Consider the following 72,089-nt stretch of genomic DNA (forward strand, 5'->3'; position numbering starts at 1 on the left):
GAGAACAGCCTTGAGGTCAGCTTGCTCTCTGTAGAGCAGGCAGGTTGTTGGCGATGCCTCTGTGAGGCTGGATATCATGCTGCTGAATATTCTGGCTGCATAGGATGCTGCATAATACCAAGGATGGTCTCCAACCTGGTCCCTCCACCCTATCCTGCACCTCTGGTCTTTGAAGATGTGCTGAATTGTCCATAAAGGACAATCTGAGCATGGCAAGTGAAGCTCACCTGAATACCACAGGCTAGAGATAAGCTTGTCTACAAAAAATGAAACTTACAATTGTTTTTTATTTAATAGTTTCCACCAATGGTTCATAAATTATTTGAATGAAGGCAGAAAATAAAAACCGAACAAACGTTCTATATCTGTTAAAAGACTATTTAGGGGGCATGACTGCAGTGCCATGTGGCCGTGCCACCCTAAAGGCTGTGAACCTTGTATGGAAAACAAATCTTAAGACATTTAAAAACGATCATGGCCCAGATTTTTAGTTGAACTTAGGCTCTCAGTATACTGATATGTAATTTCAAAGTACCCTAATACCTTTAAAAATATCAATTTTTGACTAGTTCAACATCCTATTCCTCCTGGCTTTAGTGAGATTTGGGTCTTGATTTGACTGGGGAATTTATTTCTGAAAGTGAATTTGAAATCCTCAGAGCTCCCATGCCAATATAATCTGAAATGGCTACTGGTCCTTGTTGTTGGAGTTTGACACCCAGTTTTCTGGAGAGTGCCATCTGTGGGGGCCTGATTTTTTTGGAAAGTGTCAAGGATCCGGTTTCAGGGAACCAAAGTCCACTAAGTGTTTCCCATAAAAGGTATCTACAAACTAAAGCACTCAAAGTCACATTTTCAAAATGTTTCCCAGCACCTCTGCAAATGTGCAAAGCAAGCCCTAGAGGACTTCTTTTGAATGCTTTGGCATTAATGTTCTGTGAGACAGGGAAAAGAGATTAAGAGAAATGAGTCTCAAAATAGGACTGTCAAGTTCTTTTCTGGTAGAGCTTGCATTAATTTTTAATACTCCATCTGTGATCAGAAGAAAAGAAAGACCTTTAGTTCTCAGCACAGATCTTTTTTGAGCACACTTATTTTTCTTTGTAGCTGTTATATATTCAGGTCTATGATTCACCAACTTATTTGTGTTATTTTTCTTACTTTATGGGAGTCAGGCGATGTCACCTTTGGGCCTCATCTTGAACTAAGACCACAAAATGCATTATGAGTAACCCCTTAGCATTAATTCTGCCTTGCTACTTTACATGTGGGAGTAATAGGACGGAGCCTTTGAGAGGATAACAAGGTCCTCATGTCACTTCTATCTTTTTAATGGTTAAGTTTAAATAATATTCTGTGCTTGTTGCAGGATTTGGTGATTGGTGCATGTTATTCTGCACATGTTCTCCTGGATATATTATAGGACCGTATTTATTACTGTTGTCTCTTTGTGGCCTCCTTCTACCATCTGGTGCCAGGTTTCCTTCCAGTTTTTTCTATCACTTGTGCCTTTGATCATGGCTGAATTTTAACTAGACATCATTTTCTTCTGTCATCAAAAGAAACTTTCTGAGTGGCTTCATTTCTTACTGATTAGCCCAAGAGAGCACAGAGATCACATGAAGGGTGTACTAAAAGAAACGCATTTATTTGGTTGAATCTTCCTAAGATAGTAAGGCCTTCTCCTGCTTTAGTTGCATTCCTCTGCCTTATGATAGTTCAGTGGATCACCTGGAAGTGGTATAAGGAACTAATTTTGTTAGTCATTGGCCTAGTTAATATCTGACAAGTCAGAAGACAAAAACAGGATTTAATTATCATTGGAAGTACTTGTATTGAATATAGATTGTTTAAACTTTTTTGAGAGCTGCAGTTTTGTTTCTTTATTTATATTTATTGAATATATTTAACTAGGGATAAGATATCCATGACCCCAACATTAATAGAAAGAAAAAAAAAACCCAAACAACCAGCCATTCATTACTTGCTTTCGTTTCCAGCATGTGAGGAAAAAAACTGGGGGAAATAAATTAAAAAACCTGCCAAAGTGACAAAAATAAGAAGAAAATAATTATAGTCCCATTTTGGAGCCATTGCAGGAAATTTAATCTTTGGAGTATGGCTAGATAGGTTCACTCTGGGAACATCTACCAGAACATTCCTCCTGCCCCCCAGTGCACCAGTATAAAGAGGGACCTGGCCAGAAATGATAAAAAATGACTGCTAGAGGCTAGAGGGGATTTATTAAGTGTTTGAGACATGTAGAAAGTTTCAGTCCGTGATCCATTCTAGGTTAAACTCTTAGGCTACTGTGTAGGAAAACAGGAAAACTCTTAGTTGTGTGGTCTTTTTCTTTATTCCCTATTCAGTCTCTCCATCAGATTTCTGATTCTCAGTGTTTATGTGTTATAGTTTCTAAAGCTGGTTTAATCTTGTGGGTCATAAGGGGAACAAATTGAAAGCTGAGATAAAAGCCACTGCTGAAAAAATCCTCCGTGAGAAAGTTTAAAGCTCCCCAAGCTTAATGTAGATGGTCCCAAAAGACACAGAGAAACATCCCAAAATATCTGCTCCTCTTAACAAATGTAGAGCTCTGAATAGTCTGTGTATCTTTACAGTAAAATAGCCATTTATCTGATTCACATGCATGTTAATTTGAATTAGAAATATTTGTTTAGAGGACAAATGTGTTTTCCTCTGTTAACTTAGCACCTAGAAGCTGAAAGAGAAGCCCTCCTGGGCCTTTACCAGACCTCTGCTGTTGCATGAAACAGAATCAGGGCAGAGGGGCATAAGGTCTTGCAGAGATAGGTAGAAGAGCTATACATTGTTTGTTTGGGTTTTTTTTTGCCTTTTGTTTTTGTTGGTTTTATTTTGTTGTTGTTGTTTTTTGTTTATTAAATACAAACAAACAAGACCAGTTGCTATTGCTTTGCTGGAAGTTGCTAATTCACTCCCTGTCTGTCCTGAGAGCAGATCCTCTTCTCTGCCATGTTCTGCAGAAACTGAAAGAGGGGGAGCAAAAAGAGGAGGATGCGGACTGGTTTCTGCTGTGCAAATGAGAATATCTCCTGGATTAATTTGAACTACTGTAAAGTCTTAAAACTATGTCAGCTGACTTTGTACTGGAGCAGATGGGATGTGCTGCCATACACAACTCTGCCAGCTTCACTAGCACCTGGTGGGGGAGAGAATATGAAGCCATGATGTAGCATTTTGATCTGCTCTCAGTCTGTTTGTCCTTCAGAAAATAGTTATCTAGACAGCGCTGCTTCTGTTTGTTGTTCAGCCTCCTATTAGCACGCGTCAAAATCAAAAGAACCAGGCAATAAAACCTGGTCTGACTCCAATGTATTCCTCTACTAAATTTCTCTGCCAGTAGTAACGACCATGAGAATGCAAGTTAAATGTACTGCATTTAATCCCACTTTGAGTACCTGCCAAAGACATAAACCAGTTTTGGTATTTAGTCCTGTCTGAGGATTTCTGGATTGCTGCTGTGTTGTGGACTGTAGGTTAACAGAAAGGTCTGACCAGTAAAGAGGTAGTCTGTGATAAGAGCTAGTAAAATTATTTAACTTAACCTTATTGTAGCGATTCAAGTACAAATGATTAAACCCAGCTGATGCTGCTACATCTGCTCATCACTCCAGGGTTTGTTTGTTCATTTTTGAGATTCTTTCAGAATTGGAGTGAATGTATCATATTTAAGCCTAAGCCACAACTTGATGTCAGCTCCCTGGAAAGCCTACAAGCTTTAATAAAACCCAGAAATTAAAAGGCAGAGCTGGGAAAGTCCTTGTATTCCCAACTATCCCTTCCCTGGCTGCTTTTTTAGTGCTTGTAGGTTTTGGCTGCACACCTGTGCAATACCTACTAGTAGTCCCATTTGATATAGTCAGTGTTAGCACACAACAAAACTACAATAAGAACAAGTGACATACACAGAGTACTAATAATGGGCTGAAAAATAACTAAACAAGGTAGAAATGATAGATGGATAGAAATATTGTATGGGTGGGAGGAGCAGTAGCTGAACTACTCTTCACTTCAGAAAGGTGCAGGTTTACAGGGTTGCCCAGAGGAGGCAACTACGCACAGGAGAATGGACAAAGCTCCACAGAAGGACACACTATAAAGCTTAGGTTCCAGTCCCTTGGAAAGGAGGAAAAGAATAGGTGATCTAAGGTAAAAGTGAATGAAATAATCCTTTCAGATCTTCTGTTCTCCATGCATTACAGCATGCAACCATGGAAACATTTACAGACGGTGGTGACAAAGTGATAAACTTACCTTTGTTGCTAATTACCTTAATGTCATTCTTAGGTCCCCATCTACCCTACTTACAATGTAAATTTTTTATCTTGGTACCAAATAGACATCCTACGAAAGGTTTGGGGCCCTTTGGATATCAGATCTTGAGGATTTTAATGAGTTGTTGCAGTGGAGCTTGTTAAGAATATGATGTTTGTGGGTGCCAGATCTAGACCACCAGGGATGTAAAGATTTCTGTTGTTCACTCTGATGCCCAGGGGCATCTCCATCACAGATTTGTGGGTGCAGCTGCTGCTGTTCCCAACAGCAGGTTCAGCAGCAGTGAGGCTGAGCATGTGTCCCACAGTGTCATGCACAAATGCATGTGTACACGCATGTGTGATGTCACGTGCATTTACCAGCACCAACAGCCCTCACATAAATGTAAGTACAGAGAGCCCAGTCTCTCTCAGAGAGGGAGATTACATGGGGTGGGGGGGGAAAGGGAAGGGGAATTAAGAAAGGATTTTGTATGAAAATAGACTAGATTGCAGGGACTGGGCACAGGACTCAGTCACAAGCATACTGCACGGCAGCCTGTCTGCATGCAGCTTTCCCCTTTATTCCACTCCTCTCTGATTTTCCTACTCTTGTGCCTCCCTGATCCACTCTGGTCCGTCCCTTTGTGCCTTCATTTAAGCATGCCATAATAAGATTTGCAAGGTCCATGAAGTCACTTCTAATGTCCCATAATATTAATGACAATCACATTTCATGTTTCTTATCAGTGGCAAAGTTCAGGCTGACTCCCTTCGATGCTATGACCAGGTTGTTTTTTAATTGATCCATCAGTCAGTGACCAACACATTCTGATCCTTGTTTATGTCTCCTTCATCACCTGTTTGCTAATTCCTGAGTGTCTGTGCTTTAATTTATCACTTTCCTTGTTACTTGTTTATTCTACTATACTGAATAGTCCTTGACCTGAGAACTTACTGAACAAAGTGCTTCTTCATTGTGCGCACCCATGCAGGGCTTACTTGGCAGTATGTTGGTGTGTATGGGATCCACACCACACAACACACCCAGGTGTTGCAGGGGATGAGCTAATCCTGAGCCAGGCCAGTTCTCCCATTCTCATGTTTCCAACAAACCTACATGTGCAACCCTCAGGTATGGGCAATACCAAAAGCCTCTGTCTCTCCTCCTGCCCAGTGCTTCCTTTTCATCCTTTAAGGAAGTCAAGAAAAAACAAAATGGAAAGACAAGAACCTTAAAGGACTCCTAGGCAGGCTGGCGAGCACTATTGTGGTGTGGGACAGGATATAGCTTTGGAAGCTCAAAGAGTGGCTAGAGTTTTGCTTTTGTCATCTGAGGTGATGGCCCCTTAAAGCCACTCTGCAGATCTAGACAATGTTGTGAAGAAACCCAAGGTGACCCGCAGGAGTGCAGATGCCACATTTCAGCTGTATGTAAAGGTGGTAACTCTGGTCCTGGAAAGCCTGCACTGAGGCCAAGGAGTCCCTGACCCTTGGCAAGGCTAATTAAGCTGAGTAAATTGCTGTGATGATGAGACACAATGTTCGTTTTGTTCCATAGCTCTTCCAAGTTAATCACTAGGTCATATTGCCTTATACAAGGCAGAGAAAATACTGTCTCCTTTTGACTCTGATGAATATGATATAATGGCCCAAAGGCTGATTGAACAGGGGATATGTGAGGAAATCAATGCCCAGACAAGCTACAAATAATGTATATGGATACAATAATCTTGAGAACAACAAATTATATAATGTGTACCACAATTATTTAATTCAGGGAACTAATGAATGGGCATTTCCAAACGACACCAGATCAGTATTCCCAGTGTGATGGGACTTCATCTCATTAGTATTTGAGATAAAGTATGGAGCACATTATGAATGTGAAGTATCACAGTAGGACTAATAACACTGGCAAAAGCAAGTGTCAGTGTTTTGCAAAATGTTTTGGGGGATCCTGGTAAACTAGACTTAGATTTGCTGGTATTTTAAAATATGTGAAACTAGACTTAGATTTGCTGGTATTTTAAAATATGTGATCCTAAAGTATGTGGCATCTAAGCTGGGGCTGGTGGCCTCAAGCATGGTGAAGGGGACAAGACATGCGGACATAGTGCGAACAGTGTGAAATAAAGTGAGAAATCACAGGCAGAAATAAAAAAGTGCCAACATGATAAAGACAGAAAACGGGAAAGCTGATGGGTTTACAGATACTGATGAATTAGTTCTGCAGCAGAGCTCGCCTCAAAAAAGCATTGGGATGTGTGGGAGAGATATCACTTCATGCTCATAAGGAATGCAGAAAATCACAAGACAGACATCAGTATTTCCAAGGACTAGGGGTCAGCTTCTGTTTGCAGGTATAATCTCCACAGCCTTTTTTTTCTGTAAGGAATTTAGCCTCATCCCCTAGGTTGGATCTGGGCATCCTCATTACTTCCTTTTAACACAAAATACACAGCCCAGCACAGAGTCAGGCTTGGGCTCAGACCCACCCTTGGCTGTACCTAAGCACATCGAGTACTAATGTGCCTGACTGATATTCAGAACAGTCGACCACAGGCTACCAGGGAGCAGAGCTGTGTTGGTACTATCTACTTTTTTTTTATTATTATTATTGAGAGAGAGAGAGAGAGTCCAGACATCCTGCTGTGTGATCAGGGCAGAAAAAGGACAACTAAATATCATTCTTCTTAGAAGTTTTGTCTTTAGTGCTGTTTATTCCCAGGTCAGACTCTGCAGTTTCCAGGCCTAGTAGGAAATACTGGAGGCAAGAAAAGCCCCAGTCTCTTGCAGAACCCGGCAACAGAGAACATTCTTTACTGTAGATCTTCCCAACCCATCTAGCAGTGTAACCTCTTCCAATTGCTATTCGAGACATATAGAGGTTTCTTTTGCCCCATCAGCCTCTTTTGTGTGTTTCCCTACAGGGGGGGTTTATTTGATTACATTATCATATAGCACCATAACTCCCTACCGATCTCTGATAGTGATCAGCGGGAGCCAGTGTAGTCTGACTGCAAGGACAGATTCTCTGCTCTCGTACGTAACCACGTATTTGTCCTCAAAGGAACATGCACTCCCTGGAAATATAGGATGCTTTGATCTGGTTTGGTCTAGATTTTTGAAGAAAAAATCATTTTCCTGTGACAGAGGATATTTTTTGATATGTAGGTAAGAAATGAGGAGTTCACATCTTATCTAAGGCAGGATAATCCACCATACCTGTTGCATAGGGATAAAAACAGACAATGCATATTTCTCTGAAAAAAAAACAACCAACCAACCAAAAACCTAAAAAAATCAATTGAAGATAGACTTAATATAGATTTACCATCTAGATAAAGCATGTATTGTTGTTCTGGAATCTTATCTACATTTTTGCAAAGTTTGCTGTGGTTTTTTTTTAGGAATAGACAGAAAAGACTGGTATCCCTTCAAGGTCCCTTCTGTAAACTGGATCTCATCTTCAGTAAAATGCCCAAGCGGAGATTGCAGAGGGGGATCACGGTGGCTATTTTGTGGGTTCCCATTCTCTCTGTGCTGGAGGGGATGCAGCTTAGAGTCCGTTTGCTGTCATGTTGTGTTTCAAACTTGCAGTTAAGTGGGTTATGAAATACCATTCTTTGGGGGGAAAGTTGCTTTCAATGGTCTGCTTTTCTCTCTTTTTCCCTGTCTCTCTCCAGGCAGTTGTTCTCAGTTTAAGCAAAACTTGCTTTAACAAAGCTCCATGCCCCTTAGGAAAACTGCTGCATAAACACCAAAGGCATCGGACTCTTGGCTGAAGAGCAGGCAGTCGCATCCCTGCAGGGACCCCCCTTCGGTCAAACTGTTTATGAAATTGTAAGCCAGGCTGTGAGAGAGACGGTCAGGAGGCAGAGGGGAGGGGGAGCTGATTCCTCCTCCCTCTCTGTCTCAAAGTCCTTTTGCTTTCCAAGCTCAAATGCTAGCTGAAATCTGACGCCTGGACTGCATATACTGTGAGACGTGGGCATGCCCTTGCAGTGCACTGATTTCCTCTGCAGCTTGGAGAGCCAGAGCCGCGCCGAGCCTCTGAGCGAGGAGCCGCTCCATCAGGCAGCGAGTGCCACATCCCTGTGCTGCCCACGCAAGGGGCTCCAGTATGGTCCTGAGGCTCCTGCTCCTCCTCGGAGGGTTACTTAGGGCCACCAAGCCTGCGCCCCGCTGTGAAACCGGCCAGGAGACCCTAGGTAAGGCTAACCACCCCAAAAGCCCCCCCCTTCCTCTCTCCTTCCTTCTCTTGGAGGTGGGTAGAGAAAATGGTCCAGCTTCAGGATGGGGAAAGCAGGAGCTCTGTCACTCTCCCCTAGGAATGAGGGGATCAGTTCTTTAGAAACTGCAGACTGACAATGATGAAACTGGGGTTGTGCTTAGGAAGCGTGGATGGGAAGGCAGGCGGTGGTGTGGCTCTGAGATAGAAAAACAAATCTCTGATGTAAGGGGGTGTAATATTCCCCCATCACTGTCTTTTCAGCCTGTGTGTATATGTGACTTTCTATCAATGTACAGAGTTCCCAGTTGGTGGAAACCTCCTCGCTGTCATGGGGAATACAGAGGATTCACCCCACCTCTGGCCTTGCCTTCTAGGAACGTGGTAGTCAGATTGCAAGAAGATGAACTTTCAACCTTCCGTGTGATTTTCTGCTTAAGAAAAAATAATCTTCTCCCTACATTTAGGTCACTTATTTCAAATCCAAAGTATGAGAAGATTTATTAGGATCTGACAGCTGTAGGGTGTGTTTTAGCTTGCTATAAGCAATATGGAATTTGTATGAGCTGATTGGCTGGAAAAGCTGATCTAGCCATTAGAATAAAGGTCAGATAGGAACATGCTGCTAAATGGATTGAAAACTTTTGGTTCAGTAACCAGCCGATTAACGAAAAACATTAACAGTATATTTTTAAAATATGTGGTGTTTTAAATCAAGTTGGCTTAATTCAGCTTTCATTTATGTAGGGACAGTGGATGAGTGAATTCCAGTGTAGTGACAAGGTCTATTCCAGGAAAACTCTTTTCAGAGGGTTCAAACTCAAAATGATTCAGAAAAATAATTATTTTATGGGAATACAAGAAGGGATAATTTAACCTGAAACTGACCTTAATGTTACGCAAGGAAGTTCAGCTATATTTCAGTGCTTAAATATAAACTGTAGACTGTCACTGGCATTGAACTGCTACACAAGGCAACCCATGAGCCATGTACTGCTTATAATTTGAGAGTGCTTTTCCCACGAACATCAAAGTGAGGGCTACCGCAGCCAGAAAGGGTTTTATTTTTGGATAAAGCTGCACAAAGAGAAGCGTTGTAGACTATTTACAGTCAATTACAGGAAGAAGCTGTGTGGTTTGCAGCATGCCCTTTCTCTGTGAGGTATGATTCTGCTCCAGTTCCAGCTGATCAAAGTTTTGCCTTGGGGTATTAATGCTAGCAACCACAAACATAGGGAGCATTGGGGGGTAACTGCTGTGGCAGAAGATTTTGTGAGTGTCAGCAACTGTGCTGTCTTTAGGGGATGGCTTGAGGAAAGGCAGATGATGGAAATACACCTTGCATGTGGTGGCACTGGACCACTGAATATGGCCCTAAATTGATGGCTAGTGGTGGGGAAAGTGAGCTGCCAACATCACTGCATGGTGTGTGATGTAAGGGGCACAATTCATACTGGAGGGATGTTGGACCAAGGAATAGGGTAGCAGCTTGAACAGTAAGACACCTGCCAGCTTTTTCAAGGCCCTTCCTTTTCTAGAGGAGAGATAAGTTATTATCAGACCATATGAAAAGAAAGTGGATGGTGGTGCTGCACATGTTCACAAATCCTCTCAGCATCCAGGACAGTAGGTTACGTCTTCAGCTGTAGCAGTGGGAGTTTCTCCCCTGTTTTGGGATCCCTTCTGCAGATCTTGGTGGATCTCAGTGGCCAGATCTGTGGTGCTTTGCAGAAGGAGACCAGCTTGGAGCTGCTCGTGCAGGAGAGAAGGGCAACAGGAACCAGTGTCACTGTCTGACTCACAGCAAGGCTTGAGCTGGTTTCTGCAGGCTGCCTGGCCTTCTTGGTGATATTTGCTCTGCTGTGACTCATTTTTCTTTTTAAATAAGAAACCAAAATGAAACACAGCTAACAATACCAAGATTCTTACAAAATGCTTTGTGCTCTACTGTTTAGAAAATAAGTAAGTGGTTACTGTCATCCAGCCTCACAATATGGTACAGGCATCACACACCAGGTAGGGAGCTTTTTGAGCAGCAACTGGGAACCATGGCAGTGAAACAGGGCAGATCCTTTCTCCCCAGCTGTATCCTGTATCCTTGGGGATCCGGTAAGCCACTGCCTCCCACAGCGATATGGTGTTACATTGTCCTGTTGCAAGGTGGCACTTTCAGAGCCTGATGGGCTTTACTGGCTTCTTATCCTCTAGTTTAGGTGAGAAAAATACCACTCAGCATGTTTCCCCTGAAAGGTGGCCAGATTTTGGTGGAGACAGTTAATAGCACAGGCTCCTGTTTCATCAGAGTTGCGCGTGTTTCTACTGCTGACATCAGCAGTGGTAATTAGTTAAATGCAGCACTTTACCATCACTGACAACAAAAACAAAAACAAAGTAGAAGCATGTGCCTTGAAACAGTAAAAGCTCGTGACTTTCCTTGCAACTGGGGCCAGCTCTGCCATTGGGATGCTATCAGGGGTCAGGCTAAGGCGGCAAAATAACAGCAGTAAAACCCTGTCTGATCGCTCCTGTTCAGAGGGTGCTTTTTTTGGGAACTTCTGGGGCAGAGATACGCCAGTGCTCAGGTGCATGTGTGGACCCCCAGGGCTTATAAAGTGAGCGGGGAGGCAACACCCGGGCGCTTGACCTGGGACCGGCGGCTGCGGCAGCGGCTCTGGGCCGCGCTGCCGTCTGTGGTGCCACCGTGTGGGCCCTTCAGCTTGTACAGACGGCTTCTGGGGAGACAACGGAGCTGGATCGGGTTTAGAGGCAAAAAGGATGCATGAGCCTTTTGCTCCCCGCTCTTCCTGCCCGAGCATTTGAGAGCTGTTTCGGGTACGTGGTGTTGCCCATCAGATGTCACTTCTGAGGACCGAAGCAGCAGAGGTGGGTGAGCCGCTGGAGCACTGCTCCCAGGGCTGCCCTGGCTTGCACACTTATCACCTTGTTGCCTCATCTTTCACCCACTTTGGCGCTTCTCATCTTCCTGACTTGCTTTGCTCCTTGGCCAGAGATTTCCCCTTCCTGAGGGTCTCCAAGTTTAACCACTGGAGATGGGAGGGAGCAGAGAGGAATAAGAAAGAGAGCTGGGGAGGGAAAATCCAGCAGACTGGGGGACAGGGGTACTGTATTTTCCTCAAGGGCTCATTACAGCTTTTGTGGCACTAGCTCTTCTCTAAGCCATGCCATCGAGTAAAGTTCATTTTCTTCTGGAAAGCCAGACTGATTGAAGAATGGGCTTCACATGTAGATGCTACATCTCCCCCCTCTCCTTCTCTGGTGTTCCCATCTCCATAGTGTGCCATGGTTTGCTGCTAAGTGGCAAAATGAAAAGCTATTGCCTTCCATGAGCTTCATGCTGGCCCCAGCTTCATGGGACCATTTTTTCACTTGCTGTGCACATTTCTAATGCTCATTTCGGGGTGAAACCCACACCTGTGCACACACTCAAGGCAAGAGCCTCTCTAGCTACTGCTGCTCTCATGTGTGTGACTGCACACATCCCCGGCAGTGGGCTGGGGGCTGCTCCCCTGTGCCAGGGCCAGTGGTGCTGGCTGGGTCCCCTGTCCTGCCATGGTTGGCACAGGCAGGTGCTGACAGCAAGCATGGCAACAGCACCATGCTGCCACATGTGGGAAAGCCCAAGCTGTAGGAATCTCGCCTGCTGCATCTGAGATGGATGTGTCCAAGTCTTGTCAAGACAAAAAAATGCAGAGCTAGCGTCTACATCATGCACACTCACAAGATGAGAAATTCCAGCACTCATAAACCTGGTTTTCATCACTGAGTCATATGAGTTTCTCTGGATTCCCACCAACTCAAGTATTTCTACACAATTATTATTTTAGCAATAGTGACTTTCAACTACATATAACATTAGAAATGAGATCAGAAACAGCCACTTACATGGGGAAAGTAATTTTATATTGAAAATATAATACATTGGTATATGCTTTAACTGCTGAAATAGTTTATGTATGATTTTCATCTGAAGGCAAAGTTTTCTTCAGAATACTTGTTCAGATATTTTTAAAGCATGGGTGTGTAAATACATAGAAGTCAAAACTGAACAAGAACCTTACTGCCTTAGGCCACAGCTAGGCTTTTAATAAGATTTAGTAACACTAATGGTTGATCCCCTTTAACATTTCTAGACATTGCCTTTTCCTTCCACGGTCAATTAGTGATTGTTTGGGGGCACTGGCTGGCCGATAGCTACTGTGGTCCCCTTTGGGCTGCCCAGGCCATGTGAGAGCCATCCTCTCCTCAAGCTTGCACCAAATGTTGGGTAAAAGTCCCATGTGCCATTGTCTGAGGAGGGACTGAGTATGGAAGTATCATGTAGAAGTCATGTTGTGAACATGGCGTTTGAGGCTGGTGGGCTACATCCTGGTTTATTTACTGGGCTTTTATGACTGCTGAATCTTGTTTGAACAGCCACCCTCCCAGTTGAATGCAGCTGTCATGGGTCAATGGAATTTAAGGACTTAGAGTTGCTTTGACCATTGCAAAAATAAAACTGAAAATTCAATCCCTTTGTTTATCATGTTGTAACTCCATTTATTTAATTGGCACTATTTCATTTTTGCAGGGTTATAACAGGACACTCCTATCTGGGAGACAATGTGAGATTAAGATACAGATTTAGAATTCCAGTGCTATGAAGATTTTAGTCAAGGCTGTTGAATTAACTGTCATTGTTTTTTGTAACATAAGAACATCACATTTGGCTAAAACTGAACCACCTACAGAAGAACCAGATTTGTTGTTAATTACAATACTTCTCATACTTCTAAACTAATGAAAAGACAGAGTTATGGTAAGGGGCTGGACAGACTGTGTTTAAAAAGGATGAAATGAAGTTCTGGTAAATGTTTTGGAATGGTTGTAGCACCAAAGACAAAACCCTCAATTTTTCAGACATGATCCTCTGTCCAGTTGCATTCAACAGGATTGAACAGTCTCAAAGGTAAGCTTAAGACTCTGTGGTGAGCTATTGAGCTGTTGGCCAAAGCACTTTGAGAGTACTGCGACCTTAGACAGTGGAAACTGAGCTATGGAGATTATATGGTCACAAAGTGAAGCTATAGAGCCATCACAACTCCAGATTACCAGCCTAATAAGTGGCTTCACCCTTCTCCAGTCACCCTGAGAAAAATTTGATCCTTTACACCAGGGATGTCAAACTCATTTTCAGCGGGGGCCACATCAGCCTTGTGGTTTGCCTTCAAAGGGCCGAATGTATTAGCTACATTTATACAGTCCTGAAATTACATTTGGCCCTTTGAAGGCAACCGTAAGGCTGATGTGGTCCCTGGTAAAAATGAGTTTAACACCAATGCTTTAGACAATAGTTGTAGAGATTTCCTGTCCTATTCCACCTTCTCACCCCATCTGTTGTTTTAATGCCAGCATTTCCCAGGTCTGGGCTGATTTATCCTTCATTTGTTGGCCAGACACTGAGAGATGGTCTCAATATATCTCCAGAACATCTTGGTGCACAGTGAATGCATGTCAGCAGCAGCCCAGCCACTTGTGCAGCCCAACAAGTCTTTAGTCAATTTGGCAACTCCAGGGCCATTTTGCTGTTGTTGTTGTTGTTGCTTTTGTTTTCCCAGCTGGAAGTTCCTCCCTTCACAAATGGGAAAACATTTTAGATGAGGCCAAAAAAGGGCACTTAGCAGTTTTTGTTTTAGGATCGTGCTTCTATTCAGGATTTTCAGCTGGGAAGACTCCCTGGAGAAGCACGTACTGGACAGAGAAACAGCTGGGGTGGAACTGGGGATCCTGTCGCTAGAAGTACTGAGTCTGGGGTGGGGACAGATAGGCAGACAGCAATATTCTTCCTCAGTTCTTTTAGGCTCTTGCAACTGCAGCCTTATTTGAGTTGCATCTGGACAGTCAGAAGCAATGGAGAGCTGGCCACCACTGAGTCTGGCTTTGAGCCGTTGCTGAGTGTCACGTCTCAGTGTGCATCTGCACAGATTTTGACCTGTGATCTGCAGGTTCCATGAACTCCCATCATCCATGAGAAACCTTCAGCATCTTCTTGCAGGCCCCAAACCAGACCTGTGAGAGAAACAGTCCTGAAAGTGACTGCAGTGTCATTGCTGTGGGAATACTGTCGGTAGTTCAATAAAAACAGGTGTTTAACCAAGTGCCAGGCAGCGGGTGGGTTAGAAAAAGGCTGATTAACAACAAACACCGGCTTGTGTCTTCCTGCTGTGGTGTTGCTCTGCAAAGTGAAGGCAGATTAGGCAGTAATCTCTTTCAGGTGCTTTCAGGCTTCTGCATGTGAGGGAATAGGACTAAAGCAGGGCTTGTCTCACTGCCTGCATGTTGGACTCCTGCCGGTTTGCAAACATGTCACTCCCCTGGAGCAGTTACTACAATTGCTGGAGTGGAACATTAGTAACAAGAATTCAGTTCTCTACTTACAAAAGCTTTGATGTGTCCCAGAGAAGGAGTTAACCACGTGGGCTGCTTTTTGCATGTGCTCCTCTCTCCTCCGTTTTTCCTGGAATTCCTGCTCTGTGGCTGGGGATCTTCTCCACTTCTGCCTCTGCATGTATGCCTTAGAGATGTATTATAGCTGCCTTCTCTCCTTGGCTTGCTTCTTGGCCATGTTCCCCCTTAGCCAAGCTACTCAGCTGCCTCATTCTTCTGCCAGTAGTGCCCTCAGTCCTTCACTCCTGCACTTTCCTCCCCACTGTTCCGATCCAGTGTACAATACTGTAATGGCTCTTGTCCTGCTCTTGTCCTTATGCTGTTGCCAGGACCTTGCTCCAGAGGCAGTCTGTGCTTTGCCATTTGCAGGTGCTGTTGCAATATTTTGCAAAATGGTACAGCTCAGCAGTGTTTGCATACTACTGCTGATATTAAGTTTTGTCTTTTTAGTGTTACAGAGCAGATTACCATTGCAAAGTCTGACTGTGTAGAACCGCAAGGAGAGTAATGCTAATGTGATCAGCAACTGAGATGCTTTGTTTGGAAAAGCAGAAGTTTTAACTATAAACAAAGTAAAATGAATACATATGTCTTCCAGTTTAAAATACTATTGTGAGAAGCCCAGAAAGCTGGTAGGGGGTGTGCTGGTCTGCACAAGATAAATTATCTAATCTTGTTCGATCTGTCAGTCATAACAATGCAATTGTGTAAGCCTCACTGAGTGATTTAGATACTTTAAATTTAAGACGGACCCTTGGGCTTATTGCATATCCTCAAGTGCACAACTCTCCTGTTGGCTTTGCTTTTGAAAAGGCAAGCGGCCAAGCCATGGCACTGAAAGTAGCTGTTGGGCTCTATTGTCTGGGTTAGGGTTAATCACAACAGTTTGCTGCTTGCAGTGCTGAATCATCAAGGGGAAAAAATGTAAGCTTGGCAGTAAAATATGTATGTGCTGCATTGTAGATTTTCAAGCTTGCTTGGCAAATTAAAACCAGAAGCGTATACTATAGAGAGGGCTCAGAAAGCTTGAAATGGCTTTTCTCCTCTTCAATAAGTTATTTTATCTATAATCTTAAATAGAAGCTGTGCTGCTGAAAGGACTTTTGTAGCTCTGGTGGAATAGCTAAAGTACAAAAATAAACATAAAAAATTCAAAAGGCTGTTCTGGGTCAGGAAGAAAAAGGTCTCTCTGTACCAACCTGCCCACAGATAAGACTATGAGAAGAGGTGGCACTGTCTTCCTCTGAGCCCAGTGAAGCCTCTGCTTAAAAAATGAGAGAGGTTTGAGCTCTTTCAGGCACATGACAAACAGCAGCTCAAGCCTACCAAGTTAATTTAGAGAGCTGAGAATCTCTCTGTATATCATTGCCTGTCATTCTTCTAATGAAAAAGAAAAAGGGAGTGACTGAGCTCTTCTGGCATTTCCAGAGCTTTGACAATATGAGCTGTAACAGGTGGGGATGGGGCTTTGCTGGTCATTTCTTTGTGCAGAGACCCAGACCCAGCGGTGCAGAATGTGCAGCTGCATCTCAGGAACTGGCCTCGGAGATTTTCCTGCTGCCTGCTCTCCAGGCAGGCTCTGGCCCAATTACGTGCATCCACACGTATTTATATAAGTACATACACTGCAGAGTTATCTTTGGCCCTTGCAGAGCTGCACCCTCCAAAACATACGCAAGGATTGGCATTAGGAAACATAGGAAAAGTCCAAAGACAACATCAGCACACATCCACATTTAAGACACACTATAAAGCAAGATCTGGTATAAGCCAGACCTTTTCTCTTTTGCTTTTATGTACATTAACTCCTGATAATCTGAAAGTTCAAGATGTTTCACATCTGGTTGTTTACAAGACAGAGCTGTGGGTGATGTATGGATTATATGACAGCTTTCACGGGGCTGTGTGGGGAGAGGTGTTACAGTTTGGGCAGAGCTGGACTCTAAGATGGCAGAAGCAGCTGCAGATGTGTCTGGCAGAGAGAAACACATAAGAAAACAGTAACATATGCTGCAAAAATGTGAGGGTTAGGTCCAAGTTCAGGCTTAGTTCTAGGTTTAGGACCTGGGAGGAAGGAGTCAGTTTTGCAGCTAGTCAATGAGTGAGTCTTGGTAGCTCTGAGTTTGTGAGGGAAATCCTGAGGCAAAAGTAGTGGAAAAGTGTTATCCTTTATTGAAGAATCACCCCCTGCTTAACACATACTGAGATTAACAACTTTGGTTGTCATGGGAAAGGTTTATATGGATTTGGGTTCCTCATCTAAAAGATAAACTTATCATCATCAGCCAATGCCTTTGTTACTGAGTAATAGCCATATTAATAGATCAATAAATACATTGCCTCTCCCTGGAAGTATGGTAAAAATAACGAAGTATAGAAGCCAGGTAGCAATCTGAAACCAGATCTCTTTTTAGCTCTCCTATGCTAACATCTACTCCTGCTCACAGAACAATCCAGTCCTTTTGTGAACCCAGCTACCGCATATGACTTAGCAAAGTTTCACGTGTCTCTTCCATCAGGTATCCATTGCTTCCCAGCACCTTTCCCTCTGGCCAGCTGGGCAGAAAGAGGCATCTGCTAAATGTGGCAAGACTGCTACTGCTGCTTGGAGAGCCAAAGCAGGGGGAAGCATCCGCACCGTGCCCAGACGCCGCCTGCTGCATTTCCCCTTTGGCTTCCTCTGCTTGTTCCAGCTTGTTGCTAGAATACCTTTTTGCTCCAGCTGAATAAGCAGAATACTGAGACACTATTGAGAATAGGTTTGTGCCACGTATCAAACTGACTGATGGGTATAGCACTACTGCACAGTAATAGCAGTCTGGAAGGTTGTGTGTGCTTCAGTTTTGTTATTTGATCAGTGCATGTTAGAGAGACAAACAAATAGGACATTTGTAGCTTGGTCACAGAGCCAGCAAAGGGGAAATGGCTCTTACCTTTGAGTAAACATGAACAGTTGTGGAAAGACCATTCATAGTCCCCAAATGAACCCATGAAGTTGTTGTGGGTGTGATTTAGTTAGGATATAAGACAATCCAGATTCAGGGAGGAAGTGGCATCCAATTTTATCAGTGGGATTAATTGCTGGAGCTCTTACAAGTGATCACTCCTTTCTCTTTCCCAGCTAGCAGTGTACAAAATGCTGTTCTTTGATTATCCCCACATGTAAAATTACATACAGTATCTGGCTGAGATGAAGCTTTTTTAGAAATGCCTTGACCTTAATAACTAACTCACTGAGGGAAACACTGAAATCCTGTAACAGAAGGCACCGTTGATGAACCAGGTATTGTTTATTGCTATTAGCATAATGTACCAAGCCAGGAACGGAATTTATGTAGATGTAATTTCTTCCAGCTTGCTGCTTACCAAAACTTGTTGGTGTTGGACATGGGCTGTTTCTGCAAGTTCAGACCTCTCCTTTATTTTATGAGGTAATGTGAACCAAGGAAAATTCATAATAAAGAACCAGACTAATTTCCAATTAAATATCTCCATCCAAGATAAAATTCCAAGGTTAGTTTTGTCCTCATTATAATGATTTTATTTTGGCTAAAGAATGATCAACTCATTAGCAACACATACGAGGATGATTATGTTTAAACAAATATGCTGGGAGTAGAAGTTTAAACTTTCCTTAGTAGGAAAAAAAAAATCCACAAACATAATGAATTTGGTCTTATGAGGAAAAAACTTCAATTCACCGAGCAAGAATCTGGAGGCCTGTCCCCACCAGTGAGAATTAGAAGAAACAGCAACATAGCTGGATCCCCAACACATCGCAAGGAAAACAGACCTGATTTAAAAATTTAGATTTAAAGATTTAAAAATCTTGCACATAACATCTGAGTTCTGTGAGGCACTGGTGAAAAAACTCCAATACCTTGGTAGCATTATTTCCCTTTAGTTGCCAGTAGGGCAGAAGGGCAATTTGGAATCATTGGCTGTAGGAGCAAAAGAGGCCTCTCCTGGGTCATCAAACCATGTTCCATCAAAATCAAAGAGCTTGGTTTATTTGACCTAGCAAATAGGAGGCTGAAGGGATCTGATTGCTTTCTGCAAATACGCGATGAAGGCAGGCATCGGGGAGCACGGAGAGCTATTTAAGCTAAAGGACAATGCTGGCACAACAACACATAAACTGGCCAGAATACTTTAAGGCAGGAAATTAAAAGGCAATTTCTAGCTATTAGAGGAGTGAGCTTTTGGAAAAGCTTTCCTGTGGGAGTAGTTGGGGAGGGAAATAATTACTTTTAAGATGTTATTAAAAGGATTATAAAATGCAGTTGCTAGAGATAAGATGAAGTAGGATGGGGAAGAAATACATCCCCTCATATCCACCAAAGGCTTAATTCCTTAAAAGGAAGGTATGCACAGCATTATGTGGGACCAAGAGATTTGTTAGGGTAAGATCCATAAGGCATCTTGGTATGTACAGAGGACTCATAGACTTTTAGACTAAACCATGTTACCAAAGACCTGCATTTGCATTAGTGAAATTTCCTAGACACCTAGGAAATTTTTAGGCATGCCTAGAAATATTGTCAAGTTGTCAGGGCTGGGTAGTTCAATGTCTTTTTCAAACATAAACCTGATTTCTTACACAATTACACTTCAGATATATTGCTGAGTCCTCTCTTTTTGAAGTGGATCAAAGAACGGCTGGTCAGTGTGTTTGTTCCCTGCACCTGATCCCTGCAGTCTCTCCTGTCTTCTTATTAAACTCCATTTCCAACCCTTTGCCTGGGTGAGGGGTATATGAGGCTCCAAATGGCAGGGACTGGTGTGAGACCATAGGGCAGAGGGGCTCATGTGTCTAGGGTGCAGCAGCTGGAGGGACCAGAGTGCATGTGCCTTATGCATGTATGTCAGGCTGTGTATTTGTGAGCAAACACCAAGCTGGACTAGCAGTGGACAGGCAAAATATTTGGGAGCTGGATATTTGAGCGGCTGTGATTCTGGGCTGGATACTCAAGAGACCAGAGGGTCTCAGAGTTTGCTGCTGGAGGGACAAGGAAAACCAAGCCAGCTATTGGGAAGACCACAATGTCTGGGGTTTGGCTACCCATGAGACACTAGGTCTGGCCCAGACACCAGAGAGACCAGTGTGTGTGTCAGCACATGAGGCAACTGGGAAATCAGTGGATCCATAGGCCTAGCTGCTGGGGAATCCAGTATGTCTAAGCAGAGCTGCTAGAGAGATACACCTGTACTTCTTTTTTGTCAATGGTCTTTCATCCTGATTAGCCAGACAGTGGAACAGAATGATGTTTTTTGGTGCTGGCTATGTTTGCCTGTACTGTGTTTTCTCTTTGTCTGTAAATGTAATCTGCACCTTTTGGGAAAATGTGCTTATCCCTGGTATGGCTGGATCTCAGGATGCAGAGCTGCAGCAGCCTCTGTGGGGCTACCAGTTTGGATAACTCTTAACACAAGGTGCCATGAATACTTGCCCCATAATGCTATTTTTTTCTTCTTTATTTGCAGGTCAATGCCAAACTGTTCAGAAAGGTATGATGTGACTTTGCTTGCTCTCCTTGGAGAATCTCGAAACCTTAAGTATTTCTTAATTATTTCCTGACAAGTTTGTAATGTTGGTGCTCTAGTAGGTCTTGTTGCTAGAGAGATGATCTCTTTCATACAAGGTAGAATTTTGCTGCTGTGATAATGGTGTTTGTTACCAGTCAGAGACTTTAGCAAGAGAAGGAGGCTCAAACTGTAATAGCCAGTAATTTTATGACAAATCTCTCAGTTACTTCCTTTGCACCTCTGTGTGGCTAAAGGTATCGCCAACATTTATCTTTCCTAAGACCTCTTAACCTGATTTCTTAAAATGTATTAGGTTTATGTGAATATATGTGTAAGCACATTTATGGTCCTACTTGCCTGAGAGTCAAGTCCCAGAATAACTTTTGAACCCTGTGAGCAATTTCAATCAAATTACACAGAGGGGCTGCAGTTTCAGAGATAATAAACTCTTGCAGATTTTGTGTGGCCAATCAAGGAAGAGAGATATGTTACTGAAACCTTCCCCACTGAAAAAAAAAAACCAAACAACTATGTGATCTCACACCTCATCAGTGAGTCCATACCGAAAGGGGAGAGACAGGATCACAACTACACTTTAGTCGGGAGTCTGAGTTTCCCCCACATTAAATACCAGCAAATTCACACCTCAACAGGGGATTTTTCTCTCTTATGGATTCTCTAGTATTTAATAAGCTCAAACTGTATTCTTAATTTAAATCAAGTAAGATTTAATTGTCTATGAGACAATTTCTTTTGGAAACCTGGCTTTATTAATTTTGGTGGTTTCCAAGCTATATGAATTCCCTTGTGCGCCAGGTACTCCAGTGTTTTCTGGCCAGGGATTTGCTCTTTTATTGCTGTTCAGGTATTGAATTAATAAAATAAATCTCATTTTAGGAGCTGTGCCTATCAGTCAGATAACTCCTGATGCCCCATAAAATTGCCAGGTACCATCCGAATTCTGAATGACATCTTGTGGTGGTTGCAACCCCTCCCTCCTCCCAGGCCACTTGAGCACCTGGATACCCAGGCAAACAGGGCATGTCAGGGAGAAAAAATTCCCATTGTGCAAGTGCAGTGAAATGAAGCACTGAGGCAATCCCTGTGCTCTCAAAACTCCTGCCAAATGGGAAAAGACCCTCCTTCAGCCTGAAAAGGGCAGCAACCATCAGTCACTCCTGACAGCCTAATACACCTGTGGCTCCCTGATACCTGGACCATAGCCCGAGCAGTATGGTACAGAAATATATTATCTGAAATGTTCTACACATAGATAAATGGTAGAAAGCACCAGAAATTACCTCATCCTAAGTATGGCCACAGTGGAAATTTACTGATTAAAATCAATGACCTCGCAACCCTATAAATAACGACCCTAAAGTGAGACCTTTGCGTTCTCCTGGATCACAGCGGGCCGTGACCAGAACCCCCTTCTGATGGGTACGTCTGAAAGAGCTGACTTCATGAAAACTCAGTAATCATCTGCTGATGATTCCATGAGGATCCAAAGGCCTAGCTCAGCACAGTGTGCCAGTAAGGATAGATTTCTTGAGATTCAAAAGTGCTCATTGAGAATGTCACTAAAATGAGTAATTTGCTAAACTCAAGAGGAAATTTTAACAATAGTTGTACCCACACATATATTACACATATATTCACATATCCACGAATTATGAGTGTTAGTGTGTGACTAAAGTGTGTGTGATTGATAACCCTGTATGTGTGTGTATTTTATTCCCATATTTAGGTATGGGATTCTGTGTATATTATTTATCTCTTTCATAAGTATAGTGTGATGTTGCCAGCATCAAATCTTTAATGAAGTCACTCGATTGATTATAAAAAAATATTGTGTTGCTTTAAATCACTTTATTCATCACATGTTGATTATGAATTATTAGAAATCATATATTAAATATTTGATCTACCTCAATAAATCTCAAATTGCTGCTAAACCAAAGTAGTTATAAATCTATTCTGCAAAACATCTATTTGCATCAAATTGTTCACAATCTCCAGACAAAACATACTTCCCATCTTCTTTCTATAGGTGGGTTTAGACATCAAATTCATTTGAGGGTATTTTAAACTGCCTCTAGTCTATCTGTGAACAACAACAACAACAAGTTCACAGAGAGTGTCATTTGTTGTGTTGTCTTTGAACTATTTAGAGTGTCAATGGAGCAAGTTATTTTTCACATGTTCCTCTCCTTTCCATAGCAAAATGTGTGGACATCACCTTAAGTTCTTGTACTGATGTTGCCTATACTCAAACAATGTATCCTAATTTCCTGGATCAGAAGACTCGAGAAGTGATTGAGTACAGCTCAGAGTACATTCTCATCAGCGTGCTGCACAACTTGCTCCAGGGAGAATGCAACCCAGACCTGAGGCTCCTGGGCTGCTCAGTGCTGGCCCCACAGTGTGAAAAGGATAAAGTTATAAAGCCCTGCAGGCATGTTTGTGAAAACCTGAAAAAAAATTGCCTCCCTGCTTTTGATGCAATAGACATGGCTTGGCCCTACTTTTTGGACTGTGACCGCTTTTTTGCGGAGGAAGAAGAGGGATGTTTTGACCCACTGGCAAAGCTGCGAGGTAAGGGAGGAAGCTCTGATGATGAATCTTACTTGTCTAGGTGGGAACAGTCTCATCTCACTCAGCTTGACACGTCTATGGCACAAAACCTCCCCACTTGTCATCTCAGCTTGTCGTCTTTATAGACACCTGTAAGATGTGATTCATTTTGTTCCACCTATTTTAAACACTTAATTAAACTGTGCTCAAGAAGCATCTGTTTCTCTCCCTCATATACAAAGAGCATCGAGACAGGCAGCTCACAGGTAGATGTTTGGACTGCCAACGTGCATTTAGATAAGCCCTGCCCTGTGTGATAGCTGTCTGTATATTTGAAACATTTTATTTTAAAACTGAATCTTTAATGCACTTATAAATTCATGACTGCTTGACAAGCTTAACAGCTCATTAAAATAATCTCATTAGTGATTGTCATGGATTTTTGTTTAGATGAAGAAGATCCAGATAGTTAAAGACAGCTGAATTTCATAAAAAATTAATCTTATCCACCAGATTCAAAGGGAAAAATCTGTACATTTTGTGACTAAAATGTACTAAACATGCCAAAGGGGAAATTAAAACTGGAGGTTGCACAAAATATTTAGGAGTGTGCATATGCATTAATACGGGTTTGCAAACAAAACATGCCATAATAAACAGCATAGGATGTACTACATAGATTCAAAGTTTTGATTGCAGCTGTATTTTCTATAATTCTGCTACTGAAAAAGTTATTTTGTGGAAAAGTACAAGCATTCATGCAATCCTCTGAGCACCATGGTTTTAAACACTGTTACAATTTTTCTTTGCAGGAGAAGTAGATGTTGAAGAAGATTTGTCTTCAGACTTGCCAGCAACTTTTATTCAGTTCAAACACCATTCATATTCCCAAATGGTGAGCACATTGAAGAAGACTGCTTCTAAATGCTCCCATATTGCAACAACTTACAGCATAGGTCGAAGTTTTGAAGGGAAGGATCTTTTTGTGATTGAGTTTTCAACCAAGCCTGGACACCATGAACTGCGTGAGTTATATCAGTGTTGATCAGGTTGCTTGAGGGAACTCCAAATTATCCATCCGAGTGGAAACAGATCCTTTTAACAGGTCCTTACGTCACATAAACTGTAAAAAGCACTGATTCAAAAACATTTATCCTCCTTTGTGTTCCTGAATTACAGAGACAGCAGATGATTCACTGTAGCAATTACAATCTGGTTGCAATTTCCTAACTTTATGACTTCAGTTTATGACCATGATTGACATTCCTTGTCCTTAGATCTATGTCCATGTACTTGGTTGCAATGATAAGGCGAATATCTATTTGTGCCCAGCACACAAAGATGTTTGGATAATTTTCTCTTACTGACCTGCCGTCTTCATCATCTACCACTTCTTCTGTCTTTTTATTGTTATTGTCTTGTCAAATATTACACACTTCCTACAAGTAATGCTTGTGCCTAGTCTAAACATAGTCCTTCACATCCTAAAACATGTACATCTTGTGAGAAGGCCTCAGATACAGAAGGACATTGACATCAGAAAAGGGCAATGCAGCACAGAAAACAATCCTCCCCAGCAGAGATTCAGGTCAGTGCAACATCTGTCACTTACTGAATGATAGCAGGAATTTATGTTATCATTGTGCCTGAACATCCTTAGGATATGAGGCCTCACAGCTTTTCTGCAAAAGGGAATCATGCTGTTCTCTGTTTTGTGGATTCATCACTGAGACAACAAGGGCCAGATTTTTAAATGTTCTCAGTTCTTCAAAATGCAGATCAATTTCTTGGGGAATATTAGGTATTATTTTCCAGTTACCAGCTCCCAGCTCAAAAATAGTACCTGAGTAAATCTAATGGACTGCTACAGCCATTGCTGCATACCAAGAGCCCCAGGTTTTTTCTCAACAGACTAGCTCCAGCATCAAAGAAGCCTCAGCAGTGTAGTAGAACTGAGCTAAATCTGACAATACTTTACTGAAATTATGATCTCAGGTCAAGCTACTGTGTCCTCAATGTGATATGCTGCAGGGGAGGCAGCTAAGACAGCAAAGACTGGTGTTAGCTTTGTTTGCTCTCAGCCACATTGCCTTGCATGGTGTAGGGGTATTTTGAGGTGCCTTTAATCTTGATCAAGATCTCAGTAGACGTCTTTGACAGAGCAAAGATCTACATTACTATTTCCTGGCATATCATCCTTCCTCTCTTCCGTATAGAAAAGAAGTTTCAGGTGTCTTTTTAAGCTGATATTCTATTTACAGGAAAACACAAAGCCTATGAATCAGGCTTTTTAATTAAAACTGTGATATGGCGTGATAAAAGATGGTAGTTTAACACATTACTTAGTATTTCCTTCTAAATATGTTGCTTCATGCTGTGCAAGAGAGCATAAAGGAGGGTGGAAATAGCTCTAGAGTTGGATATTTTGCCAGCCTGAGCAAGCTGGCATAATAGCTCTGTGCCAGCCCTCCTCCAGTGCCTAGTGCTCAAGGCTGGCCAGGATCAAAGAAGATGATGAAGGGATAGACAGGAAAGGGTGTCTCAAAAATGCATCTATTTTCTACTTTCCATTAGTCTCTAAGGAAGGATGGAAATTCAGAGAATAACTGTGGGGAATTGTGAAGTTATGTGTTTCTTAAAGTCTTATTCCACCGCTATTGAGCCTAAAAGCCACTTTTTATGCATGACCTAATTTCTGTTCCAAATAGAAGGCTAATATATTACACATCTGCAGGTCGTTTCTAGGATCTGTGATATTATATGGCATTAAAGCCACCCAAGGTAAGTGAGAGTGCCAGGAGAGTATTTTGTTCCTTCCCAGCCATGGCTTGACATTTTTGCTTGCAGCATTCTTTGTTCACAATTAATGACGAGTTCAGCAAAAGCTCAGTGATGACTGCCTCTTACGGTTTGGGATCCTGAAAGTACGGACTTACTTTATTTCTCATTATTTCAGGTGTCTCTGAACTGATTTGTAATGGAGGGAAATTCACCTGGAACTGCTGTGCTATTTACAGGAATGTATGCATTAAATTAGTGTAAATAAAACTTTCTGACTCATCGGTAAGATATTTGGGTTACTCTGCTTTTGGAAACCATCCAAGTACAATCAAATTAAAGCATCTCATTGTTTCATATTCCACAGTCAAGCCAGAATTTAAGTACATTGGCAATATGCATGGAAATGAAGTTGTGGGGAAAGAGCTGCTAATATACCTTGCACAGTATCTGTGTTCGGAGTATCTTCTCGGGAACCCTCGCGTCCAGACCTTGATTAATAACACCAGAATTCATCTCCTGCCTTCTCTCAACCCTGATGGGTATGAATTGGCTGCAGAAGAGGTAAAAGACTTTTTTTTATAAGGAAATATTCAGTGCTTCATGTTTCTAAAATTCCCCATGGGAAAGGACAAACTGGGAGGGGAGTGTCACGTATGGGAGGGAGTGTTAGTCAGCAGCCAGAATCCCAGGTCAGTTTGGTGGTAGGTTGCTTTCCAAAGACGATGTGAACAGAGCTAAGAGGAAATCAGAGCCATGCCTGTCATTTTGGCTGCCTGCATGCGATGACGTGGGAATGACTGTTACTTTTTCACACATTTAGCACTCTCTGCTATCAGTTCCAGAACAAAATGGCCACTGACTCACTTTTCACCTCACTTTCATTGCTAGCACCAGTAGCACAAAAATAGGACCTTTCTCTTTCTGCGTTGCTTGTGTGGTGAGCTCTGTCTGTTGTATGAGTCTGAGGTTTTTGCATTCTTGTCTTGGAGCATCAGCTCTATTTTCTTTTTCTCCTCCTCTAACCCACTCTGCATGGTGCTCTGTGCTGAGTACGAAACTGCTGTGTTCCTCTCGTGAGTCACATCACTGGTGAGTGAAACGCTTCCTGCACACTAGTTAGTGCGTTAGTGATCATGGGGATAAAAAATGATTAAGAAGTGTGGGCTTTTTTAATAGTATAGACATTTTCAGCTTATTTCCTTTAAAACTTCCACTTGAATAAAATGGCATTTTAAATAATTTCCACAAAGTGATGAAGATATTCTGAGGTTGGCTTCTATGTTACAAATTAGGGAGCTGGTTACAATGGATGGGTCATCGGAAGACAGACAGCTCAGAACTTGGACCTGAACAGAAATTTCCCTGATCTGACGTCTGAAGCTTACAGAAGAGCTGAGATTCGTGGGGCCCGCCTTGACCACATCCCCATTCCACAATCCTACTGGTGGGGTAAGGTATGAATTACAGATTTTATAAATCACGTATGCTGCAGAGAAACTCAGGAATTAAGAACCTGAGTTTGCTTAGTCTGAATTTATTCTCTAGTAATCAGGGTTTTCAAGTAGGAATAAACTGGATGGGCTAGGAATTGGCATGAAAAATCCTGGTGTAGTTCTGGCCAAAGAGGCAGGTGTCACAAATCACTGGGAAAATTTGTGGATAATTTAGATTTTTCTATTTTATATTAAGAATAATTACTTTTAGGAGGGGTCACAAGTGTGTAACAATTCCTCATTAGTGATTTAAACTGCAGTAGTAGGGTAAAAGACTTTACAAACTTGACCATCATTGCACTAAGCTCTGCACAGGTTTGATGCAATAGTGGTTTCTGCCTTGGAAAACATACAGAGAAAACATACATACATGTGAAGTTGCGTGGCATCAGCTTTCCATTGAAAGGATGTTTATAAATCACAGTAGTCAGCTGGAGCAACAGAAACTGCCTGTCAGGCTGCAGTGGTGCTGGAAGAGAGAATTGCTGCTGCCTCCAGTCCTGGGGAGCAGGATGGAGGCAGCACTGCGGGGCCTCACACTCATCATCACTAACCTTTGTGTTACATGATGTCCAGGAATGCAAAGCTCCATCCTACCTGTGCCACTGGCAGTCCAGCAGCCCACAACACTAGCAATTCAGATAGGAACTTAGTCCATCTCAAAACAAGAAACACAAGAACCTAACTCACTAGTTCTGATTTTGAGATCTTGGCTTTTCTTCTGCTTTTAAACTCATTTTACTGTAATTCAATTTTTTTTTTTTTTTTGCTCATGCAGAGCCTCAGATAGGTGGGGAACAGGATCGTTCCAGCAGAAGATTTGAGAGACCATACTTTGGTTTTCTTCTCTGCTGCAGGTGATCTCATATGAGGCCAGGTCTAAATCCCAAAGGCATCTGTGATGCTACCCCAGTGTCTTGGTACCCCATTTCACAGTAGTGAAACTGGATAAAAGGTCTCACTTTCTTGAGATAATGTGCATATTGAAGATGAATGGCTATGAAAATCTCTGTAATGCATGTTGTAGCAGACCACTTATTTTTAACATAACTAAGTGGAATAAGTTTATTTTATGAATGTAATCATATAGATCCCAGCTCATTTCATTAGGTTTCTAAATAAGTATAAGGTCACAAGCTTCACAGTTTCCAACTTTTGACTGAATAATGAGAGATGAGATAACAGTGAGCCGGTAAATGTGAGTGAGTGCCGAGCTTCAGATGGGAAAGATGCTCAGGAATTCTGAAAGGAGAAGTTATTGGTTTTTCCTTTTGGAAAAAAAGTCATAGAAAATGCCTTTAGTTTTCCATGGAAGTATCCAGGAAAGCTACTTTTGCCCTTTCAGTCTGGACATAATGGCTGTGCAGCAGACTTTGAAGTATGAAGGAAGGGATGAAGAATGCCCACCAGCTGTATGTGCACTCTCTCTGAGTCCAGAGGTACATGACTGAAGGCCCAAGCACAACTGAGGAAGGACAAACATGGCTTTGGCCCCTCTTTGTGTCAGTAGCTGGTGCAAGCTGTGAGCTTGTCCCACACTGTGCAGCACAGAGTCTCCATAACTCTCTGGATTTTCTGGCTCTAACTTGCTTGCTCCCTCCTCCAAATCCTGCTTCTGCCCTGGTCCTTCTGCTGGTCTTTGGGATGATCAGTGTTAGGCAGCTACTTGCAGAAGTCATTTTTACAACCATGTGTTTAGCTTTCTTAGATGCTGTGGAACATCATAGCATTTTATAGAGGGCTGGATGGAGACAGCTCAGCATTTCTCCCACAGTTATCCCATTGCCATGGCAAGCTGTGCCCCATATACAGGATGCCAGTCATACCGGGGTGTCTGTCACCACAGGCAAGGGACCAGGAATATGCAGCACACAACCACCCTCTGTCTGAGCTCTGCCTCACTGGATGCAGACCCTGGTATATAAACACATTCCTTCTCCTCCAAACCTTTTATTGTTATTGAAGAAGAAGCTGAAATAAGATGATGGTCCAATGATTTATTCCTCACGACACCAAACCTCAGAGAACCTCTAGATACTCTCTTGACCCCAAAGTGGGTCCTGACCTAAACAACACCCAAAGCATCTCCAAATATATGTGCTTTGCAGAACAAATGAGGGAAGCAATTTGTTCACGACCTGGATGGCACCACAAAATTTCCTTGACAACTGCAATTTCACATGGTTCAGAAACCTAGCAATAAGAAGTCTCACAGACTCGAGTCCCCCTCCTCCACCGGTGGTATCACAGGACAGAAAAATTGGGTCTCCCATAATGAGCTTCAATTTTGTCAGGCAGATGAACCATGGCTTTCACAGTAGTTGGCTTTGTGCATGCAAAAACATTAGATTGGATATTTCAACACCAGCCTCTCAGCTTTCATTTATTTAATAGTGTTTATTACCTGCCCTATTAAAGTAATTATCTGAGTATTGCAGGGCATTGTATAAAGATGAGAAAATGGAAAGCAAGCTCCCAGACAATCCCACAAACTCAGGAGACCTCCTGCATCCCCGTAACCCTTGCTGTACAGTGCGTTTTGTTCCCCGCTATTATGAATAATTGTAATAAGTGTTCTGAGGGCTCAGACTGAGAGACTTTAGGCTTCATCTGAAATGAAGTCAGTCAAATTGGCATGATTCAAACAGAATGTGGAGGTCTGTGCCAGTGGAGGCTGGCATAGTCTTCAGCAAAATGAGTCTGATTGCTTCTAAAAAGAAAAAAAAAAATCTTTGAAAGCCATGGAGACAGTGACTAATTGCAGTGTAATTGACAGAAATGAGATTCAGGTCTCAAAAGGGTAGTGGCTATTCAATATACTTATGCAGGAATAATTTAGCTGTTTTCTAATTTTGCACCGAATTGTTCTTGTGAGATGGATACTTTCAGAATGATCTTGTCTGACTAAAAAGCAAGAGCCCTGGTGAAAAAAAAAAAAAAAATCAAAACCCACAAATCAAAAACCACATTAAAGGAAAAGTCTATGAGTAGTCAAAAGCCAGAGTGACATAGATAGCATCTGATATCATCCAGTGGAGCTGAACCAGGATGTGCACATTTCAAAGCCTTAATCACCGTACATGATGTCACTGAAATGTTATTAAGATAAAAATAGTGACATTGAAACTCCTGATTTTCCACAACATTCGCTTCAATAAGACATTGTCTCTCTGACACAGCAGTGTCTCGTGGGTTGTGCAGGTACCTAGTGAGCAAGCTGGCTAATCAGGGGGAGGGACTGAATTTAGGAACTCTCTGAGTAAAACTGTGAATTTCACCGTTGCTCACTGAAATACAGAAGCAACTTTAAATCGAGGCCCCAGACTGCTGTTGGAAAGCGGGGCTGATTCTGGCGTCACACGTGCCCTCTCTGGCTGGGCAGCGGGAGCTGGGGCAGCTGCTGGCAGGGCAGGGAGCTGCTGGGAGCTGGGGGCAGTGTCCTCCTGGGGAGGGCTGGTGCTGTGGGGCTTGGGGGATGCAGGCTTGTTGCCAGCTCCTCAGCCACCCCGTGAACCCCAAACAGGGACCCATGGGACAGGCAGTGCCACTTGCAGCTACTCACAAGGCACCTGAGGCCTTTTGCTCTTCAGAAAAGATGAGCTCAAAGGATCAACAAAGTGCTTTAATGGCACAGCCGAGAGTGGCTTGGTCAGTCCCAAATTCCCTTGGGATTAATTGTTATCAGATGATCCCAGATACACTGTACAAAGAGCAGAAAAGCAAATACTTTAACTGCTGCAGGTAGCATACTTTGGACACTGCCAGGTTCCTTGTCATGAGGCCTGGTGGGCTGTTTTCTTCTCTTACATTTGTCTTCTGTGAGTGAGTGTGTGAGACTGCAAAAGGTGCAGAGAATTTGTCTTTTCCTTTCAGAGTGCCCTTTATTTGCCTTTTTAAATATGTTTTTCAGGTCATGCCCTTCCTGGAAACTCTGTTTCTAAACTTCACATTATACAAAAAACCCTGTCTGGGTTTCTGGTGTGCAAAGTGCATTCTGTGCATTCCTGAGTTGGTCAGACTTTACCTGTTATGTCTCATCTTACATTTAAGTTGCCTCTTTACAGTACCAGGATTGAAAAGTCTGCAACACAGAGATTCAGGCTACCACTAGGTTGATAGATAAAATGGACAAGGTCTGTTTCTCCTGAAGACAAACGGGACAATCTGACTTGTGTCCATATGCTAACTACAAACTAGAGATTCAGTAATCCACTTTACAGCAGTGTACTTCACAAGTACAAGGTACGGGATTTTCAAATAGCACAGCTGCTGTGGCTGGAGACACTAGTTCAGCTCAATGACTACACAATGGTGTTTTAAGGAAACTAGGAGTACTCAGTTAATAATTATGGCATCTGAAGGGAGGTAGGCTCCTGCTTAGGTCAGGAACAGACAGAGTGATATCTTCTTAAGTAACTCCAGGTAAAACTGTATTTAGACATTGCTTTTCCCGAGACCCTTTGCTTTCTACCTCTTTGTTGGGAGCTGTAATACATCCATAGTGCACGTTTGCTTCACAGTGTTTTTCCCTGCTCAGCACTAAGTTTGTTCTACCCACTGCATCCCCAGAGCTGTGATTTACCAACAGCAGGATAAGGACTGATACAAAAGAAAAAAAGGAATTACTATTATTGCAACTCTAATGTATAGGTGTTTAGGGCTTTTGTTTGGTTGGTTTGTTGTTCGATTGTTTGTTTTGTGGTTTGTTTGTTCATTTGGTTTTGGTTTTGGGTTTTTTCCCTGCGCTTTGCTGCCTTGATTCACTGTTACTAGTCATTAGCCACTTTGGGATCCCGTCTGGATGATTTTCTAACTGCTGATGAAATCAAAGAAAAGAGTGATATGCAATGTTAGCAGCCCTACATCGATGCATAGATGTCTGTCATAACAGATCTTGCTCATTTTTTTAAAAACCTGCAAAGCACAGTCCGGATTAGCAGCCTCTGCCTTCACCCACTTTTCCTCGGTAACCCCACAAGCTTCAGGGAAAGGAGCCTCAGCTCCTCCCGGGGCACGGGCCTGTGTCTGGGCTTGCAGGGACCAGCCACCAGATGACACTCTTACCCCTAAGAATTGACTATCAGCGGAGCAGGTCCCTGAAATCCCCGCTCAGGAAAAGGGATGAAGGAGCCTCCCGTATGCCAGGGGCAAATGGGTGCCTGAGCATCTCTGGGAGTCCGTCCAGTGCCCATTCCCTTGGCCACTGTTTCTGAGAATGGGCTGTCAGAAAGACAAATTTTGCTATTTATCTGGAGCAATTCACTTCAGGTAAACTGCAGTCATTGCTGGCCTTCCTATGCATTAGTTTTCATTTATTTGCAGATGCACCTGGACCAAAGGGTAGCAAATGAGACAATGTTATTTCAAATAAGTGCTGACAATTACAAATTGGTCCCTGTATTTCAGTTTATCCACCCGAAGTCAATCCTGCTGAGTTGAAAACGAAATTAGGTAAGGACCTTGGTTTGCAAGTAGTGGCTCAAAGCCAAAATTTTTCAAGTCTAAAATGTTGCCGTCATCACTTTGAACTGCTGAAAATGTCACCGTAATAAAAAGTTATTCTTCCGCCTTTTTTTTTTTTCCCTTTTTTTCCACAGTGAACAGTGCGTCTCATCTGTTCCCTGGAGCAAACTGACACTTTGAGATGGAAGAGCCAAAGAGTCTCATGGTTGTCCTGTCTGACACACCCCCTTCTCTGCTGGGTGTCATCCTGCGCAGGACCAAATTGCTTTGAAGCTACATGGATACTCACAGATATTTTTTTTTGTCCTGGATTTCAGGTGGCCCCTGAGACAAAAGCAGTCATGAAGTGGTTGAGGTCTATCCCGTTTGTGCTCTCTGCCAGCCTCCATGGGGGTGAGCTAGTTGTGACCTACCCTTATGACTACTCAAGGCATCCTATGGAGGAAAAAATGTTCTCCCCCACACCTGATGAGAAGGTAATATTGGTTTTGCAGGATGAGCATATCAGTATGGTTTCCATGTCTGGAACTGTGGAATTTTTTTCTTTTAACAAGCGTCAAACTTCTGTTTACTTAGATTGTATACATATCTGTATATGTATGAATGCATGCATTAAATAGTCAATAAATCATGTTTTTATATATAATGCATGTATATATACATATATAATATATGATTTATACATATATACATGCATATTTAAGGTGCATTAAAATATAGGATCATTTACACACTATCAGTTGGATCTGTAAAGATTCACCCATTTTTGTGAGGCCAAACACGATTTGACAAAGCACAGGCTAGGAAAAGCCAGGCTTTTACTATTTAAAGGGTGAAGGCTATGTTTTTTACCACTGATTTCCAGAAGAAAAGGAACAAGCCTGACCAGCAGTGTTATTTTCTGTTGAAATTGGTAAGGAAAGGAAGAACAAACAAACAAACAAAACCACAAAACAAACAAACAAACAAAAAACCACACACACACAAAAAGCTGTCTGCCATATGGTGGCAGCCTTGTAACATTTATTCCAGGTCAGATGAATGGGAATGTTTTTTTCCTCTGTCCCTGGAAAGCCGCCCATTTGGGACTCACTGTAAATCTTCTGTGAAATTTTTTGCCATCTTTCCTATTTCCCTTTGGTTTCCTCAATCTAGTATTCATTGCCGACATGCCCACTAGGAGAACATCTAGTTTTCCAGCCTTCTAGTGTGTGTTAAAAATGTCCCTGGTCGCCTAAGAGAAAGTGGTTCTTTTATATAATGAACTACATTTGAAAGTAATTGGAAGTTGATCTTTAACTTTATTCTCTTTGAGCATATCTCTAGACTGACTTCTTCTAAAGTGACAGTTCTCAACAGCATCTATTAAATTTTTAAATATCTATGACTGTTAAACATTTTTATATCAATCCATTTTTTTCTGAGCTGTACCATACTTACTGACTCTGCATGTGTGACAATGATTTAGCAGTAAAATAGACTAGGCACTGCACTGTAAAAAGCACATGTGAGAAATGCCTGCCAGGTGGTAATGAAAGCTACAGAAGCTCTTCGTGAGCACATGGGGAAATCATAAACCTGTGCATTTATATCGCATCTCCTGGGCAATGGGTATCCTAATCTACATGTAGATAGCAGAGGAATATAGTCATGTGTGTCTTATCAAGCAGTTCACTGGTGGGATGGAAGGACAGTGGTCCCTCCATCATCTCCAGTTAGAGACCACATGTGAGTTTTGAGTGAAACAATGTGGTCACATGTGCAAAGTATTCCATCCCAATGCAGTGCCTAGCTGGGCAAGCCCTAATTGCATCCCTGCTTTGCAACAGTGCAAGATGCAGGACCTCACACCTGAGGCTGCTACACAGTCAGTGATTGTAAAGCCTGGGAAGATAACTACAGACTTGGAAGTTTAAAACATACAGAGGAGAGCTTGGGATGTCCTCAATTAAACTCGATTTTTCAAATGAGTTGGCACAGGAACCTCAGCAACACTACCAGGATCATTTTGAATTTTGCCCAGAAAGTTATAAAACCTCTACCTGTGAACTGACCTGCATTTAAGTAATGTCATCTGCAGCTGCTACTGCTAGTGAACGTGCATCTCAAAATATAGCAACTTGTTTTAGCTGCCATACATTAGCCATAACCCTTGTTTTGACCACTGACCTGTCGAATTTGCAGTGCAAGGGGAAAAGAGGCAAGTTTATAGCCTTGGCTGCAGGCCAGGGTGAAATGCTGCAGTGTAGACAATGGCCAGAATTTTAAAAACCTCAAATTCTGCATTTGATAAAGAACATTCAAACCAGATTGCCCTGTTTGAAAATGCATCTGGGTGCTGCCACCTCCCTGTGTCCCTCATGGTGTATGTGTAGTAATGCAAGGACCCAAGACACTGCGGATTTCAAGCCTCTTCAGTCTGCATTGCAGCTTGGGCTCATACCTGCTTGGACCAAGGAGTCTCACAGTTGGACCTCGTCCTTATGCTCATATTCTTCCACCTGGTTCAGCTCACCTAATCCAGAACTTTCCCGTTTTCTGGCTTTTGTGGAGATGGATTGTTTTAGTATGCCTTTGGTGCTTCATGTTACATGAGAGGCTATACTGATGCCTCTGCTCTCCAGAGCAGAAAGATGTTCACCAAGTTAAATTCACTCCCTTTGTTGAAAGGAAATGCTCCCTTCCCCTACCCCGAAAAACCCAGTTGGTGACAGTCAGTGGGTTAAAAGCACTGGCCAAGGTAACAGCACTGATCCCATCCTACAAAATGAAGCATCATGCTTCAAAAGTCACATGGATTCCTCTGCATTTCTTCCTTTTTTGTTTCACTTTATTATACCGAAATGTCTACAATTTTTTGAGGTCCATGACCAATCATACCTTAACTACTAAGTGATAACAACTATATAACTATTAGAGCTATCCAAGCATATTTTAACTTTTTTTTTTTTTTAAAGGTTTATTTGTTCATTTGTTTTTTAATGAAGTTAATGTGATTTTGGATTTCTCGCTTTGTCTTCTCATTACTGCACATCTTTGTTCACTTGCACATGTGGTCAGGCAAAAGCCTTATGCCTCTTGGCATGAAACAAGAGAAGAAAGGCTTCATATTTAGAAACAAAACATCTGCAGATTCCTTTAGAAAAGGTGGAGAACATAGCCTAAGTGACACAGGCACCTTGCAAACTTCTAGCATATATCTATCTTCTACAGAAGGTTCAGAAATAGAACCCAAATTCCTATAGAAATTAAATATATTTGGCCTAGCCCAAACTATTGGCAGTAAAATCTCTTCTTAACATATTTAAATAACATACATTTCTTTCCAGCAGAAGTTTGAAGGAGATGTAATTAACTGGACTGAGCAATACTTAGGCATACAAAAACTCAAGGGAGATGCAAAAGAATTTTGTAATAAGTCAGATTTTATAGTGTTTGATCATCAGAAATATTTTGGTAAAATGTCTTTACATATCACTCTCATTCCACCTTTTCTTGGTTGCCTACCTGATCCTATAACTGGCTCAGCTTTGTGTTTATTAGAAACGTCTGTAAATATTAGATGAAAATTGTGTGCTTGGTCATTTTGGTCTTTATCCTTGATCACTTCTAAAAATAGGATTTTAGCCACCCAACTTCTTGCACATGTTGTGTTAAGCAATACAGTATGGAACTCATGATGCATCTAGTAATATCTGATAGTTGCTGTCATTTCAATGTTGAAATCTGAAATTATAGCTTTTGTAGATGAGGTTCAGATAAACAAAAAGGAGAGGGGGGATTTCTGTACAAATTTGGAATAAACATTGGAGAAAAATGTCAGGAACCAGATTCAAATAAATGGCTTCTTCAGATCACTGCTGTTTCTTCTGTCTTCACTACATGTACCTGTCACTTCTCCTTTCTGGGTGGTGACTTCTCTGCTCTTCATCAGTATCAACACTCTTAGGAAATCGGCAGTGACATCCTCCATCACCACATCCTATCCTCTGCTTTTTAGGAATGGTTTCTGCCCCACAAAGAAGCAACTGTCATTGAGATCAAACTGGCAGGTTGTCCTGTGTGAGTGATAAGTGCAAAGCAAATTGACACTATTTTAAACTGCAGCAGCCAATGTGAAGATCTGGCTGGGCTGAGGCTGGTGTGGGTATTTTTGAAAGGGTGAAAACAGGGAGAGCTAAAACATAATGGGGAGAGCTAATTTCAGATTTAAAATCTGGGACTTGAAGTACAACCAAGCAAGGCCTCTACTCCTGCCCAAAGTGATAGACTGAAGCCAAGTATCACAAAATCCACTGGTATTTAATGTTATCTCTGGTTAAATATATTGAATTGCAGAGAAGGACCTTGGAGAAGAGGAAAAGTGAAAACTTCCTAGCAGAATATCCTTGCATGGAGCTCCACCCGCTCCACTGGCCTCAAGGGCTCTCGGTGGCTCGTAGTCTGGGCTCATAACAGCCATAGTTACTAGCAGCAATGACCATGTTTACAGTTTGTAAAAGCAAATGTATTTCAAACCCTTCTGTTACAGATGTTTAAAATGCTGGCTAAAGCCTACGCAGATGCACATCCAGTCATCTCAGACCGATCCGAACATCGTTGCGGTGGAAATTTTGTAAAACGCGGAGGTATTATAAATGGTGCTGAGTGGTACAGCTTCACTGGAGGTAAAACCACTTTACCATCATATCAAGTGAGGTAAAACCTCTATATGACCTTTATGAGACACAAGGGTTTGAAAGAAATAATTTTATTCATTTCAGTAACTTGTAAAGGATTTAAGTAGCAAAACGTATGTTGGTAACATTTATATGCCAGTGGGGTGCATTCAGCCCTGATATGACCCCAGCAGTTTACAAGTTATAAAAGGGTCAGATTTGTTATTGCATGTAATGTCATTCTAGTTTTAAAATATGAAGTGTAGAAACAAATGCTTGATGTTATGCTCTCCTTCCTCAGAAGCATGAATTTGAATCCATCCTGCAGACTATGCAAGTGTAGTTTAAATAAATTCTTTTTTATTTTTTTTTTCCAAGAAAAACTACAACAAACATCCCATTCATCTGTGCTGAGGTTGTTAATTTGATTTCCCCAATAATAGTATTTAGTTTTCTTCCAGATTTCTGAAATACTGGGATGGATGAAATATCAGTGTTCACAAAATTTTCAGCAGTTCTTCAGTTGTGTTTTCAGATAGGATTCAGCTGAATCTCAAATAATTATGTTGAAACAAGGCATTTAGGGGGCTTTGGGGGATAAGTGAGAATTAGGTTTAAATATCTTTGGCTTACATTCTTCTGAAAATTATATCCAATGTCTTTTGTACAGAAATAGTTTTGAACATACTAATGGCAAAAGGTCATCTCTTTGCTGGTGACCCATGGAAATCACCTCTGATACAGCCGATTATCCAATTACCGTGATTAAACAATCCTTCTCTCTCTATCACTACTTCTTGGTCAGGTGAATAATAATTTAAAATAAAGCTTTTTCACCTGAAAGAAGTGTCATTATCATTAGTTAATTCACAGTTGAAACAAGTTGTAGAATTCTGAATCTGTTGAACACTTTTTATAAATTGGCCATGCACTCTCTTTACAATATATTAATCTATACCCACAGGGTTTGTATTCAGCTGACTGCAACAACAAAGCTCCAGTTAAAGGTTACATGGCTTGTTCATGATGTCTCCTTTTTCTTTTTAAACCTATAGGCATGGCAGATTTTAATTACCTTCACACAAATTGCTTTGAAGTGACCGTGGAGGTAGGATGTGAAAAGTTTCCTTTGGAGGAAGAGCTGTTCACAATCTGGCATGAAAACAGAGATGCCCTTTTGAATTACATGGAAATGGTACGGCTCTGCTTTTACAGACCTCTGTGCTTACAGTTTTTCTTCTTCATTCTTTGTCAATACTTGTTTCTTTACTCTTTCTCCGGTTTTTGAGATAGCACCAAATCAATCACCACACTACACCAGAGGCCTCGGTGTCTCAGTTTGTCCAGCAGGACACACAGATAATATTTTCCTGCATTGCAGTAAGGATGGAGACTGAGGACTGTAAAGGTTTTAAAAACAGTGGAAAAGGGAATTGTCTGTAAATACTTTGTGCAACATGATAAATCAGCTATACAAAATTTTATGCTAGAGAACACCCATATATTCAGAAAAGTATGAATCACAGAAACACAGAATCATTTAGGTTGGAAAAGACTTTTAAGATTATCCATTCACTTGAAGGTTAAACCAAGATCTGCTTTCCAGAGAGCTTCTTGGAACTTTTTCCTTTCCATATTCCATGTTGGTGACCCCAGCCCTACTGCACAGCAACAGGTTCTAAGTATCTTGCTAGAAAACCCATTTCCACACTTTTCAGCTTGATTTCTTTATTAAAGTAATTTAAAAAGATCAGAAGTCTGATCTTCTAAAGTAACAACCATATGCCTGTGAGCATTTAAACATGTCATTTAAAAGTCATTTTTAATAATAAGTTTAAGCTCAGCAAAAACAAATACCTCACTGACAATAAGTAAGTGAACACAGAAACAGAAGTTGCTCATCTTTCAGCCATTAGAAGATTAGCTTTTTGTCATGCCTTACTTTGATAGAGTACCCAGTAATTTAAAATTGTTAGGAGTGTTTTTATGGCCTTTCTAAACAACCTCTTGCTACTTGTGGTAAGTATTATCATTCAATAAAGTCTACAGTACAGACCACCAAACTCATTTCATTTTACAGCTGTCTGATGAAAATGAGTTTTAGTGAATCCAAATGGAGCTGGGTTAGATCCATATATATTGCAGTTGAAGTCTTCAAGATGTAAAGATTTTTATAGTGTGAGATACTGTAGAAGTCTATGCCGGAAAAGCTTTTTGAGTAAATGCAGGACAGTAAGAAAAACAACTTTGTAGATAAGGATGACTGAATTACTCTCGATAAGGATTAAGTCTGCCAAAACCAATTCAAACTTTTCTTATTCTGATATATACCAGGCTGTTTAGTGTGTGTACAAATCTACTTGGCTTAACACGCAGTAGAATTCATTTTCATAAGCACTGATCTCTTCTCCACATCACAAGTGGTATCAAAACACTCACCCAATCTTATGTGCCATAGACATGAGGCAAAACAAAAAATAGTATATTTACTAAAGCAAAACAAGTCAACATTGTTAAAGAAATTTCAATTTTGTTATTTTTATCCCATCGTGTTCTGATTGCACAATTATTATCGAAGTTGAATGAGGTCATACTACTTTGAGTATGTCTACACTGTAAATTAAATTTGGGTCTGAGATGGCTCTTCTGACCAGATTTACCCACTATCCATATGATAAATCCTCAAGTTCATGCTGAAAAGCAAATTGCAGTGCTTCATCATAATAGTTCTTAAGGGACAGTTTTCAAGACCTTATACTGAATCGTTCCTAAATCCTCCAGTGAATAGCTCCGCTTAGTATGAAACATCTATTTAACAAGGGCAGTGACAGCACAGCTTCACCTCAAATAAAAAACTGCTGTCACTAAACCTTTTTTTTACAGCTTCATATTAAGAATTACTGTAAAGTTGAATATTGTAATGTTTATTTTTAAACATCTCTATATTCCAACAGAAAGGCAAATATAATTTTCCATTGTTTTGATGCTTCGTTCTTTATTTCTATTGTCTTGTGAACAAGGATAATGGAGAGGGAAAAATGAGAGGAAGAGAAAGAAGGGTGAGAGGAAACGAAGTAAAGAACAGCTCAGGCTGATCATAGAAGTTCAGGGGAAAAATCAAAATGGCATTACTTTTCATTTAAAAAGTTCATATAGAATTTCCAATACAAAATATTTTCATTTCAGGAGGTTGCTCACAAAGAACCTCAAGAGGTTTAATGTTTCAATACTTTGATTTTTTCCTGTTTTGTTTTGTTTTTTTGAACATCAAATATAGTGAGTTGTTTGTACACCTCATTGTATGACAGAATTCACATTGCTCTTTAGTTTGTCACCAAGCACATTTCTCATCAGCTCAAGCAGCCATAATCTGTGTTTGCAGAGAAGGGAAAAAGGATATTATACACACTACATGCTATCATGACATTCTGAATCACAGTGAAGTGTAAGCAACAGACCGATGATGAGTCCCAAGTAGCTAAAGAATTCCCTCATCTTTTCCTATTCACTGATATTAAATAAGAATATTAACAAATTTTAAGAAATTATTGAATATTATATATTGATTAATATGCATGTGTGTTTGTAGTTTTCACTACATATTGTGTTAAAGATTGTACATTAAGCAGTATTAATATAGAAATATACATCTTATTTTATTCTTATCCTTACACTTTACATTGGTAGCAGTGTGTCTATCACAAGACAGTTGTTGAGTTTTAGTTTTTTATCTCTAAGCAGTTTGAGATCCTTTTCATGTGGTGAAAGCAAATGAAAACTATATATTTCAACTAATATTGAAGACCTGGTTTTCTTATACAACACACATTAATTGATTCTACTGCCAGGCTAGCAGTGTGTTGTTTGATAAGTGGTACTGTCTGAAAGCTAACAATTCTGCTTGAGTCTGATTTATTTCGCACATCTTTTAGTGCTGCTTCATGCTGAATTCACTTATAGCACCAGTGATGCCTTCTCATTGTGTATAGAGCATCAGATTGTTTTTTAAAGCCTTAACTTTTCATTTCTTTGTGGTTCTGGATCTAGGGCAGACATTCAGAAACAGTCTTTAAATACTGTAGTCAGATCATGAGGTGCCAGTGATGTGTGCGGAGGAGTGTTGCTCGATGCAGGGCCACATACCTACCTCAAAAAAGCTCCGTTTTGGTGTCCCTCAGCCCTCTTGGAGCTTCCAAAATAGAGGACGTGATCTGAAGGGGCATTAGTGCCTGAGAGAGTCTATAATGGGTTGAACCCCTTGAAAGTTGTTTACTCTCTACAGGTGTTTCCTTGTAGAAGATGAGGAGCTGATACTGTAGTAAATATCTGCCTTCTTACTTCGTTTTGCTTTGCCAGGTTCATCGGGGGATAAAAGGAATTGTGTCTGATAAGTTTGGCAACCCAATAAAAAATGCTCGTATTTCAGTCAGGGGCATCCAGCATGATGTCACCACAGGTAATATTTTTACTTTGAGCTTTTATCTGGGGCAGGGTGAAAGTACTTGCAAAAGTCTGGTCGCATTTGATAGAGAAGGCACCTTAATTGAGAACTGAAGGCTCGGCTGTGGGTCTGTTTCTAGAATGACAATAGAGAAGATGTGTCAAATTGGCTGTTGAGTCTGTCGTGTCTGTGGGATGACGTAGTCCTTGCCATTAAAACTTCCACCTGGAACTGTCTGCTGTCCATCAAACCCAATGTGTCTTCAATGAGATTCAGAAATCCACTTTTAAGTTTCATGTTTGGGGCAATATGGCAATAACCCTGCTCAGGGGCTGTAACTCAGCATGTGAAGGTCCAGAGTCATAATAGAATAAGTTAATTGAAATATTGTGAGCATGAGGTGTAGACATTAGAATAAGTTCCACACTGAATTTAACAAGTGAAATATGTGCAGTGATTAAAGGGCCCACAACCTTTTTTATTCCTGTGGAAAAGCATAAATATATGCAATTTTTGGACAATAGTTATATCAAAGGCAAAAAAGCAGAACACTGAATTATGTTCACTTTATATCTGTCGCCAGCTGGTAAACATGTATTGAGACATATGCAACTGTTAATTTTCACAATCATAAAGTTCTGAGCTTTTAAGCTCTCACTGAAATCAATGCTCTCATTTTATTATTGATTTCAGTGTGAATATGGTAGGCCATAGGAGTGCAAAATAGAAGACATGAATGGTAACATTTTGGTCTAATGATAGTTGTTGAATCAATTCAGAAAGCCAGAATGGTTTATAATGTAGTGGATGCTTTCCAGCTTTGAAAAAAACTAACATTAGAGGGGATACAATAGTGGAGATGATGCAGATTCTTGAGGCTGGTGGGAGACTCTGTCATGAATTAGGGTCTTTTTCAAACTTTTTCCCAGACAATGGCTTTCCATTGGCAGTGGACCTTTAAAGAACTAAGAATTAAATTAAAAATGTGTTTACGTTGAAGGAAAAAAGAGTATTTGTTCTTTAGTTAGGTTGGGTTAAGAATGTCATAAAAGATCTTGTAGTTTCAGTGTTGAAAGAGAATGAGAAATTCCATGAGAAAGTAGCATTAATGCAACCTTAACTAAGCTAAGAAACTTACCATTCAAAATAAAAGAAATGTAAAATGAAGAATAAATATTCTGTTTTAAAACTCCCTGCTTTTGCCTGCAGGCTCTAACCTTCAGCTGGAGGAAATTTACACCCATTTTACACTAATGGCAATTTATACCAGCTGCAGCTCTGACTCCATAGTCTTATGTGTTATAATGTCTACAAAGTAATTGAACGTAATATAATAAAAGCAGGGATTTCTTAGCTCCTTAGACCTGCTATTTTTATATATATATATATTGCAGCCTGGATTCTGCTTTCACTTTCTTAAGTTTCACATAGTTTTAAATTAATTTAATTTCTTCAGAGTTATTGCTTGTACGAAGGGGAAAGAAGCATGAAGGAAAGCTTCCCTTCCCTGTGATACAGACACAGCAGTTATTGACATTTTGTATGTGATATTTTATTCCATTAGCTCCTAAAGGCCAGATTTTCACAGGTGGAGTCTTTTCTTTTTTTGGTCATTCAAGACTTTGCATCTGAACTTTATTCAAAATCTGAATCAAAATCTGAGATATTTTCAAAACCTTGTCCCTAAATGCTCGCGCTGTCTGCACATGTGAGTATGTAACTATAAAGGACGTAAGAGTGAAAACTAAGCCCAGTTTCATTGTGCTTTTACCTTTCCTAAGCTGCTGATGGAGACTACTGGCGACTCCTGCCTCCTGGGACATATATAATCAGTGCCCAAGCGGCAGGATACAGCCGGGTGATAAAGAGGGTCACCATTCCTGCCAAGATGAAACAGGCTGGGCGAGTCGACTTTGTGTTGCGACCTGCTGAGGCTTGGCCCAACAAACTCCTCCGCCGCTCAATGGAAGACATGTATGACCCGTATGACCCACTGGAACTTTTTGACCCTCACGCCCAACACAGGCAGGCTGAGGCTCGAGGTGGGTCACCGCCGGGCAGGGAGAAGCCCTGGTGGTGGTCCTACTTCAGCTCTCTAGGCCTACACAAACCTTTGTGGCTGCTCAAGCAGCGCTGAAGGGCGTCACAGTGCTCTGCTCACCTTGCTCTGCTGCCCTTCCATCCAACTCCAAACACCCCCACTGCTCTTGGTAATATTTAAATTTGTTTCATTTGAATACAAAATGATAAACAAAGCACTCTTACTTCTTTTGTTTTCTCTTCACACACCACTGAGTATGTTCAAGTGGTTTTTATATATTAAAACCAATGGTGCACACCTATTCAATGGCCAGGTTTTATGCAGTTTTTTTCTTTGTAATGCTCTGTACTTCTGCCCATGTAGTTAATTGTCACATTCATTAAGTTCAAAGTATCTGCAGAAAAATATTCCTGATCCTTTAATACACTTTTATATATGTCTTAACACATTAATGACTATATACTAAAAACACTTTCAGAAACATCTTTTCTTTCTTATTTTTTTATGTTATTTTGACATATTAAGTTCAGTTCATTAACTCTTCTAATACAGCTCAAAAAAAAATATTTCCTTAAAATCCATTATGTGATATCAGCATTGATTTCAGACAGAAAACCACTAGGAATTTGAAAATAAATCTGCATCTAAGTAACATGTTTAATAGGACAGGCTGCTCATAGGCAGGTCAGTATTAATAATAACATATTTTCCCAAGCACTTTTTCAGAAATTATCCTTTGAAGACGTATATAATAAAAGTGTTAAATCTTTACAGCCTTCCTCCTTTGAAATCTCTTGCACCATGAGTAGGCCCATCAAATCAAGCAAAATGTTTGGAAAGCAAATTCTGTTCCAAGGTATCTGAATATCCACTCTTTGTGATGTTTAATTGTTAATATAATTCAAACAGTTTTAAATTTGTTAAACAGATTTTTAGTCTATTTCAGTCTATTTAGTCTATTTCAGCAAAATACTAAAAAATACTTTTACTGCTGGAAATACATCCTATGACACACAGAATCACAGAATGTTAGGGATTGGAAGGGACCTCAAAAGATCATCCAGTCCAATCCCCCTGCCAGAGCAGGAACACCCAGATGAGGTTACACAGGAAGGTGCCCAGGCAGCTTTTGAATGTCTCCAGAGAAGGAGACTCCACAACCACGGTGGGCAGCCTGTTCCAGTGTTCAGTCACCATCACTGAGAAGAAGTTTCTTCTCAAGTTTAAGTGGAACCTCCTGTGTTCCAGTTTGTATCCATTGCCCCTTGTCCTATCATTGGTTGTCACTGAGAAGAGCCTGGCTCCATCCTTGCGACACATCAAAATACATGAGATAGTTTGTGAGGAATTTAGATTCAAATGCAACATATTACACTAAGATTGTTAACATCATGCATGGTTTTGAATCAATATATTTGTTAATGAAACTTGCAGACACCAAAGAAATCACAAACTTCTTTTCAAGATAATTGAGTAAAGCCAGGTGAATTGAGGTCTTGCAAGATACTGTCCTCTCTCAGACATCAGATGTAGTGTTTTCTTAGGAAGATTAAAAAAATATCCTTAATTTTGATGTAACATATAAGACCACGCTTCCTTTTGACTTGAACTGGTTAATGATCTCTATATACTCACAGTATTTCCTCATCTAACTGCTGGAGTGTGTGAATAGGGTGATTGTTTGGAGTTGTACTTACTGCAGCAGTTGCTGGATTGGCTGTCTGGATTGCCTTTTTATTTCTAAAAACTGTTTTGCTCATCTTAAGTAAAGAAGACTACATTGCATAAATCCTATAGTCTATGCACACATACCTCAGATGACAATTGCCCAAGAAAACCCAAGAGATGAATGATCTTAATTCTGCAACCAGATGCTGCACATGCCTAAGTACCTTATTCCCAGTTGTAATCTGATTGAAGTTAGGAGCCTGTTATTCATATGCTTGAACGTCTGCAGGTCTGGAAACTATGTAAAAATGAAAGAAAACAATTTCATAGCATTTACAAAAAGTAATTATATGGGAGTGAATGTACTGCATGCACATGGATAATTGTTTCTTGCCCAGGCTTGCCAAGTTCAAGAAAGTCTGAATACTAAATATGCCAAAGATAAGCAAGCAAGAGATACACCTCCAGACTTTATTTCCAGTAATAGGTATTACTACTGTTTTCTCTGGTCATTTTTTTCAAAGCTACCATCCTGTGAAAACAGTGGTAAAGCTAATAAATCAGAACAATATGCCAAATTGCTGGCTATTAGCTACTTTTTATGCACATAATGTCTTTCACACTTAAAAAGATGTTTTCTGTAATTATTTCCTATATTCTCATAGGGTTATTCAAAATTTTTTCAAGTAATCACAATAAACCTAAGCCCACTGAAATGCAAACAAGAATGACTGTGCAGAAAATCCTCTTCTTTCCTGGAGTCATGAGCTGAAATAGCAGATGACAGTCAAGACTTGAGAAGGATGGTTTTCTGGGGAGATTGTAAAGATCTGTTATGTTTTCAAGAGTTTGAAAAACTAGTATTCTATACTGCTATACTACTGATGTGAAATCAGTATGATAAAGCAAGAGTAGCCTTCTTGTGTCTCTCTACATCATCCACAAAAAGAGGTGGCCAAAAGAAATAAAGTTGACACTTCTGCTAGTTCACACAGAAAAACCTATAGAGATAGGATATACTAAAGCACATTGAAGAGACTTTGAGGCTCTTGGTAAAACGTACCTTAGTCTTCTGGAACTACTTCATTCTTTTGTAAGAGAAAATCTACAGTTTTCAGTTCCTTGGAGGTGGAAAAGTCTGCCAGAATGATTTCCTTGGTGGCTCTCAAAAATAAGAGGGAAAAAAAAATTGGTCAAAACCAGTCAAATAACGAAACAGTCACCTTTCCATCTTAATTTGAGATTAATATAGATTCAGTTCTACATTTAAATGGGAGAGAATGTATTGGCTTGAATTTGCATCCTGGATTGGATTACATAAATCTCCTGCAATATTTATTTCAATGAACAAATGTGTGCTAAATATCAGAGAGTTTTGTTTTAAAAAACAAACAAACAAACCCAAAACAACCCACCACACAGCTATAATACCATTAAAGCAATTGTTAAGTGGTGGTGAAGTTTAAGCATCTGTAGGCAGCTCTGCAATTAATACATGAAAAGGAACACAGTGGTCAGCTCATGCACGCACCTCTCTGGAAGACACATGTGGAGTTTAATGGAACATAAAGTTAGAAGCATATTAAATACTTTCTGAATAAGAAGAAGGATTGAAATGCTTCAGTGAAACATGCCCTCCCACGGCTGAAGTACAAGTAACATAGGAAAGAAGTAAAAACCAACCAAGTTCCCTGGCAGTCTCCATCATGCTTAAAACATGCCTTACAGACTGGGCTTGGCCTTTTTCCAGAGCTACTTTGGAGCATGACAGGTTCAGCAGCCAGACGGTGCTGTCAGGAATTATAGAGTGTGTTCATGAGACTCCTTCTCCTTTCAAGTCAGAGTCTACATAATTTTTTTCAATTACCTTCCAACCACATATTGAACAGTATTGATGTATGTTTTTGTAACATCCTCCTTAATAATTAATTTCCTAGTCTCCACATTCATTTCAGAGAGGATCTTCTCTACCATGGAGCCAAATTTTTTCTGCACAAAACAATCACATCAATAAATGTTCTGACCTGTCAACTGTCCAGACCTCATCGCCCTGCCAGCAATGAATCTTCCCAACAAGCTAAAGCATGCAAATCTAACTAGCAACATTACAAGCATAAAGAGCAAAGAGAAAGGTCTGCTTAGGTCATATGTGCAATTTCTCATTTATAAAGCAAAAAAAGGTAATGAACACATACAAAAGATATCAGGAGATAGATCACAAGCTGTGTGCATGAATTATGCCAAAGAAGACTTGGGTCTGTTTGTTCCATTTATAAAAACTTTTTAGATCAAAAATAAAAAAATAAACAAAGGCAGAAAAGTTTGCATCTGTTGACATCTTCATCTCCTGTAAGAAAATGGTTATTTCAGTCTTAGGCCACCCATATCTAGGAAAGACAATCTTTCTTTTCCTAAAGGTAGAAAAGAAGAGAAAGGTGTCTTAAACTAACTGCCTGAAAACAAAAATTGAAGTGTCAAAATCACTGACTAATGGAAGCTCTTCCTGCTATTGTTTTTCACAATGTTTATACAGTTCTCCTTTTCATGCCTCAGTTTAGCAGCTAAAAGAAGCACTCCAAAACAATATTGCAGTCTATTTTGAAGTCCTGCAAACCAGCTGTCGAGCAGAGTTTGCCAAGCCAGTGCCATTTCTTTGCGTCCATCGCTCTAGTATTGCACTGCAATTCAAAAACAAGCCAGAGATGTCTTGAGCGGTTACGAAAGCAGCCATCAAAGTGAGACGAGCCTGTGTGTCTCTGTGGTGATGCCTGCAGACAGATTGGGAGATCTCTGTGAGGGGTGGGCTTCCCCCTCACAGCAGCGAAGCACTGACGATTCAGCCTTCAGGAGACAAGGAACAACAGGGAACAGAGCCGTTCAGGTGGCTTGGATGGAAATGTGAGCCGAAGCTGATCCACCTTTTTACAAAGCTCCTGTCAGAGGTACTCTCACGCTGTCTTCCTTCGCTGTCCAAGATCTGTCTTTTGAAGCTACCACAATGTAAAAGGAGTGGATGGGGAGGTGGTAGTGTATTTCCCCTGCTGTCTTTGTCTTCAGAGCATGTTGGAGGAGATATCCCATTTGACATTTGTCTTTTCTGATGTCATGTAGTCTCACATTGTGCTGCCAAAAGGCTTCTCATTGGCTTCCTTGATGGGGCAGCCAGACCTTTGCGAGGAGGTGTGCTGCTTCCAGCCACCCATCACAAGCAGGGGGACACCAGGAGGACTTCTCTGTAGGGGTTTTTTGGTGGCCATGTGGTTTCTGGCTCCAGGTCTGCTTAAAAGAGTGTGTGATGAATGGGTTTTGTTTTTCCCCAGTTTGGCAGCTCCTCCTGGCTCCCTCTTGCCACCAGTGTCACACTGGTACAGCAGCACTAGCGTCAGTGTGGCCATGGTGATATAAGGGAAGAGGCTGAGTGCTTCTGCAGCCCATTGTCAGTAAGCATCTCGTAATAGAAGGACTGACCCAGACTTCCTTTATTGGCAGAGCTTGGAACAATAACACCACTTTTCCATCTCATTCGGAGATGTTAATAGCACATAAGGCCAGTTGGCAATATGTGAACAGGTGAAAAAAATTTATAAATATAGGAGTTTTTGGCAGGTGCTTGCTACTGCCATGTCTGTGAGGAACTGGATTATGGAAAAGGATGCAGCAAATTTTTTATAAATTTACATATATATCTTTGAAATACATGTATAATTTCAGTATATAGGTCCTAACATTAAAAGGAGGCAGGAAAACAACAACAAAATCATCAGCATACATCTGTAACTGATCTTTGCTATCAGGGATTATTTTCAATGATGGTAGAAGGGACTTAGAAGTTAAATATTTTTCTTAGGGGTTGTATCACCTAACAATCAAGTTAAAAGAATAGTGGTAGTGGATGCTGATATTATTTTAAATTTTCTTCTTTCAAAATGGAATTTAAATATTTTTGTGCACTCAGTAACGTAATGCACATGCAACCCTTTCAGTTTTCTCTTTCTGCCACAGGATACACATTCTTTATTTTCATGCAATTCGTGCTAGCATTGTTTTACACTGGATCTGATTTAGGATTTTTAGGATTTATTTAGCTTAAAAATAATAATTCAATGAAATGGACAAGAAAGAGGCAGTGGAAAATCCCTTTCTGATTAAGGCAGGATATTTAGCTTTTCATGAATCACACAGAAGCACAATTCTGAAATATCAGTCCCCTGCAGGACTGAAACTTCATTCAGAGTTACATTTTGAGGAAGATCTTTCTCATTTCTGTTTCTTCTCTTTCAGGAATTGTGATTTAGTGTGTGGAAAACAGGTTTGTTCTTATTTTCTACCTCATCAGTAATTCTAATTTTGAATAATTGGATAAAAGTCTTAAATCATAACATTTTATTTGTTTCACTGATCTAAGGAAAGTGGTTTTTTTTTCCTGCCATCACACAAAAGCTGTTAATTTCTCATTAAAAATTCACTGAGCAGACTCAGACTATGCAAAGTAATACATGTTATGCAATGTGTGTTGGGTACCACCATTTATCCTACAGCTACATGAATAAAACTAACAGCAATGTTGCAATAATTAGAAATAAAACCTTGAACAGCTTAAGGAGTAAATTTACAAGAAACTTTAAGAACATATTTGTAAATTTTGGCCCAGAAGTTCAATAAGTAGAGGCCCAGAAATCTCTGCCTAATTTACAACCAGTAGCTATGCGAGTGCTGCTGCTTGGCACATACAGCACTGCCTGCTCTGTAGCAGGGCAACCATCACAATCCTTTCACACAACATCTTGTGAACATCCCAAATTAGTATAGCTTTTCCTGTTGCTCCTTCTGCTGCTGAACAAGAGAAAAAACAGGGTCTCTGCCACATTACTCACACAGGGCAGTGGCTGCCCCATGTTCAGGGGTCTCCTTTACCTCATTGTCACAGAGGCACCCCAAAATTAGGTTTAGGTGGACAACAAGGTGCAAAACAGACTTTTATTCTGTCCGGGAAAGTCCGGGAAAACAACCAATCAGAAACGGGGTTTATACAATCAATTAGCACTCCGGTAACATAAAATACAGGTTCGGATATCAGTTGAGGAAATTATTGGGTACAGCAAATAAGAATAATGATGATCCACAGTGTGCATACTCACAAAAAACAACGCTAAAGTCGTCCCCGACTCCAGGAAAATACGCTCGCTTATCTTAGCAAGGAATTATTTAATACACTTGCTTATCTAGTGAGGAAATACACTTCCCTCTCTCCAGCAAGGACCTACACTTGTTTATGCAGCAAGGAAGATATCTAGCAAGTTATCACTCACCCACATGCGGAGGTGAGGCAGGCCCTGTCCTGGGACGTTACCTTAGATGGCGTCCCAGTCTAAGGGGAAGGCTCATTGGCTGCAGCAGACCCACAGCTCTGAGAGAACCACACAAAGGGGATCCTTGGTGGGAACCCCATTTTTATAGTCTTGTCACATCTGGCTGTGGGCATTCCAGAAACTCCTCAGCTTCTCTGCACCCCCCCACTCTGGCTATGGGTGCCCCAAAACTTCTCGGCTTCTCTGCACTCCCCTGGCTCTGGCTATGGGCGTCCAGAAACTTCCCAACTTCTTGGTGCCTCTTCCCTCTCCTGGCTAACAGCAAACAAAAGTAGCTATTAACTGTCCCATTGAAGGAGGGGGGGTATGTGTTGGAGAAGAGGGGGATGTGCATGCACCTCATGCACCTTCCACATCGAAATGGGGGGAAGATATGCAACTGCCACACTCATTATATTAAAAGAAGGTTGGTTCAGCTCTGTGGGAGGGTAAGGAGTGTAGCACTGCTTCTCATCTGCAACTCTCTTCCCTAATTTTAATGTTACTCCAGATTGCTTGCAATGTATAGCAGTTGTGAGAGAGATGAGTGAGAATATATGAGAAAAACATCTCTGCAGACACCAAGGTCAGTGAAGAGGGAGGGGTAGAAGGTATTCCAGGTGCTGGAGCAGAGATTCTCTTGCAGCCTGTGGCTGCAGACTACAGTGAGACTTGCTGTCCCTCTGCAGTCCATGGAGGTCCATGGTGGAGGAGATATCTGCCTGCAGCCCAGGGAGGACCCCATGACAGAGCAGGTAGATAAGTCCTGAAGAAAGCTGTAACCCTGTGAAGAGCCTGTGCAGGAGCAGCTCCTGGTAGGACCAATCGCCACATGGGGGAGCCCCACTGGAGCAGTCTGTTCCTGATGGACTGTACCCGTGGGAATGACCTATACTGGAGCAGTTCCTGAAGGACTGTAGTCTATGGGAGGGACTCCACATTGGAGCAAGGGAAGAGTGTGAGGAGAAGGAGCACCAGAGATGAAGAGCTATGGACAGACCACAACCTCCATTCCCCATCTTCCTCTGCTGCTCAGGGGGAAGAAAGTAGAAAAGTCAGGAGTGAAGCTGAGCCTGGGAACAAGGAAGGTGGAGGGAAGGTGGGTTTGTTTTTTGCTTTCTGACTATCCTACTATATTTTTAATCAGCAATAAATGAAATTAATCTTCCCCAAGTCAAGTCTATTTTGCCTATGACAGTAATTGGTGTCCTTAACCCACAAACTCCTTTTTTCTTTCCCTGCTTTGCTGAGGAGGGGGAGTGAGAGAGCGGCATGATGGGCATTTGGCAGCCAGCAAGGGTTAACCTACTGTGTAGCGTCTGCATGTCCCACTGAATCTTTCACTGAGTTACATGTCCTGTGTGTTGTGAGCAAGTATTTAACATGGGTTTTGAATTCCCTTAAGCATCAAGGCCTTAAGTAAAAAGACGTTGTAATGATGAGGATAAAGCTTGCTTGTGAATCTGCATAAGCAGGCCTGACGTGTCTCCTAACAAGTTGCTGGAGGTCCTTTCAGCAAACCAGCTGCTGGAGAAGCTAAGGGATTGCTTAAGACTATGCATGGAGGTGATGATAGTGTGAGAATTGGGTTTTATGGCTTCTTGGCTTCTTCAGCCACATGGAAACCAATGGCAGTTCTTCTAGCATGTATTTCCATTAACCTTTGCTTGACTATCAGTGACTGGCAGGCTGTCTGAAACAGCCTTGTGCTTATTCTTCGTGCAGGTACATCCATGGCTTACTATAGCCTGCACTTCTCATCTGCACAGTGGTATTAGTTTCAGTGCAATAGCAGTGATCCATTTTAAAATGAGAACTTCTGTTAAAGCTACACATGTAACAAATAATGCAGATGATAGCAATAATAGATGATTAATGATGAGTAGACTGGAGAAACTCATATAAGTTAGATTAATAAGAAATGACTTCAGAATTCACTGCTTTATTCATCTTTAACAGGAATAAAGATAACGTTTGTCATCAGAAAATAAAGTTTCATAGATAAAAATCACAGACAATATGCAGCAGTATATTGTAGAAAGCAATGTACCACTAACTAAAACAAAAGTAAGACAGCATGCTGATATTAAGTAGCATTTTATGTCTGCAGTAATATTTCAGCTAGATATATATTTGAGCCATATAACCTAGTATCCAAATGAACATTATTAAGTCATTTCTTGGATGTCTCAGTTGACCTTATTGTCAGTCACAAATGTAGTTATAAAATAGTCCATAAAACTACTAAAAAATCAAACTGCCTTTACCCCACAGAAAGAGTACATCTCTGGGAGATAGATTGCATATATATACAAAGAAAGGAATACAGGCAGCACATTTTCATACATGAATGTAAGCCAGGGAGAAGATGGCTTTTAAAAACAGTATCTTGTGTATTGGAGGACTGTATGGCATGATTGCTACTGAGCCTTGGAGAATGCTTTGGCTCCTGTCCAGAGAAAGTGATAGTCTAATCATAAATATAGTATAAACTTCAAGGAGAAATTGAGAAACTGGACTGCACAAGAGTTAGTATGAAGTAAACTTATCTAATGGTAAGGATTATCAGACATGGATAAGGCTGGTTTTATCATCCTTTCTGATCAGCCTTTCTTACAAGAAACAAGTTGGCACAGACTTGTTATCCAGACTGGCTATTTTTGCCCATAAGAAGCTGGGGCAGGTGATGATTAGACCAGGGGCATGGTGATCTTTTGGGTGGCAGGGTGATGTGAACAAGGTAGAGGGTGGTAAGGACTTCAGCTGGCACAGCTGTCACACAAGGGGAACTAGTCCAAACTAGCAGGAATGAGGAAATTAAGGAGTCAGCCCAAAGGCTAGCAGAGCTATTTCCTTGGGAAAAGGAAGAAAAAATACACTTCTGTGGTGATATGACATAGAAAGGCTTTTGGTGGACTAACTGGCAGACATACCCACCACTAAGACAGTCAGGTCAGTAGAGAGGAACACAGGAAACAGTGGTCTGGATCAGGCCAGTGGTCACCTCCATGTGGTGGTCCCTGAGCCTGGCAGTTAATCCTCCCCAGACAGGTGGGACCAGCCATGGCCAGAAAGTCTCTGCCTTTAAAGGAGTTTTCTTCTGGATGTTAGCAACTTCAAGCAGGGCCTGAGTTAGGCAGAAAAAGGTTGTGTGATATGGCTGCATTTGGTTCACAGTTCCAGCACTGTAAAGTGCTTCTGAACACAGCCTCAGCCACATTCCCCAAGCAAAAATGCTTGAATTGGGCTGGCATGTTACAAACATATTGGGGAGAGCAGAATAAAAGAAGATGGTTGTGTCTGTGCCCAACTGAATAAACAGAGCAGCCTCTCACCAAGGTTTAGTTCTGGAATGGCACCATGTCTTGTTGCCCATGATATAAATCCCCTTTAGGCTTTAAGAAATGCCACTACCCTTTATTAACCCACAACATGTTTTGCTCCTTACCCACATGGACAATCCTAGACTGGAAAAGGGATTTTACAATTATTAAATCAAAAATGATGCAATCCAGAACTCCAAAAATGTGAATGCTCATTTGGAACATCTCTCAAATTATATGCATATGCTCATACATACATGTATACATACATGTGCATTCACATGTACACAGAGGCATATTTTTATATCATGCATATATAAACAATAATGACTTATGAACTACATAATATGCTACTTATTATTTTGTATCACTATCAAAAAGATATTTGAACCATTGGGAATCAAAAAGTCATATTGCCTTTATTTAAATTTGTTCTGATTTTTGAAGATTTAATAAATACACCTTGTTTCAAGTCAAATAATAAAGGCCAGTGGGTCACAAAACCTAAGGTATTTTTCTTCATTCATTTCTTATCAGCTAAATAGAGAAACATTGATGTGGCCAAAATATGAATATGTTATTTTTCTGCTAAATATTAGCACTCTAGAAGTCATTTAGTTATTTTTGCTGGTTTTGTTAATCTAAAATACCAAACTTAGGCAGTTCACAAGATGCAAGCCTTCAGTAACAGAATTACTAATTAAATCAAAGGTGAGATTGAGCAGTTTAAAGCAGTAAGGCTTAGAGATACAAGAAAGCAGAGAGACATGAAAGCTAAAACGACAACATTGTGTGGCTAATGTCATGGTCAAGGCAACACTTCTGCCCTTCAGTAAGTAACTGGGAAATCAGAAGTCTGTTTTTGACAACATTTCTATTTTTTCACTACTGTTAAGAAGGAACTGGAAAAATTAGAAACTTACTTAAAAAAAACTGAATGCAGACCAACTTTTATCTAGCAAATAAATCATTGCAGTCAGTTGATATCACTAAGAAAACATTTGTCCTATTTCTGTAGACAACATGTGAAAAACCATTTCTGACCAGAAGACCAATTCATTTTAGGCATAGAAATTGGACAAGTCCAAATTTTAAAATCTCAGAACCCTTGCTTATATACTCCAATTTGTGCACCAAAAGTATAATATGCAGGTTACTTTGCTTCTGATGTTAATAGTGCTCACTTAAATGTCTGCTTGTCAGCTTCCTCAAAAACATCAGTCTTGGCATGCTCAGGGGTACAGCTCCTATTTCAGTCTCTGCCAGGACTCACAAATTGGATTTTCCTCAACTACCTCCCCTGAAAGGCTTGATCCAGTCAGCACTCATGTTGCTCATCTGAAAAACTCTAGTGGCTGTGTCAACTTACATTTAAAACTCTGCTAGAAAAGACAGAGCCTTCAATAGCCCAGTGTTTACAGTATAGCTGCTGCACCATCAGCTCTCCCTACATAAAAAGTGCTTTGGTCTCATAATTTCCTTTTAACTGAACTGTTTTCTGATCACTAAGCCATTCTGGGCACAGCTACTTTATATTTCTTATGCTTTTTTGAAAATGTGGTTTCAGTTTAAAAGACAGAACATTATACAGTTATGTTCCCTGTTTTCAGAGGTTATTCACTCTTATTAAAGTGTATTGAATACACTTACCAGACTGGACATGTGAGGAGGTGGAGTACCTGTGGAGGGCTTCATCTGACTAGACTGTAATGGAAATGCACACAGCCAAAATAACAGCTCTATGCTCAGTTTATAGATAATGCAAAGAATTACGCACTTTGAAGTCATTATCCATCTAACTTAGTGGTCTGTTACGTGTCTGTTTTGAGACAAGATTGGATGGAATGTCCCAAAATTGCATGTATTTCTCTCCATTGGTTGTGAGGCGACTACCTTAGATGCAAACATTTTCATATCAACTCTAGCTGGGTGCAAAGTTTCCAACATAGGAGCAATTTCTGGCACAATTCTTGACACACAGAGAAATATGTATGTAGGTTACTGGAGAACTTTACTGACAAAAATAAGCAATCTGTGGTCTTCAAATACTCTGGGGTTTGGTGATATTTGAGGATCTCATAATTTAAAGGATACTGGCAAATTCTATCAAGGACCATTTCAAGTCCTTTTTATATCACTTTATAATGTAGAAATATATGTTAATGCGTAAAAACTCTACCAAAACATAATCACCAATGTGAATGCACTGGTAAGAGATCACAGCTCCATCTGGTTTATGTTCAATCAAGAAAAGAAGAAAAAGAATGGACCTCAGTCTCTGTAGCTTATCAGGGTGGCTTTTGATTGGCACTTACTCTGAGTCCAGATTATTTTACAAGTCAAGGAGTACATTTCCAGATTTCTTACAAAGACCTTCAATGAGTCATTGGAAAAGCATTTTGGTTAAGACTTGACAGGTAGAAATATTCAGGAAACACAAGGAAGGAGCTGTAAAAAACAGTCTTTTTATTGCATGACTAAGTCTGTACAACCAAGTTTTCTTTTAGAAGAGGTAGAGTGGATGCTGTTTTGTGCAGATACTCTGAACACACATTAGCCTGTGTGATATTTCTCTAAGGAAACATCTTGTGATGCAGTAAAAGTCCCTTCTGCTTTCCTCCTGCTGCTGCTGGTAACCATCCAGCTCCTGTTCTGTTGCAAAAGGCAGAAACTTGTGGCATGGCAAAAAGTGAGGGAAAAGAAAGCTTTGAGGAGCTCAATATGGCTATGGTTAGACAACTTCCAGTGCCCACATGTACTTGACTTAGAGGTAGCTTGGGTGAGTCATCACCATTCAACATAGTAGTGTGAAGTGTAACTTTACCATTAAATACATCCTCTAGTCTTAATGACTGAGAATCTGTTTGAATGGGAAGGTAAATGCAGAGATTTGAAGCTGGCATAACACAAGACCGTTCCCTTCTATTTAGTGCATGTTAAAAATGCAAAAGGGTGGTGCAGGCATGCTCCTGACAGTTTGTTTTACAAAAATAAATGTTGCGGTTAAGTGGGTAGGAAATACAATGAAGAGCTGAGGACCAAATGGGAAATGTCTCTTCTTGAAGAATGCTTTTGCAATCTTGATTTTCTTTGTGTAAAGTCAACCTTGCAGTGCGCAAACTGAGAGACCACACAACCCCTTGGGGCATATGGGAGTAGTCATTATGAGGACTCAGAAGTATTTGTGAAGATGTCCTAATAATCAAATAAAGTAACTAAACTGCCTTATCTTGATGGAGAATGCATTGCTTTCTTATTCCAATTATAGGAACAATGCTGAACATTTTTTTTTCTCTTATCCTTCACCCCATTATGTGATTCATTCCCCTGTAGACAATTCTACACAGCTAAACTCTAGAATAATAAAAAATACTGTACACACTTCCTTCGAGCTTTTCAAGTGCCTGACTGGCTGCAGTAATGCTGACCTTGGAATGGTTGGCTGAAGAGTTGGCTTAGGTCATATTTCCTTAGATAATGGTGGGGAGACAGAGATGTTGACACAGGCTCTATGTTGCAGGATGTGTTGTAAGAGCAAAGGAGCCAAATGTGAATTTTCTTGTCAATGTCAGTAGGAATAAGACATCAGAGCTCCTGCTTGAAAGCTTTCTGGTGAAAAAAACACCTTTCATGATTATACAAGTACCACTAATCTGCCTTATATTTTAAAGTGACACAGCTGTAAATATGGAGTGTAATTCAAGGGAGATTTCTTTTGAAATTGCCACCTCCTTTAATGGCTGCAAAATTACTCCTGGAGCAGCATGAGCAAAGTACATATTCTGGTGGCAGCAGAAAGTTAGAACAGCACGGAGCAGCAGCAGTGTGTACAGATAACTCTGTGAGCACAAGAACCAAGGATACCTGGTGTCCTGTTGATTTGTGTCTCAAGGCAGTCTTCCCAAGAAGATCCTCTCATGTCTGAAAACGGTTAAACTCACTATAAAGTCTCCTTCTCAGTGGGAGCCTTTGCAGGATTCATATCTTTTCAGTTCTCTCTCTCTCTCTCAAATTTTGATTGCAATTGGCCAAAAGTCAGTGAGGAGTAGAGATAATTGCATGAGCACACATGCACATGCATACTCCCGTACACCCATAAGTGTATCAAGGTATTTTCCTGCACAAACCAGCCTAATAATCTAGCAAATGTAAACACATCTGCCCCAGACCACTGGGGTGGATTAACATTCCCTCCTCAGTGCTAGGGTGCTCAGTTGCTGGAAATCTAATACCCATCTAGAAGCAATTAATACGTGTACTTTAAACTGGCATGCCAGTAATACAAATAAAAGGCCAGAATGAGCTCCTTCACTTTACAAGCAGTGATAAATGCAGTAGAAGACTTTTAATTAGTCTATGATAAATTGCATGCCCAATTAATTGTGATGATTGCCTAGGGGTCAAAACCCGACTCGAGGCAGTCTGATGACTCCAAAGAACAGACTAATGGAACACTCTAGTGAGCACTGAAGAGTCTCTTCCCTTATCCTTCCTGCAGTTGTCAGTAGCTGAATCACAACAGTTTACTGCTAGGGATGCATTCTCTTGCACCAACTTTGCCCCGGTTTGACCTTTTCTTCATTTTGTGCTGGTTAAATGAATCAATGTTATCTTAATACAATGTTTCCTTTCATCCTCCCAGTAGCTGTGGGTCATTATACTGTGGACTTAAAATGCAATTAATGAAATATTAAATGAGTGCAATGGGCTTCCTTATCCCTCAGAGCTGCAGGTGGGAATTAGGAAGAAACACATTAAAGATAAAGGAGTTACCTGAATGTCAAATCAGTGTAGGTCTGAAAGCTGTGTTTCGTAAATTTACATACAGAGGCTGTGAAGCATGGCCATTGCAAGCAGGGTAGCACCAGTTTGAGCAAAAACGTGGTTTTAAAATGATTTTGCTAAACCTGTGACAAAGACCATGCAGACATTGCTCTTTCAGTTTTAAAACAGTAAATGACTTCACAGGGCAGAGTCAGGTCCCAAATGTGCCATCTGCCTGTTTGTGGTTTGTTTGCTTTATACATGATTAAGTTTAGCATTCATCTTGTTTCCTTTTACATAATGATGTTATGATAACCACATAATTAATGTTTTTAGAGTTCAGCAGATAAATGAGATGCAAAAAGAGAGACAGAAATATCTGATGTTTAAATAAAAGGTCTTCTCAAATGCCCAGTAGGAGCCAAGTTTTAGTCTCTGATATTTAATCTATCATTTAACATGTATAATATTTAATATTCACTTACAGTGATAACATAGGTGGTTCACAGACCTGGGATGTTAGTGAGTGGGTGAAACAAGTCCTTTTGTCTATATTTTTCTTCATATATTTCTTTTTTCCTTCCAGATATTAATTTCCAAAACTTCACAAATTTCAGTGGTAAATAGACACAAATTAACATGTGATTAAGATAGGAAGAAATATTTCACTTTATTTGGGGAACAGAAGAAGGATGTCCTGAAAATCTCAAGAAAAGTGTATTCTTGAAAATCCCACAATTTTTTTTTCAGGTCTTCTGCAAGCATCTGAACACTTATACTCTTGCCTCTTCTTATTTCATATACAAATGTGGAGCTTATACTCTTGCCCCTTCTTATTTGGAAAGTTAACCTCTCTGCAAATGCAACTGGGGGCTGAGCAGAAACATATGGAGAAAATACGTGCTGTTCTTCTAGTTCCATGAAAAATTATGAAGTGGAGGTAAAAAATGTGAGCTCAGTGGAAGAAGAGGAGGTCAGTGAGAAACTTGTCCCTGCTTCAACTATTTTGCCATCATAGACTAGATTGGGCAACGTTCTTCCCAGGTCAGGATCAGAGAAATGTGTCTCCAGTGATTTGTATTTAGCCTCTCTCAGGATGGATATCTGTCAGGAATTCTCGTACTTCTTAGTGACAGTTTAAATTGCAAATGTTCAGATAAAGAACTCCATACATTCACAAATACCAAGTTCTACTGACTTTTTTAGCAATGCACAAAGCTAATGCCTGCTATTAAGAAACTGCTTTATAGGAATAATTCTGAAGTGGAGTTACACATTATTAATGGAGACAGATCTGATGATGAAGCAAACCACATTTGGCAGCAAGAACATTTACTAAAAATGTCATTAAAGAATTCAGGCTGTATGCTACCAAGTATTTTGTAACTCCCTCCACTGACTTCTTGGCCTCTCTTTTTCTTTCATGTCTAGTAAGTACCTTGAGGTGGTTGATGAACGTTGGAAGTGAGGAAGTCTGGCTTTTTGCTGCTGTTTGTATAAAGGTTTGTTGGCTTTGACACCTAAGAAGAAAGAAGCTCTGTCCCAGCCCATGCCTTATTTTGTGCGTTTAGAGCTTTCCTAAGGCATTTCTTTCATGTAGGTTTTATGGTATCGAACAGGAAGTAGAGTTTTTACCATAACTCTTTCCTCAGCAGAGGTAATTTTACAACTTTTTTCTAATAGTGAGTGCCTACTTCCACAATTTAGAAAATTTCAGATCTCTTCCAACCTGCCCCTGACAAATTTATATCCACACAATTTGAAATATTTTGTGAAAATTTTCTACTAAATGATAGAGAAAAATGAAAAATCCAGTAGGCTTTGATATTCGCTTAAGATGACATCACAGGACTAATTTCTTAGAAACCTCACCTTTAAAAAACACAAGCCATGTGGGATGTGTTTCGTCAAACACTATATTCAATATCATCTCTGGGAACAAATGCAGCTTGCTGCAGCATCTCTTACCAGGTGGCATCTATATTTGAAATGCTGAGGCAGTGAAATGAAGTAGTTACTTTTGGAATGAAATGCAGACTCAATGATTGGTTTACCAGGGCAAGAAGTTGCCACCCAGGCGATCTTTGGGACAGACTGGAAACACCAGCAGTAGGCCTGCTTACGTAGCGCTCATTTTTATTTAAAAATAGGTAAGGTGATCCTATTCTTTTGAAATTTACTGACTGCACAGAGTACTGAAAACACCTAGTTTTGTTGGTTTTTTTTTTTTCTGCCATACCACTTCAGCCCCACAGAGCCTGAATTGGCAAATGAAAAAGTATTTCAAGTAAAAAGATTCACCTCCAGCACCTGAAATCTAAGCAAATGGAAGTTAATATATGTATTTTTAACAATTATTATTATTTTTATTTTCACTGGATATAATTTTATTTTCCCACTGGGAAAATACTTTCTACTTATTGAATTTATGGCAAGAACCTGTAAAGACTATATGGTCTGAAGCTTGAATTCTTCAGTTAAGACTGTGCGCTAGCATTTGTGATCTATACTTATAGAAGATACTACGACCTTGACTCTCAAAGGCAACAAAATTTTAATCATGGACTTTCCCAACTCCTTAAGGAGTTCTGAAGGCACAAGGTTTTTCTTCTGGCAGCTGCATGACTTTCCCAAATGGATGGAGTGTCTCCCTCTCCTTAGGGTTTACAAGCAGACCTTACCCTTAAGGTAGGTCCTCTTTTGTCAAAGTCCTACTGGGATTTGATATTGACTTCAAGTCTCCCAGGAGCTTGCTGGAGTCACCACTTTGGAGGCTTCATAGGGGCATGGAGGAGCGGATGAAACCTATGTTCGACAGTGTTCTTGAGGAGGAATTTTGTTCTACTTTTCACTGAAGTATTTAAACATTTGTTATGTTGGAGAGAGAAAGAAGGAACGTGGTATTGCAAAAGTAAGGACAGTTCAGCTGGGAGCAGCTCCAGGGGCTGCCAGCCTTTACTGGGGAACCCTCGTTACTGGTAGGTGTTTGCTGCACCCACACTTTGTAGAGCCCAAGCTGATGTTCTCTGTCTTCCAAGCAGGGCAGCCAGACCAGCACCCTGAGTGGAGGTGCTTTGGGGGGTCTGCAGGAGCAGAACTGCTGGGGCATTAGGTGTGTTAACAGAATGTAAATGTTTCCAGTGGCAGATGAAAACAGGGTGGTGGTTTTGAGGAGTGAAATTTGAGTAAATGCGCTCCAACCCTACAGTCTATTCAGGAGTTTAAATCCCTCTGTGGATATTGGCCTATGTAAAGTCTGCTGGACTGTGCTTTTACTTAAGATTCTGAGTGACTTTGTAAGCCTTCAGCAGCTTCCAAATCCTACACTTTCAACAACAGTTCTCTTTGTACTAAAAATTCAGTATATAAAGCCCTGTCATAGACTTGGCTTGAATATAGTCAGAAAAGTTCCTTGTAATGGCATCTTGATGCCCAGATAAATGTAAAATTAATATACTGAAGTTCTGTGGCAGCAGTAAGAGTACGAACAGTAAGATTTTTTAGTGCTTTGTTGGTGTTTTTTTTCTTTTCTTTTTTTTTTTTTTTTTTTTAATAGCAAGCTCTATTTTTGAGACAGACAGAGGAAAATCTTCTCAAGCTGTATGTAAGCTCAGCGTCCCCAGAGTGAATAGGGTTCAATGTAGCATGGATAATTTGTTTGCTTTGCAATTATTTTCCGTCAGTGGAGACAAATTGATTTGTACAAAAAAAATGACGGTCACTGCAAGGCAGCTGCCTTTCTAAACTGTAAAAGAATTTGACTAGGTTAAGTGAGTACAAAATTTTTGGAGCACCAGGATGTCCTTTTGTACCACTAAAACTTGCAACAATTTTAAGGCTTGCCAGTGATTGCTATGTGAAATTCAGCATCACAGAGAGACAGAACAATTATTCTTAATACCACTGTGAGCAGGACCATTGCCAGTTTATTAGTGGCCTGCTTTGAAAATAATTTTCACAAAAACAGAAATCAAAATGCAGGAAAAGAAACTGATAGTAGAGCAAATTAATAGGTAGGAAGGAAATAGCAATAATTGCCTCCAAACTGTCCTCTTAATTATTAAAGGAAATTAGATATTTAACATGAGCCAGAGTTGAGGATGCTTGGCAACAGTAGAGTTTCTACCAGAGAAAAGCATGTAGCAAAAGCTTTATTTGGAATGTAGGAGCATGGTCAGCCAGTGAGGTGTATTTACAGAAAACTCTGGCAGTGGAAGCAAAGAAGAAATAGCCATTTTGCACTGCAATTAGGATATTTGGATGTTTTTCCAAATAAAAATATTTAAAGCCCATAAAAACTAAAAAAGATTGACTTCCATTCTTTTACATTTCTGTTTAAAAAGCAAAGACTCGATTTAGCCTCTCAAAAGCCCTGGCAAAATTTTAGTGTTTGCATGGTCAAATGCTAAGTGTGATTGGGAATGCCATAGCACCTAGTAGTTGCCTGGAACAAGGCTTTGATTTCACTTTTCACAACACTAGGCTAATCAGGACATACTGTCATATTCAATCTAAAAGCAGAATATGCCCCAGAAAAATGTCAGACCTAAAAGTTCAGTAAATTGCTCCGGTTAAACTTCATTTGGATGTTCCAAGTGTTAAATCTCATTGTAGACATCAGGATTAGATTAGCGATACTGTCAGTTTTGCAAAAGTCCAAGATCAGCACTAAGTAAGGTAGAAGTTTGCTAAGACAGGCTAGTTTCTCTTTGCCCAAACTTAAAGGACCTGGGAAAAATTGATACTGTACAGTTCAAGCACATTTGACTGGACTTAATACATAAGGTAAACAAAGCGGTTCAAGCGCCGATCAAAGTGCAGTTCTAGGGGCCAGTGGCATGATCTTTAGGTGTGAGAAAGAAAGTTTTGAGGAAGAAGGTCACATGTTTGAAGGTCCAGACAATCAGGCTTTGGTTTGACCTCTCTGCCTAACTGGGAGCAGCTCTCCCCAGCTACTCATGTGAGCAGGGTTCAGAGGTTACCAATTACTTAGGGAGGCTGAGAAACTTGTATGGAGCTGCTTTCAGCTGCCATTTCACATTAGCATCAGGCCACTTGCAGGTAGGCCGTCATGGTTAATGCTTCACTGCCGGTCACTGATGTTCTTCAGCTTGCAAGTGCCACAGCAGAGATGCAGCATCTCCCTGTCCCACCGAGCAGCTCTTCATGTCTGTCCTACAGCACAACTGTCCCAGTGACATCCCTGCGCATTTGTACATCACATAGCTGCACCCTCACTGCATGGGGGTGGTTTTAATTGCTTGACTGTTGACCAAGTAACATTTTTAAATTTTTTTTTCCTCTTCTTTTTCCCCCCACTTCGAATATTTCAGAGCCATCAATAGAAATGAGGGGAATGTTTTAATTGGTTGCAGATATTGAGATGATTAGAGTAATTTCTGGCAACTTTTTCTCACAAATCTTAAAATAATATATGTGCCAACACACACTTCATTACTAACAAATTAAGCAATGGTGACTTATAACCTTATGATAGTAGAAAAAAACCCTTCAAGCCTTCAATAAAAGTCTTGTAAATTTCTGAAACTTATACTGAAGCTCTTAATTTAAGAGCTTATATAATTTTCTAACTTTAGAAGTTAGACTTACCCTTAGAAATTATCTTAAGGGGGGATAGATTGTGTTAAATGAACTCCCTGGGGGAGTTCTCATGCTTTCTTCTGAAGCTGCTCTCTCGGGTAGTGACAAACAGGATATTGAAGTATCCAAGCCGCTGGTTTGAACCAGTATGGAAACTCCTATTCTTTCTGTTTCACAAATAGGATTTGGGGGTTTCGAGTTTTTGCTTTGAGGAAGTCACAAAATCAAGAATAATCACACTTCCCTAACGCAAGACATGTTTTCATTCTAAAAATGAGCCAGTTTCCTTTCAGAAATAAGTCTGGTTTTGATTACACATCCTTTTACTTTCCCTGGAAAATGAGTACATTTCTGCTTGGAAATACTCAGAAAAGTGAAGAAATTTTCTAGGAAATTAAGTGAGCCACTTTGAGTTTACAGTGAAAGGCAAAAGCAGCCCAGCCTTAGCTTGTGAATATAATATTTCACATACACTGCCATATATATTTATAGTAATCTAGTTATGGGTTTTTTTTTAATCAAAAAACTCCCAAAATGCAACTGGGATTATTTTATCCTTGATTTACACCTTGCTTTCTTCCCTTCTTCCTCTTACCAGTCAATTCACCTCTAAGGTGAAAAGTAGTATCTGTTAAACAGTGTTTAAAAAAAAAAATAAATAAATAGTCCCCATAACTTCTTTTATGTCCCTTACTGGAAGTCATATTTTCCATACAGCAAGCGGGCAAGTATAAGGACTAGTACTTTCAATATCTGGATGATAGAGTTGGAATATCTTGGTTACATGGCATACCATGCTGCAAGGCACAGATTTTGACATATTTGGAGACACATTTGCCACATCCTAAGTTTTTTAAAGAGCAAGTCTTTTATCTTACCTTGAGACTGATATATTTTTCCCAGTAAAAACCACTTTCCTTGATGATTGGCTTTTGCTTCTTTTTATTATTTTATCATCCTTTTACGTTCACCTTCCATTTTCCATCATGCCTAAAATTCACTGTCATTCCTCATTTGCCAGCATATACTATTAATATGACTGGAAAAATTACAGTCATTAGAGGCTGAACCTGTTCTCACTAAATGTAGCTGGAGTTTTCCTACTGTTGATAATGATATTAGACCAGATCTCAGATTTGCAATGACATCATTATGCAAGGAGAAACTGTGAAACTTGCAAAGATGTCTTTTACCATGAAATTAATAAAGGGCATAGGTTTTCTTCAAAATCACTAAATATGAATTTAATAATATCCTGACTCTGATTCATACCACTATAGAGACTATTATTTAATATACAGATATATTGCAAGTGTTCCAGTTTGTTTGGTTTGGGCATTTTTCTTACCTCTTGCCAAGTGAGGTTGAATGGGGTGGCAATGATTTTTAAATATGTTTTATGTTTCTCAAAAAAAAAAAATGCAGTGACATTTCCATTATTAAGCAAAGTTTAACTGTCAAATGTTTTTGAGAAGTTAGTCCTGTCACTGATAGTTTATTAAGAGAAGTTGTTTTATACTTCAGTGTAAATGGATTTGTAACCACTTGTCTGTGGCTTTCAGAGAACTAAAAAAATAAAGAAGGAACAAGCCTGGACAATACACAGAAAGGTCAGGATGTGTTTTTCAAACGATTTGTAGGGCTGGTAGTTTTATAATTGTCCAAATCGTGATGTCTATGGTCATTCTACAGTATAATGTAACAGGTATCTTCAGGAGGTCTTACAGATAAAAGAGGAAGGAAATGCAAGAATGACATTTTAAGTGCTTTAGACCCCATTTTGTGCAGATCTGCCCCTCTGCAGAAATTTATGATTTCAACCCTCACTATCCAAAGGTAATTCAAGCCATTGCATAAATTTCCTGAAGAACACTGGAGAATGCCAGGGAGGACAACAGCCAGGAAGGGATTCCTGGAGAAGCAGAGCTCGTAGAGGAGATTTTTCAGCTCATTACTCACTTGAGTCGAAGCCAGAGTGGACAGATTGCTGCAAAGAAGGAGAATGGGTGGGAATTGGCTGAGAATAAAAAGACTGTAGGATTGGACAGAGGAGGAGGAGGAGGGAGAAAGCTATAGGAAGAAAAGAGAAAGTACATGAAATCGAGATGTGTTTTGGATGAACATTAGAGGCATAGACCCTAAGATATAACAAGTAGAGATCCAGTTTAGATGCTTGACAATACACAGAAGACATTATTTCTATCTGGTTTACATTATCCTCTGTTAAACAAAGCATTTATTAGATTACATGCCCTATTATGCATGGACTCAATATTGAAAGCAATACTACTGTAAAATGTTCTGCATTTAATGTAAGAACATTCTTTTGCTCTTTTAATTATTTTATATAAAAGAGAGAAACTGCGATGCAGGCTTTTTTTTTTTTGTGAGTAGTATTTGGAAAAACAAAACAAAACAAAATAAACAAAAACAAGCAGAAAACATACACACAGAAACAAACAAACAAAAACCAACCAACAAACTAACAGTGCAGTATTTCAAGTACTGTAAGATTTAGGTGTTTGATACTACCATAATTAACTTAATGATAAAAGTCCTTTATGTCCTGTGTGAATTTCAGTATTTTTAAGAACATACTTTAAAGAAACTTTAGACAAAAATCTCAGTGTAGCGCAGAAGCAAAAACATGCATTCCAGAGAAAAATATTTCTAGCAGAAGTCTCAGGATTGGCAATTAGGGGAAGATTCAGAAATTTGGAGTGATAGAGGTGGCAGGGACTCCATAATTTTAGCTTCTTATGAAAGAAAAAAATTGAAGGTACAATGAGTTTTTAAAGGTACTGCTAAATGTAAATGTAACTACTAGACCCAGTTTGGAGGCCTTATAGAGATTCTTCAGTGATGCTCTAGATGGCTGAAGAAAAGCCATAGAGCACAGGGATAACTGAAGAGTAGGTTTTTGCAATATATATTTAAAAGTTTTCATTCCTTTTTATCAGTGAAAATTTCAAGGCTAAGCAATACTAAAATAAAAATATTAAACAAACATACATATTGAAATATCTGCTGTAGCCCTTCTTTTAATCTTTGATTGTATTGAGAAGTCACACATGCTGTACCAGATATGTATGGTACAAGTTGTTTTTTCTCACAAATATTCTGCCCTGATTTCTCCAAGAGGCCATATAGAGTTTTCAACTGCTTGAAGGATGTGGACACCACTTAATTCAGTGTGCCATCTGGTGTTAAGAAAGATGGACAAGAGACAGAACCTTGGAAACCTGGGAGTATTTGATCAAAATATGATAGAGAAAATAGGTATAAATTATACAATAGACTCCTTATTTCTTTTTGTCTTCTTTAAGGAATATTTCTCACTGAGATAGGAGCTTCTGATAGTGCTACTTCTTTGAATAACCAGTCACATGCTATAAATAATGGATATTGTAATAAAAATAGCAAATAATTAAGGAGTTTGTCTGTTCAAACCTCTTGGTGAAAAATGTTCCCCAGTTTAGTTAGTGATGACTTCTGAAGAATAAGCCAATCAACAGAAATCAAGGGCTCCACTTGTGACAGATCTATGACCAGTGAGTCAAGAGTCTTCTTTGGTCCATCATGATGTCAGTCTGCAGACCAGATGAGACTAGTGCCTAGGATATGTCAGTCAGACTCTGACACAGATAGATTGCCGTCTCAATGGACAGGACAGAAAATGTGGAGTAAGAAAACAGACTTTAAGATGAAAAAAGCTTGATTAAGAGGATGAGGACAGAAAGGGGAGTAGAACTGAAATCTAATGTCCTGCAAGATCTCAGGAAGAGCTTTCTCATGCCTGAAGGGTTTTGTTGCTGTGTGCTTCAAAGGGATGCAAGCAGTGACTTTGGGGTGCATACAACATCAAATCGCCCAGATTATGGATTTAAAAGGCAAAGTGCTACTTCAAAGCAATAGCGAAAAGTCCTTGTCTTTGTGCCTCTGAAGTGGAATTAATTGTTCCTAAGAATCTCAAAGCGGTTTTTTGTCTCCTTCTCTTTTAAAATTTATCAGCTTCTTTCCATGATAATTTGCAGAGGAATTTAAAAATACATGATGAGAAGGTAGAGAGTTTACAAGGTGGGGTTTTTTACCCCTTAGTCATTCAAAACTGAAGAAATGTCATCAGACTTTGAAGATGAAATCATCAACATCACCACCATGTCAGCTGATCCTGGTTAAACAAAGAACAAATAAACAGACTGGGCATGGCGCAGATGAAAAGGTCAAAGGCTGTTACCATAGTGGCAGACTCCTGAATGATGCCCTGTCTTGGATGAGTAGCTGCTGAATGATGTCAGGAGAGCCAGGGAAGCTTTTCGTTGACTTATCAGAGTGGGGAAGCTGGGCGGCATCAAGCTTCAGATCAAATGAGGTCTTTGAAATGATAGCTCTACCAAATTTGTTGCACATCACTGAGACGTACTGATAGCAGCCAGCCCACATTTCAGTACAGAGTGGCTCATTTTAAAATACTATAGGGAGCCATAGGAAGAGAGACTGCGGGAAAAGTGAAAAAAGGCTGAGCAGACTGAAGGTCTGATCTCCCTTTATGTTATGTGTAGATGTGGTAAGAAATGGTGCCCTGCACACACTGGGTTTTTACAGTCTCACTGGCACACAGAAAACACGACAGGAAATAATATCCTCTTTGACTCTGAAGGCCAATACACCAACAATTTCATAGAAACTTGCAGCTCTTGGACAACATCAAGTAGATCTGATTTCTGTTATCCTCCAGGAACATTATGATAACAGGAAAAGCTATTAAAGGGTTTTAAATAGATGCAATATAAAGTAAATTTTTCCACTATGAGATTAGAAATCAAGACATCTGGGTTCAATTCCCAAGTCCAATGTAATACTGAATGAATTACACCAAAGTAAATGCCTCAGATACTCATCCATCCAAGTGGCAAGTGGTCCCTTACCTGCTGCCTTTGTTGTCAATTGCCTTTTTAACTAAATCATTTTTGTCAACTATGAGGTCTTTAGCAGCAAAATTCTATCTAATTGCAATGCTATAATACATAAAATAAGTTTTAAAAGATCACTACATGTCTTTATTTTCTGTGTTTTGTACATACATAAAGAGAAAACCCTACCCCGATAATTATCATGATCAAAGGTAACACCAAGTGCTTCCACTTCAAGGAAGAAAGGTTAAGATTCATTCAAGTGAAGAGCACCCCTCCTCAAGATGAAAAATCTAAACTTGCCTATTTAAAGCAGTTACAGAACTATGTTTTTTCTTTGACTAGCTTTATATTTCATCAAAATATTCACTAGCAAATGTATTTTGTTAAAGGAGCATTTTGAAAGAGACAGGTGTGATTTCAGCAAAAATTTTGCTTTCTTTTGCCGTGTGCAGTCTATTTTCAGTGTTTCAAGCAGTTTTATTGTCATTTTTGTTGGGTTTTGCTGGTAATAACTAGCTAAGCAGAAACAGACCTGCAATGACAATAATGCTACAGTGGATTCTGCTGAAGGTGGGAAAGAGGCACAAGGAAGGGAAGGGGGAAGTAGGCAGATACAGCCAAACTGCTCTTTTCTGGTATATTCCCAGGTTCAAAACAGTGTAATGGGATCCATCCGAGGATATTTTAGCTCTTCCCCAGGCAGGAAGAAACAATTCACATTTAGTCTTGCAGTTCCTATGTGCACGAAAGACATAACTAGCTTCAGCAGCCTCAGGAAAGACTCGTGGACGTCAGCGGTAGCACACAGGGTTTAAGAGGTTTATTTGTTTGTTTTCATTTGTTTGTTTTCTGAATATTTTTTCTCCTCTGGTGTAGTTGCTTATGGCTGTGCAAACATTTCACTTTTCCTATATTTGTTCTACCTTGACCACTTTTTCCTACCATCTTCCACTCCATGAGTATTATCATCCCATATTTCTCTTCCATGTCTTCTTCCAGCTGTAATCCAGGTTGGACACAGGGTATCAGATGTAACCAGATGTTCAGATTACTTTGGAGGGTTGGAGGGATGAAGATGAAATTGTGTAGTGGAAAATCTAACCTTGTGGAGTTTTAATAGCAGTGATTGCTCCAGTTCTACCATTTGAAGAGGCTGCTAGCTGCAGCTTCATGTCATGTCCATCCTTCTAGATGTCACCATCCTCTCAGTGCCAGCTGAGCATCCAGAGTTAGCACTGCATTCTCTTCCAGCGATGAGGAGCCAAATCTGCAAAACTGGCCAAGAAACCCTTTTTTAGCATACAGCAGCCACAGCTTTCTCTGCCCATGTGGTTCTCCAGTATGTTCCTCTGGAATCTCAGTCTGGCTTTTGGTTTCCCTCAGCACTCCTCAGCAGTCACCCCTGCCTCACTCTCCTCCTGATGGCAACGGTTATGCCCTATAGCAGCGATTTTTAAGGATTATCCTCTACCCCTGCTGGCTGGGCCAGACAGGAGGGCAATTGCTAGGAGTAGCTGTCTCCTTCCTAGCTGATGCATTGTACTTGCTTTCTCTTTTATGTGTGCTGGCATGACTCGCAAAGTGTTATTTTAGTTGCAGTCATAACTAAAGCTAATAAAATGCTATTATGGTTAATTATATTCACTGGCGAGGCACTTAAACTTTACATGAAATGGCATCCCAGTAGGCTTGACTTTTCATAACATATGGCAGTTGGAATGGCAAGGTTTTAAAAAACACGTAATTTCATTAGAGTAACACGACAACCACTTGAGTAGTCTTTTTGTGACATGTTTAATGGTGCTGCCATATGGATGACTTGTAAACAAAAAAAAAAACACTACAGCAGGCTACATGAGGTAAGGGACATATACATCTGGCAGAGGATATCCCAGCATGCTTCAAGCACTTCCAGCTTTAATGAGCACTTCTCAGCACCTTGTCCTTATGAAAAGGTGCAGTGAGGTTGTGTTCATTCTTGCTGAACTACAGAACTAATTTTTATTTAAAATTGAAAAAAAAAAAAAAAGTATTTGAGCCTCTTATAAAATCTCTTCAGGCCATGTCCCACTGTATACCAAGGAGCTTTTCTCACTTGCTTTGTTGGTGAGAAGACATTTATTCTGCATGGATCTCAATGCTACTAACTTCCAAGCTAGCCCCATAGTTTTTTGGAGAAGACTTTTCCCACCTTTTGGCCACCTTGGAAAATTATTTTGGGATAGCATTTTCTTAATGGGTATTTTGGGATAGCATGTTATTAATGGGATGCTCTAATATTAGCCTACTGTAGTTAGCTTGAGCTTAGTTAAGAGTATTTATTTATAAAATCCAAAATAGTGTTACAAAGGTTTACAGGGATGCAGGTGACAGAAAGCAAAATCATGTTTATCTGCAAGATCAAAACCAGAAGACCTATCTACCTCTCCATACCTAGCTGAATAGATGCAGGTGCTCTTCTAACTCGTGGCACCAGGGAATTTGCTAGTGCACACTTCAGAAGGCATTTACAGATAAGACTC

The 72,089-nt window shown here is 40.4% G+C and overlaps 1 protein-coding gene across 1 annotated transcript; it reads left to right on the top strand.

Moving 5' to 3' along the window:
- The first annotated feature begins 8,247 nt into the window (after positions 1 to 8,247).
- On the top strand, positions 8,248 to 44,430 carry CPZ (carboxypeptidase Z). Its single transcript, XM_082051114.1, has 11 exons — positions 8,248 to 8,506; positions 20,455 to 20,478; positions 22,717 to 23,091; positions 23,883 to 24,095; positions 26,216 to 26,412; positions 27,144 to 27,305; positions 33,125 to 33,283; positions 37,339 to 37,474; positions 38,521 to 38,660; positions 41,822 to 41,921; positions 43,688 to 44,430. The coding sequence occupies exons 1-11, from the start codon at positions 8,419 to 8,421 to the stop codon at positions 44,041 to 44,043; spliced, it is 1,950 nt and encodes a 649-aa protein (XP_081907240.1). The 5' UTR covers positions 8,248 to 8,418; the 3' UTR covers positions 44,044 to 44,430.
- The last annotated feature ends 27,659 nt before the right edge of the window (positions 44,431 to 72,089 follow it).

Source organism: Streptopelia decaocto (genome assembly GCF_964273445.1).
Source record: "Streptopelia decaocto genome assembly, chromosome: 4".
NCBI classification, from domain to species: domain Eukaryota; kingdom Metazoa; phylum Chordata; class Aves; order Columbiformes; family Columbidae; genus Streptopelia; species Streptopelia decaocto.

Bases quoted from the DNA above. Each gene is read 5' to 3' on its own strand.
- CPZ (XM_082051114.1), top strand. From the start codon at position 8,419: ATGGTCCTGAGGCTCCTGCTCCTCCTCGGAGGGTTACTTAGGGCCACC. The intron at 23,092-23,882 runs GTAAGGGAGGAA...TTTTCTTTGCAG, and splicing joins CCCACTGGCAAAGCTGCGAG to GAGAAGTAGATGTTGAAGAA. The intron at 33,284-37,338 runs GTAATATTGGTT...CTTCTGTTACAG, and splicing joins CCCCCACACCTGATGAGAAG to ATGTTTAAAATGCTGGCTAA.